Source organism: Rhinolophus ferrumequinum, chromosome 12, assembly GCF_004115265.2.
Source record: "Rhinolophus ferrumequinum isolate MPI-CBG mRhiFer1 chromosome 12, mRhiFer1_v1.p, whole genome shotgun sequence".
In the NCBI taxonomy this organism is placed as follows: domain Eukaryota; kingdom Metazoa; phylum Chordata; class Mammalia; order Chiroptera; family Rhinolophidae; genus Rhinolophus; species Rhinolophus ferrumequinum.
The window spans coordinates 9,779,898-9,851,986 of record NC_046295.1 but is presented as its reverse complement, the minus strand read 5'-3'; the positions used below and the strand labels follow the sequence as shown (position 1 = coordinate 9,851,986).

General features: G+C 42.2%; 1 protein-coding gene, 1 long non-coding RNA gene and 1 pseudogene across 2 annotated transcripts; 1 reads left to right on the top strand and 2 right to left on the bottom strand.

The window, feature by feature from the left end:
- Positions 1-34,329: 34,329 nt before the first annotated feature.
- Positions 34,330-62,536, bottom strand: LOC117032437 (uncharacterized). Its single transcript, XR_004424729.1, has 4 exons — positions 62,495-62,536; positions 52,333-52,480; positions 51,683-51,933; positions 34,330-36,298 (listed from the first exon to the last, which is right to left on the bottom strand). It is a non-coding gene; the product is annotated as an uncharacterized LOC117032437 (long non-coding RNA).
- A 55-nt stretch (positions 62,537-62,591) lies between these two features.
- LOC117032436 (cathepsin L1) lies at positions 62,592-67,566 on the top strand. The gene is made up of 8 exons (XM_033123978.1): positions 62,592-62,736; positions 63,832-63,968; positions 64,268-64,390; positions 64,504-64,650; positions 64,848-65,072; positions 65,556-65,721; positions 66,412-66,529; positions 67,266-67,566. The coding sequence occupies exons 2-8, from the start codon at positions 63,843-63,845 to the stop codon at positions 67,363-67,365; spliced, it is 1,005 nt and encodes a 334-aa protein (XP_032979869.1). The 5' UTR covers positions 62,592-62,736; positions 63,832-63,842; the 3' UTR covers positions 67,366-67,566.
- Positions 67,567-67,683: 117 nt separating this feature from the next.
- Positions 67,684-68,687, bottom strand: LOC117032067 (40S ribosomal protein S26-like; annotated as a pseudogene).
- Between the last annotated feature and the right edge of the window lie 3,402 nt (positions 68,688-72,089).

The window sequence follows — 72,089 nt, the reverse complement described above, 5'->3', positions numbered from 1 at the left end:
TCACAGGACAGAAATTGAAGATAGTTGAAGTGATACTAGATACCAAACCTTTATTTTGATGAATAGAGTAATTGTTGGGAATCAGAGATAAACACTGTACAATTTTTCTCAGCCTCCTTTCTATGTAATTTAATTTCCTAAGGAAATAACAAACTGTGTGATTTCCTCTTTTATGTATATCAGTTGTAATTTATATGTCAATTTTTTCACTTAATACTGTATCATGTTCATTTTATGTAAGTACATATAGAACTGTAGCATTCTTTTTAATGGCTATATAAGTTTTATCATGTGGAAATATCTATTGGTGCACATTTTCCTCTCTTCAGATTATCTTTTATTACAAATTTGGACAGTGTTGTACAAATATTCTTGTGTGGATATGCTTTTGGATTCTTGGGAAACTTACTACATCAATTAGTATGCCCATTAAAGCTTTTTGGATATTTGCAAATTACCCTCCAAAAATGCGGAGGCAATTTACACTCGCACAGGTAATGTCAGTCTTCCCCTCCCTTACCCATCTCAGCCAACACGGTGTATTCGCTGAGAATTTGTTATGGGGAGTTCTCATTGGTGGGAGGCAATTCACTATGCTAGTTGTTGCTTTTATCTTTATTATCAAAAAAATTGTTCAGTGCCTTCCGTAATGGATCTGTAGCTGGTAATCAATTCATAAAATTATAATCATATGACATTTTACTCTTTTTCATGGTTGGCCATGAATAAATCAGTACAAGTAAAATGGAAGCACATTTTTTCCCCTTTTCTGCCTATCTCTATTTTATTTTGTATACAGAATCAATGAAGAACTATTCTTGAAGAGTTTCAAGAAAACATTAACTGGTGTCATTCTTCCCTCACGTCCCAATCACATGATTTTATTTTCTGAACACAAATGTGTAAGTGGTTATTAGTGTTAAAACCCATGTTGTAGTCCAGAAATAAGGTTTTCAAGCAATAAGTCCACAACTGTAGGCAGCAATTAGAGTCATGGGAAGGTGGCATCATCACCTCATGCCTATTACACAAGACACTGTCTCCTTTCCTAATACTTGAGAGGAAGACAGCAGTGAACTGAGAGGGTCTGGGGGCAATCAACTGGGTCAACAAGAAGAGCTTAACTACAGCAGCACAGGTATAATGGTTCCTAAAGCCTATCTCTCTTGCAGGTTTGTAATATCACAAGCATCTGTCTACCATAGGTGAACACAAGGTGTGTGAGGTCATGTGGTCGGCACCGAAAATGTGTGTCCTGGGCAGTGGGCAGGAGTGCTTCCTAGAATATGAGGAAAAAGGGTAAAAATGGAAAGTCTGAGATCACTTTACAGTTGAATTAGGTAAGAACCTAATAGTACTGGGTCCTTGAAGATTTTGAGACAGGTTAAGTTAGTACATTGCTAGGTAGACCAGGGGTCCCTGGTGGAATAAACCAAAAAAACAGCCATATCCTGTAACTCTAGGTCTTGGAATGTCTCCTTCACTCCAGGACTGAGACGTGAGAATACGCCTTGAGGTTAATAGATAATCTCAGATCCCTTCTGGCCGGACAAAGGAACAGACCTAATAAATAGGAATGGGTTATTTTGCTAATCCCTTCAGGATGGGCAAACAGGAGATCCTGATAGATGAATTCCATTAGAAGGTTCCAGCCCCCTCCAAACAGACAAGGGAAGGTATAAAAGTAAGAGCTTTAGCCTCAGTCACTGGGCACCCCTATTCGGGACCCCCTTCTGCTTGGGAGCCCTGACCCTTTGCTTTCAATAAACTCTTTTTAAAACTCTTTACCTCTCCTGGCTCCGTGTTTCCATTCTTCGGTCTCATGACACACGATCCCGGCCCGATACCGGCCCACACCCAGAAACTGCTGGCAGATCCAACATCATTTACATCAATTTGAGATAAGATCTGTCCTCTATATTCTGTGCCTTGTGGGTAAACCCTGAGCACAAAAAAGCTTCTAGGGCAGGGCTTCTAATCTGATGTCCACAGATTCCTTGCTTTGCTGAATAGATTTCAGAAGGGCCTTGTTAGTCAGGGTTCTCCAGAGAACCCTGTATATATGTATGTATGTATGTGTGTGTGTATGTATGTATGTATGTATGTATGTATGTATGTATATATCTATCTATTTATTTATTGTAAGAAATTGGCTTACATGATTATGGAAACTGAGAAGTCCCTAAATCTGCATTTGGCAAGCTGGAGACCCAGCAGAGCAAATGGTATAAGTTCCCGTGAAAGCTGATAAGGGGAGCCAGCGTTTCAGTTTGAGCCCAAAGGCAGGAACAAAAACAGTGTTCCAGTTAGAAGGCAGTCAGGCAAGAGGATTTATCCCTTACTCAAGGGATGGTCAGGCTTTTTGTTCCATTCAGGCCTTCACCTGAGGGCCTCCCACGTTAGGGAGGGCCATCTGCTTTACTCGGTGTAGCAATTCAAACGTTAACTTCACCTGAAAACACCCACACAGACATGCTCAGTACGTTTGACCAGTCAAGTTGACACATAAAGTTAACCATCACAAGTCCACCCTTGGTGAACTTGGTACCTATACACATCTCTGCAAACCATACTTTATCTCCGAGGAAAAGCAATAGCAAGCTCACAATTCTGCCTAACATGATACAACTATCCTGATACAACCCAAAAAGCACTAAACCCTTCCCCAGAAAAGGAGATAAAAAGATGAGTGATATTTCCTCTTCTCCTTGATATCTTGTAACTTTAACACTATGATGTAAAATCAAGAATGCTGAAGTACTATGATATAAAGTCAATGCATCTTATCTTACGTGATAATGAATTAAGAAAGGACAAAAACAAAGATTTATGCATGCACACGTGCAAAATAGGGAGAAAATACTCATAATTACAATCCTCATTTGTGTAACTAGTCACGTGGTCATATACAGCCAGTAATTATAACTTTCTTCCATTTTATATTTCTTTCATTATTATAAGTCTACGAAGATCTGACAATTAAGTTCGCAAACTCATCCTAGAACTAGTGCCACATAATTCATTGCTGAATATCACTATGGTCACCTTCGAAGAACTCCCTTTGGGAAGCTTTGCAGCGACACCAGTGCCCAGTCCACCCTTCAAAGCAATTTTGGAACTCTTTCTGGAACGGCCATCAGAGCTGTTGTCATATTACCCTTGATGTCCTGAATGTCACCAAAATGTTTTCCTTTCCATATTTCCGTTATCTTCGGGTAAATAAAAAAAAATCATTGGGGGCCAGATCAGGTGAGTAGGGAGGGTGTTCCAATAGTTATTTTTTTACCGAATAAAAACTCCCGCACAGTGCTGTGTGAGCTAGTACATTGTCATGATGCAAGAGCCATAAATTGCTGGTGAAAAGTTTAGATCGTCTAACTTTTTCACACAGCCTTTTCAGCACTTCCAAACAGTCCACTTGGTTAACTATTTTTCCAGTTGGTACAAATTCATAACTCTGATATCAAAAAAAGTTTAGCAACATCGTGGCAACATGTTCGCAATCTTAATTGTCAGACCTTGTATACTTTCTTCCATTACCCAGTCTGTATCCCCATTGCCTTCAGCAAGTACCTCAGCTGATTGTGGTCCTTTACCTGGTATGGTGACTCAAATCTTCATTCCTGTAGTTTCTAGGTCATTACTAGTACTGCTTACTTGGCGCTGAATTTATTTTATTGACCTTAATCACATGACACCCAAAGTATCTCTAGTATCCCAGACCCACTCTTCCTTACTTCCATTGTTGTATAGCAGTGCAATTTCCCCTTGCTGTTTAGGGTCAATTTACTCAGCAGCACCACAACTCCCTTCATTTTTGGCTGACTAGGGGCATGAGAAACGCAAAGTGGCTGAGAGGCCATCTTAAATTCCATGTCAATTAAATCATTTTTGTATCTCCTAGTAGAAGCACTCTTCCTTCTAGAACTAAGACTTTTAAGCAAAGCATAAGGTTGTGGAAATAGGAAGCAATAATTTCACTGTTGGGTCACTAGTGATAATAGTGAGTGCTATCACTCCCATTTCCATCCCTTCATCCCTGGGTCCTTGAATCCTGGCTATTGTAGAAACATTGCTACATTGGATGCTGATTTAGAACATATACAGCCTCCGGAAAACTCTTGCCTCAGTCCCCCTAGGAACTGCCACCTCACTGGCACTCTGAGTCTTCAAAAGGCCATTTCACCATTCTATCAAGCCACCTGCTTTGTATGATAGGGAACACAGTAAGACAGGTGAATTCATGAGCATGAGACCACCACTGCACTTCATTTGCTGTGAAGCGAGGTCCTTGAACAGAAGCCATGCTGTGTAGAATACCATGATTGTGAAGAAGGCATTTGGGAAGTCCACAGATGGTAGTTTTGGCAGAAGTATTATGTGAAGGGAAGGCACATTTTTATCCAGAGTTAAGTATCTATTGCAAGAAAAACAAAGTCCTATTCCATTCATGATGGACGTATTCCAATGAAATCAATTTGTCACCCAGTATCGGACTTATCACCCTGGAGAATGGTGCCATACCAGGGACTCAGTGATAGTCTCTGCTGCTCACGGAGTGGGCACCGTCAGGCTGGCCTTGGTGAATGGAAGTCCATGTCTCTGAGCTCATAGATAACCTTCATCCTTGCCACCACCACCACTTTTTTCATGAGCCCTTTGAGTGATGACAGGGTTGGCAGGGGAAAAAGGCTGACGGGTATCCAAAGAACGAGTCATACCATCCACTTCATTCTTAAAATCCTCCTCTGCTGAGGTCCCCGTTTGGTGAGCATTTTCATTGGACACAAATACCTTCACATCTTTTTGCTCATTTAGAGAGGATTATTCACATACTGATCCCTCAAATTTATTTGTCACCAATTTTACTATCATGATCCTTTCAAGTTTCTGATCATGCTGCCAAATCATGAGCCACAGCTCATGAATCAGAACATAATCACGTGTCTGGGCATTTCTCCTATCAAACAAAGTAGATAACTACCTCATGCACAGCTAGGAGTCTGCCCATTGGGAAGACTTCCCTTCACGACTGTTCTTCAGAGATGTCCCAGAAAGTGCTGAAATCATCCACTTTCTGGTGGTGCCTGCATCTCGTGCTGCACAATTTTTAAACCAGGTCAGTGTCTTCTCTTGCTCCATCAATTGATTGTAGGGAACTTTCCATGAGGCTATAGGTGAAGACTGGGAGAGAGAAGGTAAGAGTGGGGCCATAGGCATTCAGGCCAGTTCCTACTGGAACTCATGTAACTTACTTGATCCTTCGGGGCCTACTAACACCTGATGCTGCACATATCACTTCCACTGGATGATGAAGGGCTGCTGTGCGTGCCTAATTTTATGGCTTGGTGGGTCAGATAACATCCATGAATCATGGGTAGCCCAAGTTGCCTTGTAATTTGATGATTCATGGTTTAACATTTAGTAGCAGGTCTAGACCTGTTTCTTAAAAGCAGAGTGAGGCTTTGTTCCCAGCTCCTAAGGGCCTGCTCTGTGAATCACCTATAGGGACGTGCTAAAAGCTTCAAACAGCATCAAACACACCAAACACCATTGGATACGACCCAAGTGGCCCTGCCGCTTGCACAGCAGCCTGTTGCATAGATCTCTTTTTTTCTGGTCCTCATTCAAAATTAGCAGTGTTTTGATTCACTCAGTAAATAAGCTTGAGTAGCACATCCAAATGAGAAATATGTTGCCTCCAAAATGATAGATACCTAGAAAGCATTACATGTTTTTCCATTTTTGGGGGGATGGGGAGTCAGATGTAACAACCACTTCTTCACTTTAGAAGGGGTATCTCGACATGCCCCAGACCACTGGACCCCTAGAAATTTTACTGAGGTGGAAGGCCCTTGAATTTTTCTCTGTTTTATTTCCCATCCCTTAATACGTAAATGCCTTACTACTAAGTCTGGAGTGGTTGCTATGTCTTGCCCACTGGATCCATAATCCTAATGCTATCAGTGTAATGCACCAGTGTGACATATTGTGATCCATGTCACAATGGGAATCATGATCCATGCAGACTAAATCATGAGTTGGGCTAAAGAGTTGATATGTCCCTTATATCGAACAGTGAAGGTGTATCGCAGGTATTGCCATCTGAAAGCAAACTGCTTTTGGTTGGTCTCATTGACAGAGATAGAGAAAAGGGCATTTGGCCATTTCAGTAGCTACAAACAAGGGGATACGTTTCTGTGCTGAAGCCATGCAAAAATATCTACCCCATTACTGCAGCTGGAGTTACCACTTAGTTAAACTCATGATAATCCACTGTCATTTTCCAGAATCCATCTGTCTTTTTGCAAAGACCAACTAGGAGATTTGAATAAGAGTGTTTTGGGAATCACCATTCTTGCATCTTTCAAGTCTTTCATGGTGGCACTAATTTCTGCAATCTCTCCAGGGATGTGGTATTGCCTTTGGTTTATTATTGTGAAGGTTTGCTGTCTCCCGTTGTAAGTGTAGGGGTTTCAACTAAGGCAAGTGAGAGAAAGGCAGGGGTGGGATGATAGCTACTTTCTACTGACTGTTCAGAGAATACCTTTTCATGGTGACATTAAAACAAACACCTGAAAGACCAAAAAAAAAAGAGGAAGCCAGAGGAAGGGCTGGGGGGAAGCAGAGGGAATAGTGAGGACAAAGGGCCTGAGGCAGTAAAGAGTTGGGTGGGATCTAAAAAACAGACCAAAAATAAGGAATAAAGGGGCTGGTATCAGAGTCTGAGCAAGGAGATCTGGAGAGAATGATGCCCTAGGGGATCTGATCATAGAGGTTTGGTTTTACAGATCTTGGTAAGGAAATTTAGTTTTGGTCCAAGTGTGTTTAAGCAAGTGGATTAGTTTTAGGAATTTCCCTCTGACTGCTTAGACAGAGGAACCAGATAGATGGTGTTTGGTTGGACTGGGGTTGTCGAGGTTCAATTACTTTGTGAGTCTTGGGCAAAAATACAAATAGTCTCACATTCCTTTGTAAATATTTAAAGTATTACATTAAAGCTAACAAATGAGAACATACCATATTTCTAGACTCTTACGTTCACAAATACACCTTTATGACCACCTGGAAGACTGAATTCTTGATTCCTTGGCATTTGATGCTGCTTTCACCTCCTCTTCCCAACTCTGGCAGTCCTGCATGCAAGAGTCTCATACCAACAGACACCCCAGGACTCTCGTTTGCATTCCAGCCACTCCCGCAGGCCTGGGGTGTGTGAGTGGGGACACACAGGAAAATATATCAAGGCATGAGTCAGAGTTTAGGTAACACCATAATTGCAATTCTCCAATTCTCCAGCATTGTTTCTGCAGTAAGGCTGCCTTTACAACCAGCCCAGGTTCAGGGTGGTCTTGGAGTTCCTGTTAAATGTAGACTATGGATGGAATTGTGTACTCCGTTTCCAAAGAATATTCTGCCACCTTCAGGGCTAGCCAGGAGCAAACTCAGTATCTACCTCCAGCCCTCTCTGCATCAAATCCACAGTCTGCATTGGAGAGCACACACTTTTGACAGAAGCTGCCGCCCTAGGACACCTGCCTGGGCATAACACCTGGCCTTGCTGCGCCATCTCGTGGTGAAAATTGAGAACACTCTGATGACCAAAGTGGGGAGAGGTGCCAGAAATTTTGTGGTGTAATTCTATCCCAAATTCGGTTGTGTCCAGATTATCCAAGGTTCTTAGTGATCAGGACAAGGGATAATCCTGCAGGAAGGATGTAGGAAATTGCAGGCTTCAGGACATGTATGAGTTTGTTATACGAGCTTGCTTGGTCATTAGTGGGAAAAGCAACGGCTCAGCTGGAAGAAATCAGCAGTAATCAGCGTCTCCCAGGATTGAGAACTAGAAGCAATGGTCTGGTCAGGTCAGAGGTCACGCTGAGACATACAGACAGGTGCTCACCTGTGAAACACTCTTGCGTGGGTGACCCCTGAGTCAAATCATTTATACAACAACTCTTTATTGTACATCCTACCTGAGCCAGGTTCTGGAGATACCCACGCTTCCCTCAAGTTGTCTCCTGTTGTAGAAGGGAAAAGCATCACACAATTACCCTGCAGCCGGGTGGGTCACAATGGAGAAAAACACGTGTGGCCTGCTGAGGAGGAAACTTCTAGAAGAGATCACAGCAAGACAGCAAGACAGGTTTCATGGGATGCACGAAAGTTAACAGGCAAAGCAGAAGGGTCATCCTGGGTAGGGGAGAAGGAACCCACCCCGGGCTCCATGCCGCAACTCCAGCAGGTCCTTGTTAATGATCTGGGAGCAGAGACAGAGGGAGGCATGGGAGGCCAGATGGAGCCAGGGTGGCATGATCGGTGCCCCACTATGTTGACCTTCAGGTAGGTTCTCTAGGTTCGCACAGCACCTTGCCAATACTATCCCATCAAAAGCAATCATATTGGGGCAGCCAGATGGCTCAAATGGTTAGAGTGCAAGCTCTGAACAACAGGGTTGCCAGTTTGATTCCCACATGGACCAGTGAGCTGTGCCCTCCACATCTACCATGTTTCCCTAAAAATAAGATCTAGCTGAACCATCAGATCTAATGTGTCTTTTGGAGCAAAAATTAATAAGAACCAGTATTATATTATATTACATTATATTATATTATATTATATAAGATCCAAAAGACTCATTAGAGCTGATGGTCTGGCTAGGTCTTGTTTTTGGGGAACCATGGTAGATTGAAGGCAACGAGCTCCCACTGAGCTGCTGGAGGGGCGGCCAGATGGCTCAGTTGGTTAGAACATGAGCTCTTAACAAGGTTGCCAGTTCAAATTCTGGCATGGGATGGTGGGCTGTGCCCCTTACAACTAAGATTGAAAACGGCAACTGAACTTGGAGCTGAGCTGCCCCCTCCACAACTAGATTGAAGGACAACGACTTGGAGCTGATGGGCCCTGGAGAAACACACTGTTCCCCAATATTCCCCAATAAAATATTTTTTAAAAAGCACTCATATTGTATTTGATGTCAGAGTGTTCATATGTCCATGAATCTGGGGCAGGTCTAGACCTTCCCATTCCAGCACTCTGTTTAGCACACAGGAGACTTCAAAAATGTTTGCTGATGAATGAATGAATGAATGAATGAATGAATGAATATGTGAATTGTCTAGTGTTGGGGAGACTCCTGCTTCTCCTTGTAGGACTGAGAAAGAAGAAAGTGGAAAGCTTATCGTGTCCCCCGGCCCCTGCCTGGCATTAAGCTTTGTGCCTGGTGATGCCCTTCTCCTCATCTGGTGCATCACAGTGTAGTAAAGGAACCAGTCCCCTCCACACAGGAAACGGAGGTGCCCCTGGCCAGACTAACAGGGCTGACCCAGTTTCACTTTTAAACTGATTGCTTTACAGGAATTGCTCCACCCAATTTGTTGTGTGTCAAAAGCAAGGGAAATCTGCAACTCTCAGAGACAGAGCAGATTGGTGGTTGTGGGAGGCTGGGCAGAGAGGGGAGTGAGAAGTGACTGCTGCTGGGTGCAGTGTTTCCTATAAGGGTGATGAAAATGCTCTGGAACTAGATGGTAGTGCTGGTTGTACACCATTGTAAATGTACTAAACGCCTCTGGTTTAAAATGGTGAAAAGTACGTTATGTTCATTTTCCATTCATTTTTTTAACATGCAATAAGGACACAACAAAATGGGCAACAGGGGCAAAATTCGGAGACCAGGAAGGATGCAGCCTGGGGGATCTGAACAGTGAGCATCAGCATTTTCAATGTGCTCAGAACCAGAACCTTCTCTTTTTCTGTAACTAACAGGCCCTTTCATCCCTGTGCAACAAGGACTCCACCCAACAACCACACCACATAGAACTTCTGGCTGAGAATCAAACGAAAGCTATTGGGCCACTCGGGTCTGCAAAACCAGGAATCAAGTGCAGGCTGCAGAGGAACTTCCTCAGAAAACACCATCCAGACTCCCTCCCACAATTCCTCCAGGTTCCTGCCTTCTCCCCTGGCTTCCAAGCCACCAGGTAGGTGCCTCCACCCCAGCCCCTGTCCCGTGGGTGCTTGCTTTTGCGCTCCTGTGTCAAGGTTGGAGACGAATGGTAGCCTTATTACGGTCGTCTGGCCCTGAAGCTGACTGATCCCTCTGCTTTGGTGGCTTTCAGGTGTGGTCTAGCCCGACTCTGGCTTTTGTGTCCACCCACAATTGGTCAGCAACTACAAACTGCCTGGGCCATGGCAAGGAGAGGGCCTCAGTGAAATCAGAGCCCCAGATACAAAGGTCTACAATCACAAATGTACAAATAGCAGAGTTGTGTTGTGTTCTACTCAGGGACTCAGCCCTAGAGCTTGGACTAACACAGGTTCACTGTTGCACAGATCAAACATTGCCCCCCAGGATGGGGCCTCATGCCATGCTTTCTTCTTGGAATGCTGTGGGCACACTCAGAGATTCCAGCACACAGAGCAACATAAATGATTCCTGTGGAAGTATCATGCCTGGGCACCTCGAAATGTGGTGGTTTTGAAAGGCCTCATAATGGTTTTCACAGTTGGTCACATGGCTCCTCATTGGAGTGTAGGCTGTGCTGTCTTCTCCCAGCTTCCACAGACACAATTACTGATGGGTTCACACCCAGAACTGCAGGCTCCCTGTCCTTCCCCAGGGAGAAATACCCACAGTGAACACGAGGAGATCGTGCAATCTGGGGTGTTATTTCTCCTGAGCACCCTTTAGAGTGAGGGAATTACACTTTGTGAAGATAAAAATAGACACCTTCAAAGAGCTTCTGGAACAATGTCAATTTTGAAGCTTTGTGCCTTGGATTCATTTTCTGTACATGATATTGCAGAGGTGTCGTATCTGTTCCCTAGTTGAAAAGAAATGTTGTAAAGTTTGTGCTGCGATGGAATTCCTCTTTCCATGAGGAAGGCTGTCTGGGAAGCACTGAGGGGCAGGGACAGCAACAGAATTGAAATTTGAGAAAGAAATAATAACCAACATCGATTTACAAGTAGTGTAAGTATAATGTTGCTAACACATACTGCTAACGTGTAACACCTCATTTCACCCACAGGAAAGGCTTACAGAGTATTTCTAGCACCGTTTTACTGATGCATTGAGGGGTCAGGTAGGCTGCCCAAAGTCACACAGCTGGCAAGTCATGAGGTGTCAGGCTCCTGAGCCAGTGCTTATTAATGATGATTTAACAACTCCTGAGTAAGGACATTGTCACGCACATGTTCTCCAGTTTCCGTCATCTTGGCTGAGCTTGGGGATATAAGATGGGTTGCACCTTCTCTGAAGCCAACAGTTTTTCAGATTTAATGATTAGGTTCAGCTTAAGTGTGTGGACCAGGCCAGTGTTTCTAGTTCCGTGTCAGCTACTCCAGCAGTTCCTGGCGTCACCCCTAGAGGGAGTCAGCTCTCCAGTGCTCCTGCTCTGGATTAAGGCAACTAGGCAACTAGGGTCTGAACCACTGTTGGGGGGATGGGGTGGGAAGGAGACTCAGAGAGAGAGAGAGAGAGAGAGAGAGAGAGAGAGAGAGAGAGAGAGAGAGAGAGAGAGAGAGAGAGAGAGAGAGAGAGAGAGAGAGAGAGAGAGAGAGAGAGAGAGAGAGAGAGAGTGTGTGTGTGTGTGTGTGTGTGTGTGTGTGAGAGAGAGAGACAGAGAGAGGCAAAGAGATCTATCCAGATGTGTGATCTGAAATTTATATAAATCTCGTTGGATATGAAGATTATGCCACAGGAGCCCTTAAGCTAAACTGAAAGAGCCACACTTCAAATGGCATATGGTTTCCCCTGGAGGAAGAGATGTTATCTGCTGCTCAGCCTTCACCTCAGAAATAATATCTCCATTCATCTTCCTTATGGCCAATTTTCTACATCTGGAAGGATCTGGAAGCAGATTCTTTTTTTTTTTTTATTGCGGAAGGGGAACAGGACTTTTTTTTGGGGGAGGGGAACAGTGTGTACTTCCAGGACTTTTTTCCAAGTCAACTTGTTGTCCTTTCAGTCTTAGTTGTGGAGGGCGCAGCTCAGCTCCAGGTCCAGTTGCTGTTGCTAGTTGCAGCAGGCGCAGCCCACCATCCCTTGCAGGACTCGAGGAGTTGAACCGGCAACCTTGTGGTTGAGCGCCACTGGCCCATGTGGGAATTGAACCGGCAGCCTTCGGAGTTAGGAGCACGGAGCTCCAACCGCCTGAGCCACCGGGGCAGGCCCTGAAAGCAGGTTCTTGACCAAATGTGACTCAGGATGGCCAGATTATCAGCAAGTCTCACTGTGTGTAGTAAGTCCTTCAGCCAGTGCTTAGAGAGACTTGGGTCACAGGGCTCAGTGACAGAATATTCTCTCGAGGACCATGCACGCTCTCTACCACACAAGCCACCCCAGATGCAATAGGCACAGGATCACAGTGGGTCTCCTGGGGAGGCTGATTCTCTTGTTCTCTCTCCACCCTTGGTTCACAGCTGCCTTCCCCGGCCCAACCTTCAACTTTCTATGACAAAGTAACTCATTATGGGGACCATCTTCTCCAAAAGGACTGTTAGCAGGTAAACATTGCTCTCTCTTATACCCCAGGGGACTTAGTTCTTTAGAATCTCTCGGGTTCCCTGTCATCTCAGAGGATGGTGGCTTTGCTACCAGAAGGAACTGAAGGGAGAAAACCTTCAAAATGTATCCCCTTCTCCAGGAGCTAATGTCGCTGTTCTGTCAGGAAGCACAGCTCTGCTGTCACTTGCCTAAAAGTCCACTCGGGGATTTGCAAACCAAAGAAAGTAACAAATGCCAGAAAGATCTGAGGGAGGGGGACACCAAAATGTCCAATTGGCAAAGTTGCTGCTCCTCACGGAGACAGAAGCAAAACCTAGGCAGCAGCAAGAAAGGGCGGAAAGGGTGTGATGAACATGGTTTGTGGTGACCTGTGTTCCAGGTGCTACACATATATCATCTCGTTGTGTTCTCACAACTTTGTGAGGTCATGTCACAAACATGTCAGAGAAAAGCAACCCGAGGCTCAGAGACATAAGGTGTGTCTGCCTAAGACAAAGGTGAAACCCAGCCACATGATCAGCTGCAATGTTCTGTGCAGTGTGTGTGTGCGTGTGTGTGTGGCGGGGGGCGGGGGGGGGGGGGCGTGAGAACAATCGAATTAGTGGCCAACATTTAAAAATTAAGCGATTTCACCAAACTTTGGCTACTTGTCTTCTTGTGAAAACTTGGAAGTGCTGGTCACACTGGATTCACGTTCCTGCTTGGTGCTGGTTCGTGAGGAGGAGGTCCACTGCTCCGTACAGAGGCCACAGGCTCTGCGTTTCACCCCGTCTCCACTCAGCCCCCTAATCCAAGAGTCCAATAGACCCGGAGAGAGAGCTCAGAAGCAGACTCCCCACCCCCATAGATGAAATTTTGTCCTGTGACAGAAATGACATAACATTGGAGTGTGTCACCCCAGGGCTAATGTCATTGTCAGAGGTGGAATTCCGTCCCAGATCTGTCTGTCCAAAGCCAGGTGGCCTCCCAGAGGGCCTAGGCAAGCATGGAAGAGATACCTATGCGGAACCCACAGAGGCCAACGTTGCTTAATGCCTGGGTGGTTGTCCACTCCTAGGGTGGGTAAAGTTTCATCCAAACAGTCCCTGGAAGTGACAAGACTCATCTAGACCTACCTGAGGCCCGGGAAGAGCCAGGAGCCCTGCCTGCAGGCCCTCCACCTGCCTGGTGTGGGGCAAGCAGGCCCTGGGCTGAGGGAGCTGCTGCCGGGATTCAGAAGCTTGTGGGGCTTGGACGCCCCACCCCCGCCCCGGCACCTGCCCCCCAGCCATAGACCAGGCAGTTCACTTCTCACTTCCTGGCCCTCGCAAAACAGCATTAAGGGAGTCCAGGGAAAAGCAAAGCATGGCACAAATATGAAGTGCCATGAGGGCCACTGGGGGAGACAGGGCTGGGGGAGGGAGGTAGGCTCTAGGGGCCTTATATGCGGGACGGAAATGGATGTTGCAGAATAAATGGAGTAGTGCTTCTTTGTTAGACCCCTGAGGAAAGGGCACCCTGGAGCATGGCTTCCAGGGAAGAAAGTTTGTTTTTGAAAAGAGCAGCATAGTCATTTCAAAGAGGCACCTGGGGGTCATGCATTTATATCTCCCAGACCAGCACTTGGTGCTGAGCACACTTACGACCTCTGCTAGAGTGATCAGACCCTTTTCCTCTATCCCTGAGCAATGCTCACAGGGGCACATTTATATCATACACTCGGCAGGAAGCTTGTTTGCCTTAAGAAACTTGGCTCTTTGTGTTGCTATCTCCTACCAATGCTGAATACTACAGGCTGAGCCACCAGCCAGGAGAAGGGACCAGGTGGTGTGGGTAGAGCGAGGCCACCCCTGCCTGCTGCCACTCAGGACACCTGGTGATCTACCCCACACTGAGGCTCAGCTCTTCTTTCTGTTCCGTAGGGAACTGTTTCAGGATCACATATGCCTGCCACACAGAACCAATTCCAAGTAATTCCTTGAGAACCACTTCTCACTTTCTTTCTACACTCTAGAGCTGTGGTCACTTTTGTTGGGTGCGAAGTAGAATACTGCTTTTGCCAGCTGCTGTGACTTTACCCAGTGGGTGCATAATTCTTTACCCAGTGTTGCTGCATTCAGAGGGCTTTCTTTAGTCTTGCAAAGGGCATCCCCCTGGTCAGAAGTTCGAACTCCCCTCATCAGACAAGCAGGCTCCATGTGGAAGAAGATCTGAGAAGCTGCCTCGTGTTCTGTGGTCGGTTCTGATCCACTTCTGAGCAACTTTAATCGAGGCCCAGGAAAGAGGTCATTCTGTTGTGGGCTGGCCTGGGGGCTCCTACAGGTCATACCACACAGCAGGTATGGGGCGTCAAGTCTGCGGGCAGGTTGCACACCCACTTGGAGAGACAGCCTGGGCCTGAGGCCAGTGCACCCCACCTCACTGGGGAGGAGAGGCAACCAGGAAGGAGGACATGCCTCTGAAATAGTTCCCTCTCTGCCCCCAGCCTGTGGCTGCAGCTGAAAAACCCACTCCTAGCTGTCCTGGCAGCCACCCATTCCGACATCATGAACGTTCTTGGTCCACCTGGAGGGGAATTTGGATATAACAAAAATATGCCTTTGCTGAGAGATCAGGAACAGATAAGGTGCTGTTGCTGGGTCCTAGTAAACCGAAGTCATGTGAACCAGAGAGAAAGGACTTAAATTAAGGGTGGGGGTAGAGGGATGGGAATTTAAAAAAATGGTGGAGGGGCAAAATAATCAATAAAATTGATAAGTGTTTTAAAAAATGTAGTAATTCAAGTTCTTTTCAATTTTACAATAGTTTGTTTGGGTTTTTTTTTACAAATTTAATTAAATTTCTTAAAACTTTTAAATTAAAATCACATCTAAAAATAAATTCCAAATTTAAATCAAAATTACAAGGCTAGTCTGTCAGATTCCCTAATGTCAAATTCTCTTAAACATTAGGGACATTCTAAAATATGTAATGCACATTATCAGGAATGATTATGAAATGTATTCTGAAATTTAACACAGAATCATAAATATTGTGGGTTTGATGACTTCATCATTTCTATATTTCTAGTTTTACCTTCAAGGCTGTAGTCATCTACCTAACTCAGAACAGTTTAATCATGTCAGACAGACTGAGAATTTCTAAATCAAAACGTCAAGACTCAGATTCAGGGTGAGAGATTCAAGACGGAGATCTGGGACCAGGCTGACTTTTCTTGTGGTTAAGTCCCATCTGTTTTGTCAGCAAAGTCCCCAAGCTCACCCCTCTCAGTGAGAATTTGTCTTATAACTCAATTGTCTGATTGTTTGCTTATGAATGGGTTCAGGTTAAATTTTTTTGATGAGATTGCTACATGGGCGGTGATGCACACTTCCCATTGAATTCCAGCAGGAGCATATTATGTCATTTTCTCCCCCAAAAAAGTAAGGCCTCTTTTTCTTGGTTGCCTTATTGTTGTATTTTTTGTTTTTGTGAAAGCAATGAATACACATGATAGGAAATCAAACAGAAGTAAATAGCACAGGATAAAAAGCAGCAGTCTTTTAAGTTATTTCCTTACCTCCTGATTCCCTGCCTAGAGATAACTTCTTTTATTGGTTTTATGTATTTTTCAGCTTTATTGAGATGCAGTTGATAAATAAAATTGTGAGAAATTTAAAGTATACATGATATTGATGAGATGTACGTACAGATTCTCAATTCTTTTAGTTGTTTTACCTTTCAGTTATTTTGATGATTATCATTATACCACTGATCAATATTTCTGGAATATGAGTTGCAACTCACCAGTGGATCATGAAATTCATTTTAGGGGGTCCTGACCAAATCTTTTTAAAGTAGAATGGAGTGGAGGGGAGTAGAGTGGTGTGGAATGTATTAGAAAATATGAGTGCTTTTCACGTCAAGTAGTTTTGTAAAACTTGTTTCATTTGTAAACAGAAGTGCACAGGGTCAAAAATGTGAAAAAATATCTATATTTTTACTTAGTTTCTGTCAAAAAAGTTTGAACCTGCAGCTCTACATAATATGCTAGTAATTCAGTCCTATTTTCTCACCTAAAGACACTTATCTGTTATCTTCCTGATATGAAAAATAGGGCTTCTACTAATAGTTTTAGATCTTAGTGTAACTTTCGTACTCATCTCTCTGTTCTTACTCATCTCTCTGTTCTTACTCCATCAATTGCAACAGCCTTGCTTCTCCTAGCAACTTGTAAGCTGAACGCATTAAGCCTTACCTTTCCTGCTTTAGGAAAGCTGTGTTTCTGCTCTTTTGTGGGATCCAACTGCACCTGTCTGCTAGACTCTGAGTACAGGATGTCCTGGGGCTTCTGCCCAGTGTAACATTACATTGTTCTGCAAACAGCAGGAAGGGAGGGGCCTCTGCAAAGTCACCAGAACTTCCTGGCCTCCAACCAGTCTTTGGGGCAAGGAGGAGCCTGGCCCTGGCCCGCAAACACCTGGTTGAGACTGTGTCATGCTGATGAGGCTATGGCTCTTCCCTTAGGTTTGGAAATGATCTTTACATTTCCAATGAGCTGTTTGTTCTTGAGCTGGGGCCTCTGGGTCAAAGTTTGTGAAGGTACTTGAAAATCACCTGTAGGAAGTACAGAGCCAGGGTGTTCCGGTGAATATACACGGGACTGGCGGGAACTCAACCTTTGCCTAGTCCATCCAGTGAACCCGCTGGTTGGTCTCTTTGTCCTGCCCTCTTGGTTTGGTTCGGTTTTCAGTGACCCAGTACGAGGAGCCAAATGGACATGTTTTCATCCTATTGCTCTGGGATGAGGTCGGTAAAGTAGAGAAACAACGAGATGGCCGTGAGATGGAGTTGTTATGGGCCAAGTGGATACCTTAGCATGTATGAAATTCTGACAGTTCAGTGGTTTGTTTACAAATTACAAAAGCAGTTCAAAAGTGACTTATTGTGAAATATTTAGAAAATATTTTCTACTTGCAAATAAGTAGGAAAAAAGTCACCAGCAAAATTTATTTAAGGCACATAAAATAATAGATTAACAAATGGAAAGAGATTGATCTTGAATGGCAAGATCTTACTAAATGTTTCATTTTCCCAAGTTATATAAACTCAATACAGTTACAGTTAGCATATGAATGGGACTGAGAACACTTTTTAAAAAAATATTTCAATAGAGGAGTAAAAAGACAATAAAGTTTCTTTAATCAATAAATCAAAAAACTCAATAAGTGGAATAGATCAGAGCGTATAGAAGTAAATCACATCTACTGAAACATAATAGAAAACAAAGATGTTATTTAACTTATTAGGGAAAATGTTTATTTATTAAAGGATCTAGCACAGCTGGCTATTTGCCTAGAAGGTTGAACTAAGGTTGAACTCCTACTCACTATGTAACCCAAAAATAAATTATAGGCAGATTAAAACTTTTAATGTTTAAAAAAAACAAACACCAATATCTTGAATGGCCATTTATTAGAATGTGTTTTAAAAATAACTTTAGATTACATTGGGCAACGTTTTAAATCAAGATACAAAACCCCATAAGTTTTTTGAGAAAACACAGCTAGTTGACAACATAAAAGTTAAAAAAGAAAATTCTGGCTAAATAATTCCATAAGCAAAGTGAAAAGTTGAGATAGATTGGGGAAAAATATTCTCAATGCCATTGACACATAAAAGGTTACAATCCACAGTATTCAAAACGCTATCTGAACTTGAAATAAAAATGGCAAACATCTCAATGTAAACACGCAAAGATACTTCCTGGAAAGTTGCTGCTGCCCCAGCCAGAGTGTGAATGTGGAGGGTGGCCTCTCCCCTCTGCCAGGCAGATGCCTCCTCCACTTGGAGCTTACTGCTTCCCTGATGGGCTCAGGTTCCAGAGAGCCTTCAGAACTTTCAGGAACCTTCTTCTCTCCATGAAGCCCAGCCCTTGCTTTCTGACGGGGGCCTCAATGTGGCACGGTCAGCAATGGGGGCAGTCCGGTGGGCCTCAGAGGAGCCTGGTCACAGAAACCAGTGGTGGGTGATCAGAAACAGTGATCTGTGAGGCTCCCATTGCCTCCCCACCAGGTGGGATGAGGGACTGTGTTTCCCGGGCTATGGGGGGACCCTGAAGGGTTTTGAGCTGGGATGGGGCATGATGTCTGCTTCACATCCCGCCCCCCAACTCCTGAGCTCAGGCAGGTGGAACCCATCGGATAATCTGCCTTCATTTTGGAAATTTTGATTTTTGTATAGGGAGTGGAATGTAGCTGGCGTAACGATAGAATCCCAGAGGGGACTGCCTAATGAATCATGCAATGCGGTGTGTGGCTGGGGTAGTATTCAGTTAGGAAGGTGTGTTGATTATGAGTCTGTAACATAGATTGATTTATTTACCCAAGTAAGAGATGAAAAATCTACTTCAAGCCAATTACCAAAAATAAGTCAAATTTGAAATCACATTTCAACAACAGTCCCCATGAATACCTAATCTACTGGTAAAAACCCACTTTAATGTAGATAACAATACTCATTGCCTTTGCCACTGTCTTTCTTCATAAAGTGACCATCACCTGGCTGAAACTGTCACTCCAACTGAGGGAAGGTGGGAGTAAAACATTAGGAGTTGGGGAACATTAGTTGATTGAGTCCACAATTCCAAAAACAACATTGGGACCCTCAACATCGATTTAACATGAGCAACAGGAATGAAATCCTCTGCAAAATTTTATATTTGGTAGATAGATTCTGCTTAAAGGCAATACGGAAGAAAGAACTACCCAAGGCTCTACCACAAGTGCACCAACTCACCCAAAGAACAACAAGCAGCAATGCAGAAATGAGCAGTGTCGTTTCTATCTGCCTCCTCCTGAGTCCCTGCAGCCGCATGTAGGCCGGTCCCGTCCTGCGTGTTCTCGGTCGGCTCTGCAATGACTCCCCTGTGTGAGAAAATCAGCTTCTCGCTGCCTTCCTGGGGGAAGCTCAACGGGCCCAACCAGCTGATGTCACTGTAGCAGTTCATGTGTGACGTGCAGGACCAGCTGAACCCCCTGGCCAGCCAGGGCGACCCTTCAGGCACAGCCCAGCAGCTCCACAGCGGAGAGCCAAGGAGTCCTCGAGCCCAGGCAGGGGTCTGGGAGGGGCTTCTGTCCCCAGTTCTAGAGTCTTAGGTGGTATGAGCCTGGGGAGACTGACTGGAAATTGCTCATCAACCTAATATTTCCTGACCTGTGACTATCACACGGTCTCCAGTAATTTTCTGAACTGTGGTATCTGCTCTCCTAGTCACCCTAAGAGCTGTTGTTTTGTTTTGCTTTGGTTTGTTTGTTTTGCAGCTTCTGTTAGTTAGGAAGCACAGTTTCCGCTGCCCGAGGTGACCAGGCCTCCCTTCTGTCCCCTGGGCAGCAGATGCTGAGCTGTGATTCATGCAGCCTTCAAGCCTGCCCTCCATGGGTGTCATCAGCTCCACACAGATTTCTTGGATTCACAGGTAATCGAGAGACAAGAGTGACAAGAAGATGTCCTGAGACACTAAGACCCAGCAAGCAGTGGTCACCGGAAATGACCCAGAAATGGGCACCTTTGCTCCTGGTTATGTTAGTAACACATTCAGCACCGGGGTCTGGTTTGGGAGCCCAGTTCTAATTGCACCATATGCCCGTCCCCACAAAGGGGCCAGAGGCTGCACATTCCTCCATCATGTGAAATCAGGAGACAGTGTGAGCTGGTCTGGGCCTCGAAGAGCAGTTCTGAATATTACACACCAGAAGCAGTTCTGAGAATTTTAAAAACCAGAAGCGGCCTCTCCAATCTCCGGCGCCCCATCTCACCCTGAGGCTAGTTTGTGTGGATCATGTAGGCTTGAAATTAAAATGGAATCCAGAAGTCCGTGACCTTGAAAATGGGGCCTCAAACAGTGATTGTGTCAGTCTTTGAACTTCAATGAAACTACCAGCTAATCTCCTAGCCCCTCCAGCAATAAAGGGATTGAATCCACGGATGGGGAAAGGTGACGGATCAACGCTCACTATGATAAGATGCTGCTGGGTGTTAAAAATTATTTAACCATAACAATAAATTCACTCCTTTGGCACAGCATTGTTTAGCCTCCCGGTATTTGACCAGCAACTCTCTAGATTATAGAATTTAATACATTTTATTTGGTACCACATTCCTCCTTGCTCTTGAGACTTTAGTAAGGAAATAAATGAAGACTTAAACACGGAGGGTGGGGAAGAAAGAGGGGAAATCTAAGTCAAGTGGCCCCCACTGTGATTGGCCCCCAATCCCTCCTCCAGGACTGTCACTGTGGTCTAGTAACTAATCTTTGAATCTTATTCAAATTTCACCAGTTGTCCTTCTGATGTCTTTTTCTCTCCTTCAGGACCCCACATTACACTTCGTCTCCTGAGGCTCCTCCAGTAGGGGACGGTTAGTTTATCAGTGTGTCTTCCATGGCCCTAAGGAGTTGGCAATGTCTAGGACTGAATTGCAGATGGTGTCCCACCAAATGCCTACCCAGGAACTAAATGATACTGGCTCTTTGCTCCAGGAACCTGGAGGGCATTTCTGGGAGACCTGATTTGTTCCAACTGGATGTCACATCTTCTAAAAGGAATCAGAACTCTGGGTGGGAATTCTGGAGGTCTTTTTTGCATAAAGAGGTTTATGATTACAACTACAGGATTCCCTGAAATGACACAACTCTGTTTGGCCCTTTCACTGTCCAGAGTCCACACAGGTCTTACTAAACCCTGATGCTGTGACCCCTGAAAAGCCTCTCCAAAGTGTAGAGCCGCACCTATCTAGTCCTGCATAAACAGTGGTTAGATGCCAGCCAGGCCGTGAAACCCAGACGGCAGTGGGAGATCTGAGCTTACAAGCAGAAGGCCTTCATTAAGCATAAAAAGATAGTTTCAGTTTTGCAAGATGAAAAAAGTTCTGGAGATGGATGGTGGGGATGACTGCACAGCAATATGACTGTACTTAATGCCACTACACTGTGCAGTTAAAACGGTTAAACTGACAAATTTTCTGTTATGTCTCTTTATTCACAATTTTTTAAAAAGAAGAGAAACAAGATAAGGCTGGAACCTAACACTATCCATGTAACAGGAAAGCTTGCAGAGTACTGTACACGACTACTCACTGTGTTTAAAGCAGCCCAGCAAAGCAGGGCTCCCCACGAGAGGGGGATAGAAAAAAATGATAGATTGCTTTTCAGAAGAATTTGATATTCGTTATTTCAAAGAAAACCTTTAAAGTGGTTATTATAGGGGGAAGAAGTAAGAATTGTGTTTGGCTTTTGTTTACTGTTTAATTTTGTTTGTTTATTTGTTTGTTTGTTCATTTCAGTTTGAATTTATACATGGGATGGCGCCATAGTCTTTTCAGGACTTTGGATTCCTGAGGACTTAATCAGGCCAAACTGTTTATGAGGATGTCAGTGCTCTGATTCATCATTTTCCAGATGTTTGCTGAGCACCTGTTGTAGGCACCAGCCCCGGGCTCACAACAGGGCACAAAGCAGAGCAGGCGTGGGCTTGCTCACCAAGGCCTGACATGGGACTCAACTCAGCAGCTGCCTGAGGAATTTGTTCTCATGGGCTATTTTCAGGGATTGTATCTGTGCTTTGGGTCACAACCTGAGAGTCACGTCAGATTGTATCATAACAAACAAAAGTCACAAATGGATGAGAGGCCTGAGGGTCAGACCCTCATGCTTAGGACTCAGCAGCTTGCAGACCTGGCCAGGGCAGTGACAGCAGTGTCTGTCCCAGCCAAACACCCTGGCCAGAAGGTAGACAGGGACGTGCCCCTGAAAGGGAATTTGAAGGAGTAGTCAGCTCCCTTCCATCTGTACCCCTAGACATGCGGGTGGCAGAGCAGGAAATGACCCCAGGACCACCCCACCTCAGAGGGTGGTTGGCTCATGACTATTGTTGACAAGACTAATTCTTTGCTCGAAAGAGTGAAGAAGTGTGTGGGCATGAGGAGGAAGGGCCAAAAACGAGTTTCATGAATATCTACAGCAGAGGTCTCCTGGGGCTGGGCTGTGATACGTGCCGGCTGCTTGGTGAAGGTGGCTGGTCAGGTGCTAAAGGCTTTGACTTCAGCCTGTGGGTTCCTGTCTGGGGTACCGAGAAGAAACCAACACAATCTCTTGGTAGATGAAGTGTCTTGTCTGTGGAGAAGAGACTGTTCTATGACATGAGCTAGGTCTGGGTCAGAACGGAGATTTCTTCCCGTAATTCCCCCCAGAGAAGTCTGATGCACCTCTCGCCTGTGCCCCACAGAATGCTGGTTCCTGGCACAGGCTGTTGTTCTGCCCTGGGCAAGTGCATAAGGCATTTTCCCTTATCTGGAATGAGTCACACAGCAGTACCCATCCATCCTGCCCTGGTCTATATAATTCTTTCGCGCCTGCCAAGAAGCTTGAGGGATGTCCCCTTTGTCTTGCCACCACCCAAGACACGCTTTGTATGTAAGTTTTCCTTAATAAACTCTGTTCATTGCCAGATGGGAGTGGCCTGCCTCTTTCTTTAGTCTTTCCCTGCCCTCCACATACAGAGGTAGATTTTCAGTCTTGGGACTTTTCCCTTGGTCTGTGTGTACAAACATTGTCTCAATGAAACCACAGAATTTTATAATGAAAAGAGATTTACAGATGGTTTGGTTTAACCACACTCTTTGGGGACTGGAAAATACAAGTTTAAGAGTTTTAGACAGAATTTGACTGTTAATTATTAATGATTCAGACAGTCAGGCCATCTGACCATAACTGGGGGTCTTTTATACTCCCCTGCTAAGTATTTATATTGTAATGTAGTATGTGTTGTTGGGGAGAAAAATTTTTTCTTTACTCTTCTAAGTTCTTTGGCTGGTCTAATAATCAAATTGACATAAGACATATATACAGGAGAAAAACAAATTTAATCACATATGTGAGCCTGTCAACCTAAAAATAAGAGGCCAAAGTGAGAGGCAACTGCATTTATTTCAGATCAAAAAACAGAGCTAATCAGGAAGTACTGATTTCAGGCAGAAACCCAAATAGTAGTCCAACTAGGAGACAAAGGCAATGGGTATTGATGAGGAAGGGCAGGGGAACAATTCCATGAATAGAAGGAAGGCATTTCTATTGGTGCAGATCAGCGAACATAATGACACTAGTTCTAAAGAAAGTTTTTAATTTTCAGTCCAATAGTCATCAGTCTGCTATTCATGATATCTGCTTTCTTGTTATCCTTGCAAACAGTTCTTTGGGACCCATGTTGCTTTCGGCCCAGTCCAAAGGTTTACTCTGTCTTGTTTTGATGTTCTAAAGGTTTAGGAGTGAGGCATGCAAGGCAGTTTCTCTGTGATGGCAGTTCTGACTCCATTTTAAAGCGGTTCCTTTTTCTTTACAAGCACCATAAAAATATGAGACTCAAAGGCCAGTCAGGCAGATGAGGCTTATATGCCAATCTGAGCTAAGGAATGGGATGGGGGCCTGGGGTTTCAAAGGAGAGACAGGTAATTTACAGAACAATGAGAAAAGCAGATACTTGCCCTGCCGTACAGATGGGACTTTCAGATGAAAAGTTATCTCTGGTAATAGCTCTTTTTCTGGGCCAGTCCTCACCCTCCAACTAAATACTTCTAGGTAATGAAGGGAGAGGTAAAAGTTTTTCTTGAATCTGCTGGGTCTTGATTGCCTTCAGGTCAAAATAAACCACGTGCCAAAGTGGGACATCTTGGGGAGTCTCATTAGAACCCCTTCATGTGTGTGTGTGTCATGAGTGTACACATGCATGCAAGTATTGTGTAAGTGCATATGCATATGTGTACATTTGTTTATATGTGCATGTGTGTGTGCATGAGTGCATGTGTGTGCACATGTGCATATGTATAACTGTGTATGTGTGCCTGTGTGTAAGTGTATGTGGGCATATTAAGTTGGTGCAAAAGTCATTGCGATTTTTGCAACTGTTTTTAACCTTTTAATCCACAATGACTTTTGCACCAACCTAATATATGTGTATAAGTGTGTGTTTGTATAGGAGTGTACGCATGTGTGTATGTCTGTATAAGTGTTTGTGTATGTGTGTATTATGTATACATGTGTGTTTGTGTTTGTGCATGTGTATGTGTGTGTTGTGCATATTGTGTGTAAGTGTATGTGTGTTGTGTGTATTGTGCATAAGTGTGTTTGTGTGTGACTGTGTGTGGGGTGTATACTGTGTATAAGTATTGTGTGAGGTGTGCATTGTGTATAAGTGTGTGTGGTGTGTGTATTGTGTATAAATGTGTGTGTGAATGTGTGTGGGGTGTGTGCTGAGTATAAGTGTGTGTGTGATGTGTGTATTGTGTATAAGTGTGTGTGGTGTATGTACTGTGTACAAGTGTGTGTGAGGTGTGCATATTGTGTATAAGTGTGTGTTTGGGTGTGTCTCTGCTTCATGAGGGGGGGGAGTCTCAGGACATGAAGAGAATCTGTTCTTCTGTCCAGGAGCCTTGATTCTCACTGATTCAGCCATGAGCACCCACTTCCCACAAGCAAGGTGACTAACAGAGCCTCGGGAGAACATTCTTCTCCCCCCACCTCCATGCCCTATCCCGGCCCTGTGTGAACCCCATGGCGTTCTACAGAGTCCTCAGGTTGAGTCACAGCCAGCACACCTCATATTCTTTCTGTCTCCCAAGAAGGGAAGGCCAGTCACCCTAGAAGGAGGTCACCACGGACTCCTCTAGATCACGTGACTCTGACCAATACTCGTGTGGGAAGGAGAAACCAGGAATTTACTGCTGACAGTCCTGCTCCTTCCTGCCTCTGCACTGGAAGTCAGCAAAACGCAGCCCTCGGTGCCGGATCCCCCGGGCTCGGCAGTGGGTTTCGCTTTGTCGGCAATTTGATGCAATGAGAGTTTTTATCCCGTTGGTTATTTTTTCTAACATACGTGTATTTTAATGTAACTGAAACCATACAAAACATATACTTTTGTACTTTGTTTTCTTTTACACTCAGGACAGCTATTTTTTATATTATTAGAAACTCTTTAGAAACATCAGTTTTAATGGCTGCATAACATTACCACGGTGTTGTCATATCCCAATTGGCTTAACCTCCCGACCACAAAACACTCAGGATTTCCACTATTACAAATAAAACTGGGATAAACATCCTTATGCACACTTTTTCTGTATGCTGGATTGAACATGACACATTTACTTTTGGATTTTGTCACTTGCAATTGCAGAGCAAAAAAATTGCATTTGTATTGTTCTCTGTGGGGTTTTCTTTTTTCCCAGGAAACATTTTTATTTATTAACTGTTGACATAACTTAAATACATTTTAATACAGTTTTTGCTTTTAGAATATCACTCTTTGAGCAAGTATGAAAAGAAAATTCAATCTTTCCACCATCGTGAGAGACAAAAATCATTAGTTATAGTTATTGATAGTTTAGAAAACTTTCAGTTTCAAAACTCACTTTTTTATAATGCCATACAAAATTTTAGGATTACTTTCAAATCCGGCGAACGCTTATCAAATTGCATTTTTTTCGTATATAAGTTGTAGGATTTTCTGACATGTGGAGTTCTGTTATCTAGTGACTTATTTTAAATGCTCATTAACTGCCAATACTTGTGGACAAGTGTTTTATGGTCGATGTCTTTCTCCATCTGGTTTGATGTCCTGAGTGTCTATGCAAACATCTCTCACTGGGAAGGCAGTCTTACTGGTGTTCTGGTCTCTTCTCTTTGCCTGACTCCCCTGCCATCTTGCCCAGAGTTCCCAGTTCTCCTATCTCTAAATATTGCTGTACCTGGGAGCCAGCCATCCAGCCAGTTCCCTGCCCACCTTGGTATTGGGAAATTACTGGAGGATCTTATCAGTCAACACAGGCCATCAATAGTGAAGACACCCACTGAAGACCTTCTCTGATGCAGAGAACACCCAACACCAGGGTAAAACTGCAAAACCTGTTATTTACCTTTGTAGAATGTTCTGATTTGTGGATTTATCCAATTGCTTTCTCCTGGTAACATTGAACTTTTTCCTCCATAAACTCTTTTTTTTTTTCTTAAGATTTTTTTGGGGAAAGGGGAACAGGACTTTATTGGGGAACAGTGTGTACTTCGAGGCCTTTTTTTTTTTTTTTCCAAGTCAAGTTGTTATCCTTTCAATCTAAGTTGTAGAGGGTGTCGTTCAGCTTCAAGTTGTTGTTCTTTCAGTCTTAGTTGTGGAGGGCGCAGCTCAGCTCCAGGTCCAGTTGCCATTTCTAGTTGCAGGGGGCACAGCCCACCATCCCATGCGGGAGTCAAACCAGGAGTCGAACCGGCAACCTTGTGGTTGAGAGGACGCTCTCCAACCAACTGAGCCATCTGGGAGCTCAGCAGCAGCTAAGCTCAAGGTGCCGTGTTCAATCTTAGTTGCAGGGGGCGGAGCCCACCATCGCTTGCAGGACTGAGGAGTTGAACTGGCAACCTTATGGTTGAGAGCCCACTGGCCCATGTGGGAATCCAACCAGCAGCCTTCGGAGTTAGGAGCATGGAGCTCTAACTGCCTGAACCACCAGGCCAGTCCCCCTCCATAAACTCTTGATTGGATTATCTTTCATCATTTTGGCAAGAATGCTGTCTTGAAAATAAGAAATAAAAATGAATTTTACTTCTCTCTGCCCCCAAAACTGTAGCAGACAGCTGTTTTCCCATAGAGAGTATGTCTTACTGACTGTGAACCCTGAGAAGCACTGCTGGGTGTCAGTGGTTCACTTTGGGAATTGCATGGAATAGTAAAATTGCGTAAAGAACATTTTAGTTCTTTAGTTCAGACTGACACTCTGTTTTGCAAAGTAAGACCACTTACAAACAGTGACAACTATCAAATGCTGTTACCAGTCATCCCCCCCAATTCTTAAAAACATTGTAAAGCCAGAAGAAGAAGAAGAAGAAGAAGAAGAAGAAGAAGAAGAAGAAGAAGAAGAAGAAGAAGAAGAAGAAGAAGAAGAAGAAGAAGAAGAAGAAGAAGAAGAAGAAGAAGAAGAAGAAGAAGAAGAAGAAGAAGGAAGAGGAGAAGAAGGAAGAGAAAGAGGAGGAAGAGGAGGAAAAGGAGGAGGAAAAGAAAGGAAGGAAGGAAGAAAATTAGAAAAGTTTTAATGTTATAATAATGGACATTTCTTTCCATTGAATAATATAATCTTGGGGGGTGGGGAATCACCCAGTGGTCCTTATTTTTCTTCATTTCATCAAACTAGTGAAAGTTTGTTATAGGTAGTGGCTTTAAATTTTATTGTTGTGTTTTGTTTACCCAGAAGCCTTTGCTATATGCTGTGTGTAGAAGCATGAGGAAAGCCCCACCAGCCCCTTCCCATGAAACATTTTGTGTCCATGTTGATTTCATCCACTGAAAACTATAAAACTCACCTACTTTCCATAGACAGGGCCACGCTTTAGGAAGAACCATAACTCTGGCTGCACTTGAAACAAGACCACATGATCTCAGCGTTAGGAGGAAACATGGAAGTCATGCAGTTTGGGGACAGCATGACCCCACCATAAAATACAAGAGTCAGTCGATCTCTCCTTGAACAGTCCCAGGATAGAGACTTGGAAAAGCAGATTTTAATTCAAAAGTATCCTGACCCTTGCCACCTGAACTTCCCATCCTTGTTCTATCTTCTACGTTACACAGAAATCTTGATACTCACCCACAATAGCCACTTAAATATTTTTTAAAACAGTTATTAAGCTGCTTGGTGATTATTTTCATTTCCTAAAGACAAGTACAGTAAAAGATAAGATGATGTTGAGTCAAGACATCCTAGGTGCCCACCCCAGCTTCTCAGGAGCTTTTGGAATTTGGAAGGACACGTGTGTCTCTCTGAAAAGCCTGAATTTTTATTGAAAGCCAGGAGCTCAAAAGTCCTTTTCGAAGTTAAAGACTGAACATTTCACTCTTTTCACTTCATTTCCCCTTTAATAATCCTAACACTTCCCAAAGCAGTCAGTACCTCTGGCTGAATCAAGGGAGGGTTGCCTATAAGAAAGTCAACAAGAAATGAACATAATCACTCCAAAAATACTATCCTCATCACATTTGATATTAAGGGGCTGAGAGGAGCCGGGAATGAGGAATTAATATTTAGTGGGTACAGAGTTTCACTCTGAGATGATGAAAATTTTCTAGATGTGGATGGTGGTGATTGGTGCAGAACACTGAATGTACTAAATCAAAATGGTTAAAATGATGAATTTTGTTGGGTATATTTTACCACAATTTTTTAAAAAATTCCCAGTGAGCCTGTGCGTATGGGAAGTTCTCTTGCCATAAGAAAAAAAGTTGGAAACTATGGGAATGGGTGCTTTTAGGATGGCGATGATGACATCTTGGGAGACTGGTGGAAGCACAAGGCATGTCCAGCTACGCGGTATTACTGTAAGTGGGACAAACTAAGCTTGATTTGCTGCCTGCCCACATTGCCTTCAGTCGTGAGCTCTGAGTAAGCAGGGGTACAGTGCTCTGTGTGTCTTCCACCCGGCAGCATATTACCTGCCCAGCCCAGGCAAATAGTTGTGCGCTTTGTAGATCGCCCGAAGGTACTTGGAGGACGGGGGGTTGAGGCCCATGTTTCAAACTGCATTCACCTCAAGTCATGTGTTCATGGTTTTTCACCTGTACAGGTGATTGTTGGTACTAAGCCCTGACTCTTCTAAAAATACTACTTGTAACAGCCTCAAAGGGATTTGTGCTCAGACTGTTTAGATCCCTGTGAATTCACGGAACATTCCACTATGCTAATTATGGGGCATCAACCCAGGACAGTTTCCCTGTGCCACAGAAATGTACAGAACTCAGGGTGGAGGAGAGTGGGGTGTGGGAAGGGAGTTCACCAGCTCAGACACAAGAACCCAAAGCCTGATGTGGCAAAAATATCTTAACCCATTAGAGAGACTCTGGCATTCTCTTTCTTATATTTGTCAACCTTGATCTTTATTAGTGTCTGAGTAGGGCTAGAAGTTAAGGCAAGTCCACTGGAATCATAGGACTAACCTAAGGAGAAACTGTAAACTTAAATTCTCCCGATTTCATCAACCCTCTGCCATTTCCTTCCACTTTCTGGGAACTAATTAGTCCCTATTAGATTTATTCATGACTCTAACCTGATTCTTGGGCTTAATTACTCTCCCACACAGTCAAGAACTCTCATAATCTTTTACTCTTCTTAAAATAAATCTGATTTGGACACCACCTATGCAAAATCTACTCTTTCATTCTTCAAGGAACCACTCCTCCTCCCCCATGATTGTGCAAGGATCCTAAGGTCATATGGGTCATCTGTGCTTGCCGTGCCCTTGGTCATCCCAAGATGTGTGGCCTGACCTTCGTGCCAAGCCTGCCCATGGGAATCATCCAGAGCCTACCCTCTCTAAAACCAGCCACACAAGACATGGATGCAAGCAAGCTACCGCCCTCAGCCACTTGCAGAAACCCTCTGCCCCTCTCCTAGTCTTGGGGAAAATTCTTTTCCCCTTTTCCTCCAACTCCACTAAGCAATGGACACTACATTCCTTGATGACGTTGACCTTATTTGAAGGGTTCAGACGGGGCCCTATGATTTAGAAATCGTTTTCTCTCTCTTCAAAGGTTGGCTTTCGGGACTATTTGTGGACTCGGGAATTCTATTTGGAATGTCAAATACTGCAGGTTGACTCTTTACATTTTTGCATTCCTGTTGTTAAAAATCATGATTGTCTGTGAGACAAGGATGGCTCTGGCTATAGAGGGAAAATGTCCCTATAAATGGAACACCAAAAAAGAAAGGAGAACTGATATTTTTTTTAAAAAGTCACCCCCTTGTATCATATACACCACAGTTCTGCAGGTGATTACAGGGCATCCCTCAGTATCTGAATAAATTATTCCCTCACTCCAATCATTACCACCTCAGAACCTGCTCTAGAAGAAATAACTCAGAGATGGGAAAATATTCTGCTAGGGGAAGAGTGGATGTGGTTCCTGCAAGGAAAACATAGGATTCCCCATAAGTCAGTGGAGCATCACAGAGCACAGAAGCCCTTTTGAGAAATGTTCAAATGGAGACAGTGGCAAAGGGTTAGGGACAGCGCCTACAACCATGACCTTATGTGGGGCCACTGGGAGGGATGTGGGCTCTCGGTTGCTGTTCCCCTGGGAAAGGTCATATTTAGCATAAATCATTAACTGTCGTCCTCTTGCAATTCTTTTTAATAATTTTTAATAACCATCAACCTTCAATCCTGGGTCTGGTACGGCCCTGCGGTGCTGCGTGCCTGCTTGTCTGGAGTTACACCACCTCAGATCAACTCCTGGCTTCCTGGCTTTGTTCCCCCAAACGCTCTAGGCTTCAGTTTATTCGTCTGTGATATGAGGATAAGGGTGATGATGGTGATCAAATGCCATAATCCAAAGCAGAGTGCATAGGAGTGAGCAATACATTCCAAGTTGTTTACTGGTAAAGGCCACAGGAAGAAGAATGGGAATTTGGAGGCACTTTTCTCCCATTTTGTTTACCTATACTTTCTAAGTTTTTCATAATGATCACTTGTTTGTTTTTTAACTACCAAGAAATAATAAGTAACTGAAGAAACTGCTGGAAGGAAAATGGCCAAAGTCCTTCTGAGAATCCTTTAAAACAGCCATGATCAAGTTATTCACTGAAAGCGCTACTGGAGGGAAAACAAACAAGACACCTGATGCCCTTTCTGTCCCATCCCCAGACACAGGACGTAAAAAACGGGTGACGTTATTGCTCATGAGCCAGGAAACTGGTTTGCTTAATTGTTCCATTTGGTAATTAAACATTCCCATCCTCTCTATTTTACAACAAGCCAATGCCTTTTTCATTGTATTACAAATAGTCAGGACCCAGAGACTGAAATTTTAAGTCACTCATGTCTGCTGGCAAGTCCAGTTTGCCAGGACAAATTGGAGAGTCAGTCCACTAGAAGCCAAGGAAGTTGTGTTTTCCTTTCTTATTCTTTTTCTGAGGATATGCAAGAGGAGAGGGGAAAGAACACCAGCTTCCCGTGGTCACTGCTCAGCAAGGTTCACCAAGGCAAGGCCTGGACGCAGCAGTGCATTTTGTCAGAGATTCTGCACATCGTTGACCTACTTCAGTGCTTCCGGCATATTTGGGGGCTCAACAACCAAGGAAAAGTAGCAGAGAAAGCAATAACAGTTGAAGTTGGTTTGTTTGAGAAACTCCAAGGACATAGTAGTTCTTTACAGTGACATCAAACCATGAGAACAGAGCACACATGAGGCATCGTGTTGCAATGAATCCAGGTGAGTGTCTGTGGCCTCCTGTCCCTCATCTTCTGTCCATTTCTGCTTGTCCTAAGACCTCAGGTTCCTGGCCTTCCCCAGACCTCAAGAGCTTGTCCCATATCGGGTTATTTTTCTGTGTTGTCTGACAATTCTAAAATCCCTGTTATATCATAAGGTATGACTCACCCAAGGGTGTTTTGACGATATAAGGAAACTCTCAAATTCCAAAAACATCATTAAGAATAATAACGGTAGCTGTATATAACTTACCCTTCATAATCCTTGCAATACCCCACAGAGGTAGGCATTTTTACCCTCCTTTTAAAATGAGAAAGTGGAGGTTCTACGAGGTAAAGTATCTTGCTCAAGGTTACATGGCTGTTAAGAGAGAGAACCAAGATTTGAACCCAGAACTAATTAATTCCAAATCAGTGGCCTTATTAACTACATATTTATTTATTGTCTGTCTTTGCCTGACAACCATTGTATTTACCAATTACCTGACTAAATAGGTCCTATGAACTTTTTAATTGTAAATCCTAAGCTGCTTCTCAACATAAGACCCTGTATCCTATGTCACACCAATAGTCGGGATTCCAGAGAAGGGCAAGCTGCTTCCTTTCTCCCAGCAGCACTTCCCTCTTGAAGACATTGTCTATGGAGCATCAAGGCCACTTGGGGTCTTTTAAAGACAATCAGGAAAGAGAGTCACTAGGTCTGACTTTCTGAAGGTATTTTTAATAGGGAAGAATTCAGTGCCATCCATAGATTATTGATAAATTCTAGAAAGGTATTTGAATATTTATTTTAGCCACTCAGTGCAGAACTGCTGAATCACTAGGGATCCTAAGGAGAGGGGTCGGATGGAGGCTGATGGAAGTGGGAGGAAGGCTGAGCGGTGGCCCTGCACATGCTGTGTGAGATGCTGAGAAGGCCCCACGTGAATGTAGCAGGCAGCTGCAGACAGCAGGGTCTGATCCATTGGACCCTGCATCACAGGAGAAAGGATGTGGCCACCCTCCCTCAGGTCACAGCTGTTATTAATCAAGTTGGAAGTTCAAGATGCATTCCTGCCCCTTACTCCAACTGATCACCCACAAGGAGAGTGGTCTTAGCTTGGACTGAAACTAGAAGCCAGTTCAGTCAAATGTTTTCTCCCATTTCAATGTTTGCTAAAACGCTAACCCATCCCTCACCTAATGAGGAGTTATTACAGTTCATCCAAGGACATTAGTACTGTTTTCTACATAAGCTGAATATGATTCCTGTAGAAATGTGATTATATGGGAAGTAAGGTAACCGAAGGGATGAGATGAGACATGTTGGTATGATGAGTGTCCCAGTGACTGCTTCGGGCAAATTTGGGCTGGCCACGTGGGTTGCAATTTCTCTATCTAAACAAGGAAAGCCTTCTTGTCACTGTCAAAAGTAGGAATGAGTAGTAATCATCAGCCTCCTACCGAAACTGTCCAGTCACTAGAATGATTCTAGTAGAAGATGATGTCAGCATTACACTTACCATGAGCTCACTGCTACAGTGCTGTGTGATTGCAAGTAGTTTCTGTTACCATAGCTCCTTCAAGTGTGGGAGATCTTATCCATAGCAGGCAAAAATGAAGCTTCTAAGAAATAAAGAAAACCAACACCAGCGCCTCTGTGGGAGGAGCCTGGAAATAGCAACAGGGACCACCCATGGGCTAGCACCCGTTAAGTGATCATGAGTTGCTCTGGGCAGGTCAACAATGGGTCCTATTTCTTTAGGCTCCAGGTTTAGATAATGCCCTTGATTCTTCCCTCCCAGGTTCAGCCTCGGTGTCATAATGCTCAATGAATCATTGAGATCTTCTGGTGTTGCAGTATTCTCCTTCCAGAAGCTGACAAGCCCCAAAGGGCTTGTTTTGGCAGGTGGCAGAACAGCTAATAGCATGTGTTTATCTCTAGGTTCCAAAAACATCTCCCCTTGCTCCAGTGTCAGAGGTTTGACAGCCCAACTCCACTGAAGCACAGCCTAGTGGCTAATTCAGGCCTCCAGGGTGGAGCAACCAGTTCTTCCAGCTCTGGAGCTAACATCCTCAAGGATTGTTTTCTAATTCCTCCATGAGTAATAGGCTCAACATGCCAACCCTGCTGGCTGAGGACTGTGTTTGTGACAGCTGAGAGGCACTCAGCTTCTGAGACACTTCAGCTGGGCAGATACTGCAGAGCAAGACCAGCTCTCTCTCTCTCTCCTCTCATCTTTCATCTTCTCTCTCTCTATTGGGGAAGGAGGTCCCCTCTCAGGAGTTTCTCTCACACTCTCCATTAGGGAAATCCTCAAGAATGAGGCAAGGTCCAAACCCGCAGTGAAAAATCTGAGCTGTTCCAAGGAGCACCTCAGGTCCATCCTGCAATATTCAAAACTAGAACCTGGGCAAATGTTGGCATCCATAGGCAGGAAGTGAGTACTCTCATGAGAGGGAGAATCTTCCCAGGGGAGGGAAGCAAATAGCGAGGGGTAAAGGGAGATGGGAATAATAAACCAAAGATCAGAGACCAAAAAGTTCCACAATATTAGCTTTTAGTATTAGCTGTTCTTTTCTCCAGTCAAAAAGAATATGTAAACAAAAAAGGAGCTATATACAAAACCTGACCAGCTGGGGGTTAGGGGCACATAGATGGCTTTACAAACTTTGTGATTGAAAGTGAGTACACAGGATAGTCTGATCATAAATTCCTAACTGGGCAGGTCATGGCAGGTAGTCACATCCCAGGCCTCTAGCTTCCTTAGCAAAGGTCAATCATTACCTTAAATGAGTCCTGTCTGCTGTTTTTATTGCATCTGGGAAAATATACCTTTGAAATGTCAGAGTAATTTTTTCCCCAGACCCTTTGATGGCACAACCGCTGGCACAAACCACCAGAGCAGGAGACCACAAAACTCCTCGTTGTTACTTTGTTGTCCATTTCTACATACTATAAATGTTAAATGTTAACTATCCCATAGCCACCAATGTAAAAGAAGTATGCATCTCTCCATTTTACTTTTTATCCAATCCTAGACATTTTCCTGCTCTGCTTTCTCCCACCTCCCTAATCTACTCTCAATAGATTTCATGTGACTTTTCTTACATTGTATCCTCTGATTATAAATGTATAAAATAAGCTTTAAAACTGCCATTCTCCAGAGCATTTTCTCAATCCATTCAGATTTTGCTTCTGAGCATATTCTCAAAACTTTGGCTCAGATACTTATAAAACTTTTCTATAGGTTGGATGTTCTTTCATCAACATTTACTTGGTGTAGTCGGCAGGATTCCAAAGAAGTACAGCCAAGACCACCCTGCAGACCAGTATTAGGTACCGGCAGAGACACATTGGTGCCCCACCAGCTCCCCACTTCCTATTGGGTGAGTTTTCTCTTGGAATCTCACCTCCCTCACTTAAGGTAGGCGGTCTTGACTTTATTTGAGCTATTCTTAGAAAATCCTCAAGGTGGCACTAAAGGATAAGGGTTGAGATAACCCAGAACCAGCAGAAAAAAAAACGGGCAGTTGTTGACAGGATAGAAAAGATCCAGGGTGTTTTTTCATAATAAAGGCCCATAGGACCTGACTGCCTTGCATTTACCTATCCTTTCCTTTTGAAACAAATTCAACCTCAACTCATATCCCATGGTTACACTATTTCCCTATCCCAATGGTCCACCATTTCAACAAGACAATGTCAATACTGGGACTTCCTAATGCTGTGAGGCACTATCTGACCAAAAGGTTGGTTATCGATGCATCCTTTGGATTGATTTATGACCAAAATGGAGAACTGTGACTGAAAGGGAGGATATGTATTAAATCTGACAAGCTCAGTGACCTAAAGTAACCCTCACAGAGAAATCTGATCATAAATTCCTAACTGGTCAGGTCATGGTAGCTAGTCAGGTAGCAAAGGTCTATAAGTTCCTTAGTAAAAGACTTATCTTTGCCTTAAGCAAGCCCTGTCCATTGTTCTTGTGCATCTAGGTTAACACACCTTTGTCATGCCAGAATAATCCTCTTTTCTAGACCCCCTTGGAGGTGTAACCACCCTCAAGGGAGCATTTTCTCAGTCCCTTGATCTTGCTTCAAGGCATGTCCTCTTTGTTGCCCCAATAAAGTCTGACAAACTAATAAAATGTTCTGTTGGTTTGGATGCTCTTGTGTTGACAGGATCTAGGAAAGAATATACAGTTTCCATATAGATACAGCAAGGAGAACAGTATAACAATAAATCAGTTTCATCCTCTATTCCTATTCTGTCTTAGGATAGCTCATTCATAAAAAGATATATATTCCAACAAAGGACTACAACAATAACTACAGATATTACCATCAAAATACAAAGAGAAAGAGTTTAAGGTACATAACATTAGGTCTTTATAAAGAGTTTTAAAGTCCAAACTTTTAGCAGGTCATAATAATAAACAAAAGATCAGAGACCAGAATCTCGGAATAACTAGCTGATTACTCAGATGTCATCTTCTTCTTGTCCTTGGAGCTTTCCGTGTTTCTTTGACAAAGAAACTTCTACGCACTCAAGTCTATTTGGAAACAGAAAAAATAAATAAAAATAAAACCTTGTTAAGAAAGACCCTTTCTGTGTATAAATAATTGAAGATGTTTTAGATTCTGTTTATCTGTTTACTTGCAGGGTTAGAGATAATAAATTCTCTGCTCCAGGCTAAAGTTGGAATTGATGCTAAAAGGAAATATGGTAAAAGGAGGATCAGCAGTTTTCTCCCTGGAGCTCTTTTTGTTTAATTAATTTTGTACCTTTTGACTGCCATCACCCATTTACCTCACTCCTCCCTCCTGCCTCTGGCAACCACCAATCCCATTCTCCATATCTATGAGCTTGTTTTGTTTTGTTTTTAGAATCCACATATAAGAGAGATCATACAATATTTGTTTTTCTTTGTCTCACTGATTTATTTCACTTAGCATAATGCTCTCAAGGTCCATCTATGTTGTTGCAAATGGCAATATTTCACTATTTTTTATGGCTGAATAATACCCCATTATGTAATATATTTACAACAGTTTCTTTATCGATTCACACTGATGGACACTTAGGTTGTTTATCTTGACTATTGTAATTAATACTGCAATGAACATAGAGGCTCATATATCTTTTTGAGTTAGTGTTTTCATTTTCTTCTGATAAATACCCAGAAATGGAATTGCTGAATTTTATGATAGTTAGTTGTCTTTTTAATTTTCTGAGAAACATTTACACTGTTTTCCATAGTGGCTGCACAAATTTACAATCCCATCAAGGGTGCACAAGTGTTCCCTTTTCTCTATATCCTTGTCCACACTTGTTATTTCTTGTTTGTTTGTTTGTTTGTTTTATAATAGCCATCCTAATAGGTATGAGTTCAATGTCATTGTGGTTTTGATTTGCATTTCCCTGATGACTAATGATGTAGAGCAGTTTTCCATGGACCTGTTGACAATATGTATGTCTTCTTTGGAAAAATATCTGCTGAGATCTTCTGCCTATTTTTTAATCGAATTGTGTTTTTGCTGTTGAGCTATAGGAGCTCTTTATACAGTTTGGATATTAACCCCTTATCCGATATATGATTTGCAAATATTTTCACCCATACAGTAGGTTACCTTTTCATTTTGTTGATGATTTCCTTTGCTGCGCAGAAGCTTTTTAGTGTGACATAGTTGTAGCCCCATTTGTTTATTTTTGCTTTTGTTGCTTTTGGTGTCACATTCAAAAAATATCACCGAGATCTATGTCAGAGAGCTTGCCATCTGTTTTCTTCTAGGATTTTTATGGTTTCAGGTCTTACGTTTAAGTCTTTAATTCATTTTGAGTTATTTTTTTGTGTACGGCATGAGAGAGTAGTTCTGTTTCATTCTTTTGCATGTAGTTATCCAGTTTTTCCAACATCATTTATTGAAGAGACTGTCCTTTCCCCATTATATAGTCTTTGCTCCTTTGTAATAAATTAATTGACTACATATGCGTGGGTTTATTTCTGGGCTCTCTGTTCTGTTACAATGGTCTGTGTGTCTGCTTTTTCTGCCAATAAAAGGTACATGGGATTTCTTTGTGTTATTTCTTACGACTGCGTGTGAATCTGTAATTATCTCAAAATAAAAGTTTAATTTTTAAAAAGCTTATCTGAATGTTGGGGGATGCGATGGTGAACAATGGTTATTTCTTTGCTACCAGCATCCATTTCTTCTTGTCTTGATAGGAGAAATCTATTTCTTTTGGGGAACTTGTTTCTTGTCATTGCATGCAATCTTGGCGGGGCTATATTTAAGGTGGCTTGCCCTGCTCTAGACAAGAGATAAGACATTGGAAGACATTGTCTTTCAGACATTTGAATCTTGAGTGAGTGATGCAAGGATGGAAGAGACAGTTTAAATCTATTCATTCCAGCACCTGAGTCCTGGATGAATATTTCCTGCTACTTTGATGCTACTTTGAAACAATGATATCCGTTTCTCCAGTTTTGCCATTAACTCTGTGACCATCCCAATTCCTTCCCCAAAATTTGTTTAAGAAAACCAATTCAATTGGTGTGAGTTATCTGTCATTTGCTATTCAAAGAGATCTCACAACCATTTGAGTTATTAATTACTCAGGTTTCATCCAGTCAGTTTTCTTATTTTTTACATAGACTAAATTAGAGTTCCCCAATTTCAATATTAGATCATTGGGAAGGGCAGCAAGTGTTCAGAAACTCTCTCAGGTAGTAGTTACTGTGAAAAGTAAATGCAGTGATATATTTAAATTATTTAACAATACCTAACATATTCTAAGTTGTTGACAAATGCTGACAAGGTGATGATGATGATACTGATGATGGTTTCCTGAATTATAGAATTTCTGAATCAAAAGTTCCAAGTAATTTGTTTTTTTTGTTGTTGTTGTTGTTGCTGATAAAGTGAAACCAAGTAGAGTGATTATTTTCATAAGTAGATCATGTAGTTTTCTGGTCATCTGAATGCAGATAATAACAATGCTAACAGGTTATAAGCATTTTTTCTTCTCAGTAATTCAAAGACATTTTCTGCACTTATTTGTCTATTAATTTATTCATAAAATTCTTCCTTCATGTATAGTATAGAAGAAGACTTCACCTGCTCTACTGAAGGAGGTCATCAAGAGGACATGACTGCCGGTTGACCCTTGAGATGGCACTCAGAGGCTCCTCACCCCTTCCTTTGTCCTTGGAATGTTTGCTCTGCCCATCATTCCCACAATGGGAGCTTTTCCAAGGATGGGGACTGAGAGAGTAAGGAGTTGTTGAGATCAACTAGACGCTGTGTGTGACTAAACCCAGTTAAGGCCTTTACATAAACTTTTGCGATCTGGTGGGCGTGTGCAGAGATCTACTTGTCTTGTGGCCACAAAGACAAACCTCATATACGAGTTCCCTTGCTTATTAAACCTGCCACCTACCAATCTGGAGTGGTCTGCCTCTTTCTTTGGTCTCTCCCTGTCCTCTGTGTATGGGGACCAGTTTCAGATTTCAAGAAGGAAGGTCCCAAGGTTGCTAACCAACATCCCCTAGTTGAATTATCACAGATTATTAGTTGGGGAAACATTAAAAAAACAAAACAACAACAACAAAAAAAACAGAAAATAGAGACATAAATGTGAATATTTCACCTTAGTATTCTCATTTCTAAAATGACCAGATTGAGAGCAACTGCATACATGGTTATACTTTGTAAATTAGAAATATGTTCAAATCTAAGGCAATTGAAAGTCATCATTTGGCTCTGCTGCCCACATTTTTATTGCAGCATGCATCTTACTTATTAATCAAGCACCTACTGACGCAGCCATTGGGATAGTGGAGTCAGTGGTGTATAAGAATGAACATGACTTTCAGGAGCACAGCCTACTGAGAATTGCCAAAAAAGGTTTTTTATAAAACATGGTAACAGGTATCCTGATAGCTTTAATGTCCAGGGGCTATGGAAGCACAAAGAGGAAATCCATTTACTGGCATTTGACGGGGGCCTTAAGGGATGAGCAGAATTTCTCAAACCAGACATTTAAAGAGTAAGAATGGGAAGGAAGAGCATTCCAGGTGGAAGGAACAGTTTGGGCAAAGGCACAGAGGCACAGGAGAACTCAACAGAGCACCCTCAAATAGACAGCGCAGCGTGCCTGGAGTGGAGCATTCGTGGGGGAGAGTGAGAGGTGAGCCTGGAAGGGCCGTTTAGGGCCATCTGTGAGGGTGCAGAGAAATGAAGGCCATGATGATGATGGTGCACCATCAGAAAGGGGTAAAAGAAAAATGAGCCCAGTGATGACACTGTAAAGCACTGAGTTCCTCAACAGCCATGATAAATTCATCAGAAACCAGTTGCTATGAATTTACGTCATACAAAACAAAACGTTTTTGCCTGTTCTTCATAGAGGTTGGAGGGAAGTTAACTGCTATAGTCACGGCACAACTAATCATTGTGAACATCTCTTCCACTTTCTGTTAAATTACCTGGAAATGTAATTTTTACATTTTATTAGTAGATCTTTCTGGCGCTACTCAGAAATGTGAAATATTTGGAAACTAAAATTGATATTGTATAAAATAATGACATGTGCATTTTTAAATCCTCGCCCTTAACCCCAAACTTCATCCAATGTTTGCAGCCTATGGACCATTGTCCCAGGAAATGCATCAGACATACTGCCCTGACAACTTAGGCAGCAAGTGAGAGGCAAACAAAAGCTAAAGTGGCATCATCTGGAGAGACATGCTGAATGACCCTGAGAAAATGTCTACACTGGAAATTATGTTTCTTTTAGAGTTGAAATCAGAGTCCACCCAAATTAGTTACCCTCTTTAGGTTTAGTTAGTGTTTGATTTTCTTGGACCAAAGTACTTAAAGGTACTTACATAAGTACTAAAGGTAGTTACGTAATCCACTGCAACTCAAAACTAACAATTGAGCACATGTAATAGTTAAGTGGATGAATCAATCTGCACGACTGCAGAATGTGTTACAAGAAACTTAGCACGAGTATTTCTGCTATTTTAAAGCAGGCATGCCAACGCTGGCAGCAATGTGTCAGCAAAAACTATCTTTGCTTAACGTAAATATTTTGGACAAAATTGAGAATGGACTCATTTGACATGAAGTCTTTGAGTTATCAGCCACCTTTAATTTTTTCAGTTGGCCAAATAGAGATTTAACTTAAATTGCTAAGGTGTTCAGTTAGGGTACTTAATCTCTTCTTTACTGCTCCTAATTCGAAAGGAATCTATTGCCCCAATTGTGTACCCTTCATTCCACATGATCTAAGACTTTGTGCAAAACCCAGCAACTTTCCCATGCTTTTTCAATGAATGAGCCACACAGTAGCAGGAGAAAAACTGTGCAGCTGGCACTACCATCTCTTTGATGTTGTTTTAGAATAGACAATAAATGACAGAAAAAATGATAAAAGCCCATCAGAACCCAGTAGAGTGTCCAGATGACAGTATTTACTAAGTCACATTTGTCCAGCAAATCTATAAAATATGTATGGGCTAGAGTTGTAATCACATTGCTGCCTTCAGAACCCACGGGAAGAGGCAGAATTAATTCCATTCCAGAGGTAAAGAACTGAACGTGGTAAGAAAGAGACTATGTTTGGGTTGGGATCAGAGCTGTTCAACACGAAATGGGGATTGGAAGGGAAGCATCCAAGCCTATCATTTGGCAGCTGTAGCTGATGTTCTTATTGACTAAGATGCTCTTTTATTCTTTGTGGTTCTCATTCTCAGCACCACACACTGGAAGGAACTCTGGACTGAATCAGAAGTCACCATGTCTAGTCTTAGATATGACACCAACTCAATACAAAAAATGCACGGTCAGTCATTGAACCTCTTTGAATTCTTCACTCGGATAATAGAAACAGTGATATCTGCTCTAATGACTGACTGCCTCCCTGGGTGGGTGTGAAGTCCACATGGGCAGATGAAACAGCCCTGTGAACACCCTGGTACCACCAGCACTAAGCAACAGGCACCTAGGCCAGCATTACTTCCTTGGCCTCACTGAGCCTCCATCTGACTATACCTCTGTCTTTTCTCCCTGCACCCACTTGCCTGCAGGCCACCCAGTGGGGTACAGAAGAAGCAGGTGAGAGAAGGAGGGAGTCAATTCTTCTCTGTTTGGATTTCTTTTAGCAAAGGCACAGGGCGACTAGAGAGTTTCCCTATTAGCAAAGCACTAAAAGTCCATTTAAAAAGATGGTTTTTATTTAGTCATTTAAAGAAAGATAAGATTGATAACTTATTAGGCTAAGATGAGAAAGGAACTAAACTAGGCATCTCTAAAGTTTTCACTTCCTAACCCATTTATAACTAACACCAACAAAAAATGTTGAATTCAATTGTACACTAGTGGTTTAAATGAAGGAAAGAGCTTCAAATATCACATCTCTGGAAACTTACCATTATTTAAAAAATCTAATCTGAGGGGAAAATATATATTGAAAAGATTCCAAAAATTTGGAGTACTGGACCAGATAACTACCCAAAATAAGTTTGAGTGAAGTAATAAATCTTTTAAAGAAAGATTCCTCCCAAGACATAAACATATTGTAAATCCTTGAAAGCAGCTCTGTTCTGGAGTTTTTATTTTGTACAGAATGACTTCAGACATATAGTTTAGTAGAGACAAGGCCCTTCAAACAGAGCAGAGTAACAAACTTTCCAAACAGAAAAGTCAAGTACAGAAGATATAGAAGCTTTCCCCGAGGGAACACCCATGAACACAGTTGCGAGCATCTTAGCCTTCCGGGAGATGTTCTCAAACTCCTCTTTAGAAACTCGGACTAAGTGAAATCAGTAACTAATTGTTCTCCTGCAGCATCAATGATGAAAGAGTGCTATTTAAATCCTATGTCGGCTGAGGATTTCAGAACAATTTACAAAAGAAGAAAGTAAGGCCCAGATTGATGAACAGGCTTCTCAGCAGCTCATCCTGAATTCAGGCAGCTTCGTTCCGCTGGACCAGCTGCCCTGTGGCTGTGGATGAACCCAGGCTGCAGGCTCCGGTGAGGGACAAGTTGAATGCAACCGTTCCTTTCCCAGCGGCTTTTCAGTGAGAGGATGACCGTCGCCCCCTTATTTCTACCGGTGGCAACAAGCACAGCTATTTAGTAGTCTTACTTTGGGGATCGCTTTAGGGTGGATAGAAAGATGTTGGCAACATTCTACAGATGCTTTTTTTTTTCCCTGAGAAAAGGAATAAATCTCAATATCTTGATACAAGTTTCTATTTTTACAGTTTAACTTTTTTTGCCTCGCTCTCTGACATTTTTATGCCAACAAAGTTTCTATTGAGGTATGTACAATTTACATGGATGAAAATGAACATACCTCAACTGTATAGTTCATTAAGTTTTGACACATTTATACATTTATGAACCTATCTCCTAAATAAAGATATAGAAATTCCCATCATCCTAGAAAGTTTCCGCATGTCCCGTCCAGTCAATACAAGGCAACCACTGTTCTGTATTTCTCACCATGGAGTAGTGTTGCCTGTTCTTGAACTTTACATAATAGAATTATAGAATATGCTCTTTTTCAAGGGGGCTTCTTTTGCTGACATGGTGTTTTTGAGATTCATCCATGTTGCACACAGAAATCGTTTTTCTTTTTTTAAATTGTTGAATATGAATATATCACAATGTGTCTATCCATTCTCCTGTGGATGGACACCTGTCTGTCATTCTCAGTTGGGAGCTATTATGAGTAAAGCTGCTCTGAATACTCCTAGTTGGGCATACCCCTAAATCTAAAGTTGCTGAGTCAGTGAGTAGGCATGTGGTTAATTGACACTAAGAAACTGGTGAGCACCTCTCCAGAGTGGTTTTATCATTTTACATCCCTCTCGTAAGTAAGGTGTGAAAGTTCCAGTTGTTTTTCGTCTTCACTGACAAGAAACTATTGCAGCCGTTTTTAATTTTATTCATTCTAGTGGGCATGAAATGTCACCTCATTGTGAACTCAAAGAGTTTTTAAGAGAACTTGAGCCATCTTAGCACATCTCAAATGATCTCCTAAGTTCTAATAAGGCAAGTTATCTGTAATTTAAAATGTGATACCATCTGTATCGTGACAGGTCAAGCATATGAGACAGTGGGTTGTATTTTAACCTTTAACCTAAAGGTTGTGTGGGGATAGTCCTAGGACATATACACCGAATTTTATTATTTTGGGAGTATAATTTGATAATGCTAACTAACTGTATTGTCATGCGGGGTGATATGAGGGGTCTCAGCTCCTGCTCCCCACATAAGAACACAGGATACGGTGAGGCCAAAAAGGAACACCCACGGAGCCACACATAGGAGAGTCACACCACTATAGTCTCGCTGTCGACTGGTTTGGAGACACAGGAGGCAGGAGCCACACGATCCACAACCCGCTGTCCACTTGTCTCTGCCAACCAACCTCACTTGCTAACTGCAATCCGCCTCTGTGCAATTCGTAATCCACACTCCACCACGCCACGCCACTACGCCACTACGCCACTACGCCACTACGCCACTACACCACCACACCACCACCTTGCTAGCTTAGCCACAGCAGCTATATCAGTGGCTAATGGCTAACCGGGAACCGCCAATGGCCAACTAGTCACAGCTGATAACCATCTACTACCCGAGCCAGCACCTTTCTATGTGAGGCCGATAGCTTGGAAACTGCTCTGTCCCCACAGTATCTTGGCTTTAAACATATGCTTACTTACCGCTATACTTTACGGCTCATTTTAGCCATTTGGTAACCTGGCTCATAGGAAGTAAAGATAAAAGTGGAGATTGCCTGAGCATCAAATCCTCAAATAAATACTTTCTGAATGAAGCAAGACCTTTGGAAGGATTTTGCCTCACAATAAAGCAGTATTCAATTAGCCCTACTATATGCTAATGCTTTGCATATCTTATCTCATTTAATCTTCACAACATCGTAATAATTATTATCCCCATTTCCTCAGTAAAAAAACCGAGGCTTAACAGAGTTACATAACCTGCTTAAGGTCTCAGCTAGATAGCTGCAGAATGGCTGCCCTGTCCCTGCTCTGACTCTGAGCTAAATCAGGGTACTAAATCCCTGTAAACCCTGCTCTCTTACAGCAGAGAAGTTATTAGGGCACACAGGTGAAGAAAGAACACCAGGTGCTTTTATAGAGGTATGTCAAGACAAGGAGGCAGTGACTAACTGTCTAGAGACATGGAATTACGTTTCTAAGTAGAGTAAACTCAGGGCTCACAGGGCAAATTCATGATCTACTGATAAATACTTGTTTGCTGGAAATAACAATTTTTGTCTCTGTTTTAGAAATATTACCTAGCTTTCCAACTGCTGAAGTGACCTGGACATCTTTGTGAAAAATGATTAATCCTCCCTACAACTGCAATTCCGTCCCCACCAAAGGCCATTTCTCATATTTGTTTTAATTTCAAAGGAATAGGTATCACTGTGAATTGTTTTTATCAAACAGTACAAAAGTACATATTGTTGAATGAGAAAAATACAAAGTGTTAAACAGGATATACTATGCTACATTTTGTGAAAAAGAAAAGGAGAGAATAAGAATCTATATTTGTATTATTTGTTTTTAGAAACAGAAATTCTAGAAGGATACCTAAGAAACTGACAGTAGATGTTACATGAGTGGACTGGGGATGTAGATGGAAGAAAACTTTTAACAGTGTATCTTCGTATATTTTGGGGGTGGGGAAATGTTGAACTATGTGACTTTTATAAAAATTTTTATAACATATTTTGTTAAAAAATAATTTAAAATTTTTATTAAAATTTTTGTTTAAATAAAAAATGTTGAGTAACAAAAAAGAAAAGTGTAAAGTTAGTGTCTCCAACAGAGCCCATTCTATCTCATTACCACAGATAATTGTTATAGTTTGATATTCTTCTAGAACGCTCTCTATATAAACTTATTTCTATTTATCAAAACATATAAAGTGTTTTTATTTTATGTTGGCTTTTACTAGGTTCGTGCTATGCATATTGTTTTGGATTTTGCTTTTTGACTCAGCTGTAAATGCTAGACACATTTCCATGTTTGTACACATATCACTGTAATTAAACATTCCCCAACTGCTAAACAGGTTATTTTCAAGTTTCCCGTTCAAACAGTTATAATAAATTTTTGAATATGTGAAGTATATATATTCAAAAAATGATGAACATTTCCCAGGACCCGGATCAACAACTGCATCAGTTTACAAAAGCAAGCAAGAGTACCCATTTCTCCACATTCCCACTAACCCTAAATATTTTCAATCTTTTAACTTTTACAAAACTGAAAGTTAAAATAGAAAGATATCTGTGGGGACAGAGCCAGGAGTGCAGTTTCCAGGCTCTCGCCCTCACGTGGAAAGGTGCTGGCTCAGGTAGTAAATGGCCATCAACTGTGATTGGATGGCCATCAGCTGTGGTTAGTTGGCCGTCAGCTGTAACCAGTGAGCCATTGGCCACTAATATAACTGCTGTGGCTACGCTAGCAGAAAATGGGGGCTAGCAAGAAGATGGTGGCTGAGCCAGCAAGAGCGGATTGCATTTAGCACAATGGATTGCAGCTAGCAAGTGGGGTTGGTTGGCAGAGAGAAGTGGACAGAAAGTTGTGGATAGTGTGGCTTCTGCTTCCTGTGTCTCCAACCCAGCCGCCAGCGAGAATATAGTGGTGTGACTCCCCTATCTATGGCTCTGTGGGTGTTCCTGTTTGGCCTCACCATGTCCTGCGTTCTTATGTGGGGAGTGGGACCAGAGACCCCGCATGACACCCTGCATGACAATATCTTATTTTAATTTGCATCTCCTGGATTATGAGAGGTGAGCATCTTCCAGTGTTTTGTCTCTTTTTGCTCACACTCCGAGAATAAGACAGGTCATAGGTGAAAACTATAGCAGGAGCAGGGCATTCCCTCTTAATTCCTTGACTCAATGCTTTCATCACATCGGAGGAGCAAAAGAAATGAGACATCAATGTCATCTAAGACAGAGGCTGCAAATTGGAATGATTTGGAGGACCAAGCAGGGAAATGCAAGTGAATGCTGAAGGAGAATCAGTAGAGAGAGGCGAGGACTTAGGTAACTGGAAAGGGCCGACCTTACTAAAGTGATTCTCGTTAGTTAAAGTGTTAATGATTGTGCAGACTAAATATCACTTGTCTGAGACATTGCAACCCTGACCAAAAATTATAAAGAGCTGATTGCCAAAGAAATACATCTGAATACCAGATTTTGGCTTCTGTTGAAAGAAATCACTTATGTTAAAAATCCTAAAATTTTGCAAAATTTTATTATTTTAAATTTTAAGTTCAAGTTTTTGTCTTGATTTTTGTTTAAAAGTTAAAATGAAATGGAATGTCTAGAAAACATATAAAGTACTTTTGTGCCTCACTTAGATCTAAAGAGGAAGATCAAGTGAGAGTAATTATGAATTCACCAGGAAGCAAGTATGAAGAATTTACTTCTTTGCTTTAGTTTTTATCTATGTTTATATAGACATATTTTGCGTAAAAGAATTTTTTACAGTTTTAATATTGCTTTATAATTTTGCAATTTTTTTTTACCTTCACTTAATATATTATTCAAACAATTAAGAAAATTAGTCCATTTACTTGATTACCTCACAATACAATTGAGGTAATAGACACAAAGGAAATATCTATAATATGTTGTGATGAGTGTTTGCAATGGAAGTTTGCATTCTTCCCTATGAGAAAGTGAAAAAATAAAGAACTGTCTTGTATGGGGTGGCTGGTAAGACAAGAATGGTGACATTTCAGCCAGATATATTAAAGAATGAATATAAGTGTACCAGTTAGAGAAAAGGGAAAGAGAAATATATCATATATAGAGAGAAGAATATTTGCAAAGGGTTGGAGGTTACAAGCCAAGAAGTCTTAAATCTTTTATTAACTTGAACCACTTGAAATGGCAATTTTGAAGGTCAAAAATAGTCAAATGTCAGCAATCTCCTATAAGTAAATGAAAAGCTTTTCTGTAAACTTGTCTATTCCACAGCCAATTTATTTTGAAAGGTCCAGACCTTTCCACAGGATGGTGGGAACAATATCATTGTATTGTTAATACTCATATGAATTAATTTGTTTTTACTGTCTGATTCAAACTTCTTGCTTCATTCTTTTTGTTTTTTTGATTGCCAACTCATGAGGAAGCCAAGTTTTGGTAGTAGCCTGAACCAAAGGAAACAGCTGTATCTCTTACATTAAGAGTCTGCCTGAGGATTAATGCTTTTCCAAAGTTCTACTCTCTACAAAGGAGCCTTTTTGGCTCTGACTGGAAATAGTGACTAAGCACGGACAGGAAAATGCTCTGTGTTACTCTGAGGTATGAAACATTACCTGTTTGGTGAAGTAATATTACACAACTACTACCCTCCTCTTATACCAAATGATTCATCAATTTCATGGGGCCATTTGTCACAATCATTATCTTGGTCATCACCAATTAGCACCCACATAGAGATCACACTGTACTTGGTGCTTGAGAGAATACAAGGAAGACAAAGAGTACCACTTATAAAGTAAACTGTTGGAACCGTGCATTTGAATTATGAAACACAACACAAACATACTTGTAAGTCCAAGCCTACTTGAGTCAAACGTGATAGAATAAATTCACTGAAACTCATCATTGAGCTTCACAGTGGTTATCTGTGTTGCAACAGAGTATGGAGCAGATGGTCTTTCCACATGAAGGAGTCTGAGAAAGGCTCCCACTCTTTGGAGATCCAAGAATCAGATAAAGATTTGGGAGGGCCTTTGTTGACCACTGAGGCAAAATTTTCAGAATCCTTTTACAATGCCCCTGATCAGCGAGTGTCCTCCAAGTCTCTAAAGATTTGGGTAATTTGAAAATTCCGCGTTAGATTCAGTTGGTCAAGAGATGGGAATTTGGGAGAGTTCCATAAAGAAATTCTGGAACAAAAACTCATTTGAAATTATCATAGGAGCCCGTCCAGTGCCTCAGGCAGTTGGAGCGCCATGCTCTTAATGCGGAAGGTCGCCGGTTGGATTCCCACAGGGGCCAGTGAGCTGCGCCCTCTACAGCTAAGATTGTGAATAACAGCTCTCTCTGGAGCTGGGCTGCCGTGAGCAGCCAAAGGTTGGCGTAAGCTGCTGTGGGCTGCTGTGTGCCTCCGTGAGTGGCGGGCAGCCAGCATGAGTGACCAGCAGCCAGCGTGAGCTGCTGTGAGCCGCAGACTGACGACTGGGGACCGGCTGCCTCGGGGGCGGCCCAAGGTTCATAATCCTACTTAGCTAGATTGAGAAACAACAGACTTGGGGGGGGGTGGAAGAAAAGGGGGGAAAATAAATTATCATAGAAGACTGTTATGCAAACTTTCCCTAGTTAATAACCTTTAATAAAAGAGATTTTTACATGGGCATTGGACTTGAACCAAGAAAATGTTTTTTCCATTGTCACCATTCTAATTTCAAATTACTCCTTGCTGCTGTGTATCCTCTTCAATTCCATCCTACACTAGATAGAGGCAGAAAAAGAAGAAAAACTGAACAACAAAATCTACTTGTGCATGTCTGAGAAGCTCGCTCAAGCTTTCTAAAAGACTTTTGCAGAGTAACCCCAGTTCATAAGCAATGTGCCCTTAGTGCGTGCCCAATCAGCTGATTAGAAAACACTATGTGTTTTCCCCCAGGTACCAAGCCTTGGTGGTTAGACACTGAGGCTGGTCCAGGACAGTCCACTTACCTGAGGGTATACCTGAAATGGTGCCATACTGATGGCACCCAATAGAATCTAACCCCTGTGGGTCACAAGATCTCCCCAGGAAGCCAACCACACATCTGTCCCAGTGCAATAGATCAAGGCCTGCCCAGTGCAGGGCAGCGGGACATAGTGGGCTATTCCTAGCATTGTGACATGATGGTGCAGCCTGGGAACGAGGAGGCATGGGGGTGGCATCCAGGTAGCCTCTGGGACTGAGTACGACTAGAATGACCTTGTCTGTACCAGTAGTTTCCCATCACCCTTTGCCACCCCCCAGCCCTGCAGACCTGCCCAGTGATCCCTTTTCACTAATGATTGGAAGTGGCCACTGTAGAGAACGTCCTGCCTTACAGAGGTTTTCTGAGTGTTTATGTGGGTAATGAGACAGAATTTGATAAGGGCAACAGTTACTTGTCCACCTTTTGGTACATTCTTTTATGGGGGGTGGGGGGGAACCTTGGCTGCAGGTCAGGGCAAATCTAGGCTTTGGCCATGCAGGATCTCTGGTCCCAGGACGAGGTGCACAGGCTCAGGGACAAGGAGCAGGGCCAGAGAACTCTGAAACTCTGCATCTGGGAAAACACCCCAGATGGGCACCAAGAAGCAGGGGTGTAAGCAGGTACTCAGTCTTCTCCTTTCCTCTTCCAAGGCTCCTCAGTCCCACCTGGGCAATGTGAGCTACAGGCCGGTGTGTGTTCCTCTGAAGCAAGCTGAGAGGTGGAAGGGAGAAAGCACCTTCAGGGGTGGCAGAAGAGAGAAAGAATGGGGGCATCTATGGCCATCTTTGTTCCAAGAAGAACATTGGGTGGAAAAAGACACTCAAGAAGCTTTAAAAAAATAAAATCAACTTCCATATTATTCACAAACTTTTAAAAAACGTATTTCTATAAATTTATAATGAAAAGACCAATGACCCAATAGAAAATGGGCAAAGGACATAAACAGTCTATTTTAGAAGAAATGTAAATAGGCAATATGAAATTATAACAAAATGTACTAATAATCATAGATATGAATCTCAAAAGCATTTGCTTAGTGGAAGAAGCCAGACACAAAAGAAATCATTTCTTTTTTGAATGAGTCTATTTATGTGAAATTATAATAAAGGCAAAGCTAGAGTGACAGGAAGCAACTCAGTGGTTGCCAAGGGCCAGGCTTGGGGGGGAGGATGGATTTCTAAGGGGCAGGAGGGAACTTTGTGGAGACACTCATCAACCTGAACACTTAAAATTGATGGATTTTATTGTTTGTAAATGAAACCTCAAAGTTGACAATAAAAATGAAAAGATTTTAAAGCCTAATTGTGAATGTAAAGCAAATTCATAATTCTTGGCTTTTTAGCCCTGAAAAGGTACTTAGAGTCCATCTGGTGAAACTCCTTTCTTTTATATTTTATATGTGAGGAACTGGCAGCCCAGAGAGAGATTACATCACTTATTCAAAATCATACAGACTACTGGTGGCCGAACCACATCCTTGCACCCAATCTTTTCACTCTTCTTTCCACGCTGTCATCCTCCCCAGCACATTTAAACTGTAAACGTATCATGTCCATCACACAATTTACAGGCACCATACAACATCTTGCAGATGTACTCGTATGGTACTTTTATTTTTAACACATCCCCATTGTGTTCAACCAGAGAAGCAGACTAATAGGAGATATACAGGAAGAGACTTACTAAAAGGAATTAGTTTATGTAATTGTGGGGCTGGCTAGGCAAGCCCGAAATCTGTGGGATAGGCCATCAGGAAAGACATGCTGGAACTCTCTGGTGCAGAAGAAATCCCACAGGAGAGATTTCTTCTGCCTCAGGGGAGTTTCAGCTCTGTCCTTAAGATGTTTCAACTGATTAAATCAGACCCACCCAGATTATCTAAAATAATCTCCCTTACATAAGTCAACTCATATGGATTTTTATAACATCTATGAATACACCTATGACAACACCTAGATTACTGTTTGACTGAATTAACTGGGGACTATAGCCTACCTAAATTTGTACATAAAACTGACCATCGCACCCATGTAGTAGATAAGGATGGAATTACCACTTCTGTTTTCTACTAGAAGACTGGAAGTACAGAGTGCTTAAATTGTTTGCCGAAAGGCACACAGCTAATTCACATTTTATTTTTCAATTGTACAATAGCAATTCTTACCTCATGGTTGTTGCAAGGATGAAAAATTAAATCAAATCAATTCCAACTGTGTATGTAAAGCTCCTGGCACAATGGGTTCTCAGTGTTGGAAAACAGCAATTATGTCACATTTTGCTTATAAAATGAGCTGGTTTACAAGTTCTGAGGAAATGCACATTCTCATTCACTCCAGGTGGGAGTACACACTGGAGTAACTTTTTTCAGCAAGTAGTTCCATTTCTAGGAATTAATGTTAGAATATTTGTACACACCTATAAAGATAGATACGCAAAGATATCCATTGCAGTATTGTTTGTAAATGGAAAACAAAAAACATTAAAATGCCCAACAATAACAGAAAAGGAGAGTGTTAAATAAATTATGATACAGTCTATCAACATAAGAGCATCCAAACCTGTAGAAAATTTTATCAGAGTTTATTTGAGCCACACTGAGGACATGCCCAGAAGCAAGATCTCAACAGACTGAGACACTACCCCAGAGAATAATAATTTTGCAGTTCTTTCTATGCATTTGGAATCACAGGAGGGAATGTAAAGAAGATTACATGAAATCTACTGGTGGTAGATTAAGGAGACAGGAGAAAGCAAAGTGGAGAAATCCCTATGATTGGATAAAAAGTAAAATAGAGAGGTACATATTTCACTTACATTGGTGGGTACAGGATAGTTAACATTTAATGTTTCCAGTAAGTAGAGATGGTATACAGAGAAAAGGATCATGTGCTCCCTTGACGGTAGTCACACCTCTGAGGAGTCGGAAGAGAGGATTACTCTGGCATTTCAAAGGTGTGTTAACCTAGATGCACAGAAACAATGGACAGGGCTTGCTTAAGGCAAAGACAAGCCTTTTAGTAAAGGAAGTTATAGGCCTGAGGTCTGACTGCCCAGGATGACCTGCCCAGTTAGGAATCTATGATCAGATCAGCCTGTGAGGTAACTTTCACTGAGTTTGTCAGATTTAGTACATAGCCCCTGTTTTATTCCCAGGTCGGACAATGGAATGCTATATATACTGACAATGAAAGATGTCCATAGTATAGTATTTGATCGAAAATAGAAGAGTTTATATTATTGGATACATTTATGATCCTAGACATTTTGCTAATACCTTCGATGGTGGACAAGGATGGACAATTCTGTGAAAATGAACATTTTGCTCCCTGAGAAAAAAAGCTAAAGGGGTGACAGTGTTTTGGTTCAACTTAAAGGCTGCATCGTTCTGCTACTACCTGTCCTCTCTAAACAAAGTATCAGCCCTTGTTTTCTCTGTTAATACAGAGGGACCCACACAGGTTAATAGTGAAGTCACCAAAGGGATTCACCACGGGCAGCCTAAGGGCCAATGACAGACTGCTTGAAAGTTGAGATCAGACACCAGGTCACAGTGTGGTGAGCTAGAGCAGATCCGGGTGGCAAACAAGGGGTCCTGTAATTTGGGCAGAAACACCTGAATCAATGAGGCATGTTTAGTCTGTGATGAAGGGCAACTAGGTATCCTTGGTTGGAATGTCTTTTATTTAATGTCATTCAGGACTTCTCTTTTTCCTGCTGAAATCTGGAGAAGAGGAGGCTGCATGCTTTCTGAGGCTCGCTTATCAAGGGGATGGGATGGCTACATAGAAACCTCATCACTTGAGGGCCCACAAAATGAGAAATTGCCGAGGTTGTTTGGTCAACGGGGAAGAAAGGAAGCACAGGTCTATTCGTCAACTTCGCCAGCCCAGGAAGTGTATCAGTGTTAGTTCATCAATGATTCCTCAGCACAGGGCCAACCATAAAAGGGATTTGTAGAATGAATGTAAGGCAAAACATCATTTCCTGAATCAGGCCACTGTGCTGTCATTATCCCAAGCCCCCTGCCCTTCCCACTCCAACACCTTACACAGTATCCCCAGAGGAACAGAGTGAAGATCATTTGCAAAGGAAGAAATGGGGCCAAACCCAGTCCCACAGATCTGGCTAAAGGGCTAGTGAGAAGGGCAAGGCTCGGTCAGTAGTGTCATCACTCTGGACGCAGGCCTGGTACGCTAGTCGGGGGCCGTGTGAATTAGGCCTAAACTCCTGAAAACTCTTTGTCCCTCACCCAGTACTTTTATTCAAATAGAACTGGAAGCATATTTTACAATTCCTGCATCCTTCTTAGAGGATTGCAAATCCATTCATAAGTCCACGTGAATCCCAGGAGAAAAGAGCTTCCTAGAACAATAGGTGAAACAATGGAAGAAATCGATTTTGAAAAGGAAGGGTGATTGTTGAGGGCTATTTTCCCTGTATAAAGCTAAAACCTTCTCTAATGCCTTACAATAGGATTCTAGAAGAATGGTAAATCAATAAACATGATCAATAGCCAATATCTCAACGGCAACAGTTTTTGCTGCAACGTTAGTGTGATTTTGGATTGAATGACAATTCTTAAGGACATGTCCATTTTGGAGGGAGAGATTCTATATGTAAATTGCTGCTTATATCAATACTTGTGTTAGCTCATTTAATTTTTAATACAACCATATAAAGGGCATTGTTATTCTACACATTTTATAGTGGGTGAAACCCAGTCTTAGAGAAAGTAAGTCATTTGCACAAAGTTTATGCTATCAAAGAGGAAATTGAAGATGTCTACATTCCAAAGTCAGTGCAATTTGGTAGTAAATTGGGTCAAGAGGTACTGAAAATTGTATTTTTATTGGTTTGTCAGTTTTCCACTGACTGTTTTAATACAGACATGGCTACAATGTAGAAAGATTTTAAAATAGAAGCTTTGGGATATTTTGTGATTTTTGGCTATCGAGGTTTAGTATTTCCAGCAAAACATTCTTATTTATCAATTCTCTGCTCCATCACAATCGAAATAATAAAGAGAAAGAAGAGAAAGCATAAATGATCTTTCATTGCTTTTCTAATCCAAAAGAAAAACCAGAAAGATAACAGAAAACAGAAAAGTTCAGACAAATCCCCAATTTTCTACCCTTTCATAAACTGCATAAGATAATCAAATTATTCGTTTTCAAATAGCAACTCAATGTTGTGCTTACAGAAAGGTTTGGTTGCCTGTCAGGTGCAACACCTAGATCTTCACTGTGCTCCGTAGGGGGAAATGCGACAATATTATACCAAATGACTTTATTATCTAGTATTCTTGGAAATCACTAGATTAAAAACCTGCTTAAGATGAGTTGTACCTCTATGCTCATTTTTAGCATTTCTCTCATGTACCTCAAACTATTTCTCTTTCTTCTTAGTGTCCCTCTAGTGTTCTCTTAGGAGAGGGACAGCAGAAGAAGGTCTCACTTCCAGGGATCAGGAAGGTAATCACAGCTACTTGGCTGACCATATCAAGATGCCACCCACAGGAACCTCTTGCATTGCCTCGTGGACTTCATCAGAGTTTTAGAATCCACCAGGACCCTGAGAATGGGATGGTAAGAACTTAAGGAACCCTTGCTGGCTAGTTCCTGGTTTTAGGGACTCTCTAAGAAACAAGGTAGTTCTATACTCTCTCTGGCATTTCTAAGATTCTCAAAGACAGTGAAGAGAGACTAGGATTTCTGTGTCCTGGGAGCAAGAGAAGTTTCCCAAATCCACCTGAGACCCACTGAGCTCTGGCCAAGTACCAGTGTTCCCAGAGAATTGGAGTCAGATTGGCAAAAATTCTTTTTTTAATCCAATAATTATCATTCTGCAATGATATTTTCTCTGTGTCTATCACACACTGGGAAACCCAACACTATAAAACAAAGTCTCTGTCTTCAAGATGCTTTTGTTGGGGAGATGAGATATGTGACTTAGTTTTACTTGTCCTCTTGGTGAAACTCAAAACCTTTTCTTATATCACTCAAATTATCATTAGTCCCACTTCCCTCTTTGAACGTGGAGAACAAACTCTTCTTTTACCACTTCCCAAATGTTCTTGATCAAATCCCACTCACTTTTCACAGTCATGCAACCGTCACTGGACACTATCACGGAGCACTGCATGTCAGTTATTTTTTACACAGAGCCCATGGAAATTTAGAAACTGGGCAACTGTGTGGAGTGCAAGATGCTGTGCAGATGGATGGATGGATTTAGAAGCCATACATGCCATATCCACAATATAGATGCTAATTAGCCTTGGAATGGCCACGGGGTGTAATCCTTCCTCCCCGGACCGCAGACCTGGGATGCTGAACAAGGAAACACTCAGGCAGGACAACTAGACTCTAAGCCTTATTAATTCAACGTGCCGTTGGGCTATGTGACTGGGGGCACCTGTGCATTCTGCCATCCTCTTGACTTCTCCCCCTAGAGAGGGAGAACACCATCTGGGCGCAGGATGCTGTTACTAATAAAATCATTTAAGGAAAGTGTTGCTTCCTTGAATCAGAACTGTGTTCTACACTGAGCTCTTACACGCTATTTCATTGGGCCATGTTAGCAGTGACGCTGAAGAGAGATCAGATTCCTTATTCAGAGGGTGAGTTAGTTCTCCAAAGTGGAAGCTGGGTTCCTCAGTGGATCCTATGGATTTGAGGATAAAGTTTAGATGTGCCCAAGACCGCAGCTCCAGGTCTGCTTTGAGGACAATGAAACCAAGATAAGGAGGCAGCAACCAATGGGGGTTGAGGAGACACCCCCAGAGAACATAAGAAAAAATATGTATATAAACCATGACAATGGAGTGACTCAGCAAAATTTTCAAAGCTTCTATTGAAAAAAATTTTCTGGTTTTGAACTTTTGAGGGGATCATATAGGAATCGGGGATGCTTGATTATACAGTTCTATTTCCTTCTTGTGGTCTCAAATTCTTTAAAAGAGAATTTTATGTATGTCTTTAGATTTAGTGAATGAATGAACCTTACATTTTTAATTCCTGAGATTCTCATAACCATGAATCACTGAAACATTTTTATCAGAGGTAGGCTTAAACATCTGACAAAGAACTAATCATAGATAAGGTACAAAGGTTTTGCCTCTGAGAAATGATCAAGCAAGGAAACACCCAGGAGGCACAGAGCAAAACACCCTGCTAGAAGCTGGTGGGTTGGGAAGATGCGGAGGCTCAGTCCAGAGGAGGCAGCTGCATGCCTTCTGCATGGCTCACCTGTCTTTCCCTCCTTGCAGCATGACACCAGGTAAGCTGTCATAAGAAGGGAAATGAGAGCCTGGCCTGGGGGACCTTCGATGTTTTATCTCACAATAGCCTCAGTGCTCACATTTCACGTCTCCTGGTGCCCTCTGGCACCCAGAGTCCAATTTGCAATGTAAGTGATGGGAACTGGTGGTGAGGGATGAGGGCAAAGTCCCCAAAGCTCAGCCTCCTTTTCTAAGCCCTGCTGGCCTAAAGGATGTTTAAGTTTCTTCTTCACTGGAGGGAGGAACCTGGTACCACCCTTGACTTTGTACACCCCACAGCTGTGACCATCCTCGCCTGTATAAAGGGCATACAATAGCACCCATCTCCTAGGGCAGCGGTTCTCAAAGTGGGTCCCCTGGTCAGCAGCATCAGCAATTCTCGGAAACTTGTTAGAACCCCACCCCAGACCCACTGAACCAGAAGCTCGGGGGACAGAGGTCAGCGATGTGTTTCACCAGCCCTCCATGTGACTCTGATGCACGCTCAAGTCTGAGAACCAGTCACAGGTTGTTGTGACGAGTTCATTAAGGAGGATGTGTAACGTGCTGGGAACAGAGCCTGCACATAAGCGTTTTTTAGCTAGTATCATCACCATCATCACCACAGGAATCCTTCTAATTATGCTTTAATTTCCAGTCGTGCCGGGTACCCACATATGGAGATAACTTTTCTGTGGAACAAAACCCCTGGAACATATATGTGCAAGCTGGCTCTCTTAACAACACGAAAGTCTTCTCTGTCTAGATCACTGAGCCTCTTTACTATAATGATATGTGGTGTCAAGTGGGAAAAAATGCAAGAACTTACACTAGTAAGGAAAGACTTTATTAATGGGGACGATTACAATAGGTACATGCTCAAAGCCTAAACCAGAAATGTCTCGGGAAAGGACAAGTAAGCAATGCTTTTATAAGCAGAGACTATGGGATAGGTGGCTGTGGGAGGAGTAAGGGGTGGGGGAGGTAATGAAACTGCTGTGTGAGAGTCTTGAGACAAAAAATTGTGTCAAACATTGCACTAACAGGAGAGTCAAAGCATGACATGTTGGCTGTAGTCAGGCCCATGAGCAAGGAAGTTAGAGTGTAAGAAGATAACAGAGTCTGGAGCCTAACTGTCCTAGTCAAGCTAGACTGAAGATAAACACAAAATTTTGATCAACTTTGTCAAGAAACTAATTTTTACTTATGCCATGTGCAGTAGGCTAAATAATAGCCCCCAGAGATAGCCCCCAGGTTTTAATTCATGGAACCTGTAATCGTTAACTTATATGGCAAAGGTTTTGCAAATGCGATTCAACTAAGGATCTTGAGATGGAGAGATTACCCTGCATTATTTGGGTGGACCCTAAATGTAATCCGAAGTGTTCTTATAAGGAGGTAGAAAGAAATGACATAGACGGAAAAAGAGAGTGATGTGACCATAAAGGTCTCTACCTCTGAATGATGCGGATAGAGGTCAAGGGCAGCCTGGAGCCACCAGAAGCTGGAGAGAAACAGGTTCCCTAGAGCCTCCAGAAGGAGCACAGCCCTACTAACACCTGGTTTTTGGCCCAAGTGAGGCTGATTTGGGAATTCTGACCTCCATAACTGTGAAAGAACAAATTCCTGTTGTTCTAAGCCATCAACTTTGGGGGAATTTGTTACAGCAGCCATAGGAAACTAATACACCTGTTTCAAAACAAGACTTTTTTTTAACAGATTTGAGGAAAAGATCCTCTAGTATTGTCCTGCGGGGTGTCACGCGGGGTCTCTGGTCCCGCTCCCCACATAAGAATACAGGACATGGTGAGGCCAAAAAGGAACACCCACGGAGCCATAGTTAGGGGAGTCATACCACTAAAGTCTCACTGGAGTCTGGGTTTGAGACACAGGAAGCAGGAGCCACTATCCACAACCTGCCATCCACTTCTCTGCAATCCACAAGCCGCACTCCACCATGCTAACTGCAATCCGCTCTTGCTGGCTCAGCCACCATCTTCTTGCTAGCCCCCATTTTCTGCTAGCGAAGCCACAGCAATTACATTAATGGCCAATGGCTCGTTGGTTACAGCTGACGGCCAACTAGCCACAGCTGATGGCCATTTGATCACAGTCGATGGCCATTTACTACCTGAGCCAGCACCTTTCCACGTGAGGCCGAGAGCCTGGAAACTGCACCCCTGGCTCTGTCTCCACAAGTATCCAAAGGAGAGTTTGTGGATTATAGTCTTAGGGATGGGGGAAAAATCCCACAAGATCAGCTCCTTTGTTATTTATAGCACCAAGATGCTTTGTCATAATCTCATTTAAATATATTGGTCATGGCTGTGCTCACATGCTGTAAAATCAAGATTACTATAATTCATCGCTTCCTGGCCTTTTGGCTAAGATCAAGTGAAGATTACTATAGCTCATCTCAGATTTTAAAACGAGAGGCTAAGGTTCAGAAAAGCTGTTAGTAAAGTTACATGTAGAATGTGTCTAACTGGGGCGTCCTGTGGGCTCAGTGGTTAGAGCGCAGTGCTCATAACACCAAGGTCGCAGGTTCGATTCCCATATGGGCCAGTGAGCTGTGCCCTCCACAGCTAGACTGAAAACAATGACTTGACTTGGAGCCGAAGGATCCTGGAAAAACACACTGTTCCCCAATATTCCCCAATAAAAATTCAAAAAAAAAAAGAATGTGTCTAAGTATACGCACAAACTACACTAGGAGAGATCAATGAGCACAAAGTAAGAGTTTAAGTAATTCTTGTTGATTGATTTGCTTAACAAAGTGGCTGACTCTTTACAAAGTGGCTGACTCTTTAACCCTATAGGAAAAGCCAGGTTACACTAGCCCAGAAAAATAAGTTATTTTATGTGGCTTCATATGAACATCTAATCATAAATAGGCTCTTTTCCATAAAACTATAAATGGTAATAAACCACTTTACAAGTGGACAGTTTTCTAGAAAATGTTTTTTTAAGAGTAAGTGTTGGTTTAGTGGATTTCAACAAATTGGAGGGGATTGTTATATTGGGTAGAGGTTTTACTAACTGGCCTCAGGGTCTTAAATGCCACCACACTAGATTTGTTCATTTCATTATGGTTAAAAATTTCCAGAGATGGAATAAAGAATTATATCCTGTTTTAATACTGAGCAAAAGAAGTCTAGACAGATACACACAAGAACATACTTTCACAGAGACTGCATTGCAAATAGGAATCGGGAAATCTGTCAACTGCATTTTATCAAAGGCAGAGCTAAGGGCTGGTCACTTGACTAAAATGTGACCATTTTAATAATTAGCACTCATCAGTTATTTTGCAAAGAAATGGGAATAGAAGAAGAATACAACGATTAGTAATAACATTTCTGTGATGCATAATTTAACACATTATGTATAAATCGATGTCATGAGTTGGAGGAGTATCTTTTACTCCTTTTGTTTAAACGGCTTTCTCCTGTATTTCTCCTGAATTTAGGTATATATTTTTTAACTTTTATTTTATTTATTTTATTTATTTATTTAAGTGTGTTTTTCCAGGACCCAACAGCTCCAAGTCAAGTAGTTATTTCAATCTAGTTGTGGAGGGCACAGCTCACAGTGGCCATGTGGGGATCGAACCAGCAACCTTGTTGTTAAGAGAACTGCGCTCTAACCAACTGAGCCAACCGGCTGCCCCTGGTATTTCTTGATTTAAATTTAGATTTTGAGCATATTTGCAATAAAAAGAGTCCATTTTTTTCCTTCACTGTGTTTGTACCGCATTCCAAGAAGCAAAGGGGATGCCATTCTTTGGAGCAGCACCTGCCACACAGCCTCCTGTGAGGCTATTGCCTAAGGTGCAGGCAGTCATGCCGTAGCAGGTTTTTCCACCCTGTGCAATCTTGTGGAGCTGTGACCCAAGGGCAACTGTAAAACCCACGTGTTAGAATGACTTAAATTTCTTGTCATAGACTGAGTAAACAAAAGAATAGTGGCTAGAGTTTATAGGACAATAGAATTCTGACCTATAAGAGAAAACTCTGTAGCAACCTCCTCAAAATAGTCAGGACTTGCTGAATGGCTACCAACTTATTTTTGCCTCCACTTCCAACCCAGGACAAACCAGAGATAGCCAAATATTCTCCCCAAACCAATCACATAAGATGTTGCATTTCTAGTTGTTCCTCCTCCATCTTCTCCATGACAATGACCTCCAATCAGGGTTTAGGGAAGCTTCCTTCTTTTTCCATTGTAAAGCTTTTCCTCACCCTGACAGTCTTTTAATTGTCTCCCTTAATATAGCAAGTTGTTTTCACGTGGGTGGTCTTCATTTATTTCTACTTGTGTTGACTGCCATGATTAGTTTTTTTAAAGAAAAAAAAACAAAACAAAACAAAACAACTCCAGCCGTATGCAATACAATGTACTTTATAATCACCTGAGAACTTCCTGCTATTAGTGTTTGAGAGGAAAGGGATTCGATTTCAAAGGACATAAAGTGAAATTTTTAATGTTGATTTTTAAAAATATTTATTTGTGCTTCTACTAAGTCTCTCAATTTAATTTTAACTAAGAGTATACAACATGCACTGTGACTTCATTTTTGTGAAAAAGTCTAATATGCAAAGATATGCCTAGAAGAGTTATAGGAAGGGGACAAGGGATGTTTATTTTCTAAAATATATTTTCTACAATAAATATATTTCTTATATAATTAAAAAGTTTTTAAAACATTTGTGAATTAATTTCCTTTAATCAAATACACACACACACAAACACACAGTGCCAAAATAGTGTATACACATTTTAAGGAAGAAAAAAACTGTATTAATATACACTAATAACAAAAGATGGAAGACAAGTCACAGACGACTTCTGCAATTACAAGAGGTGCTCAAAGTGGTTACCATCAGCGTCCAGACACTTTTGATTATGGCTTGAACTATTACTTGAGCAATGTTGACCAAAGTGTTAACATCGCTTAAAATATGCCTACATTTTTTTGGCACCCTCGGTATTTCCCCATCTAAAATATTTCTTCAAACTGTGTAACCTAAACTCTAACATTAAATGTTATTAAAGTTATTAAACCCAAGGGAAGCATTTTGGATATTAAGGAAGACCGTGATCTATAATGCAAACTAGGGAAATAAAAGCAGCTTTCACACTTCTCGTTTTTCTCCTTTTTATCAAGTCAAATTCTTCTGTAAATAACTCCTTTCTGTTGGTATTGAGAAAGGCTTGAGAGGGAAGAATCCCTGACGGGAAGACAAGACAGGAGCATTACAAATGCCTGGCCTTCTCTGGAGAGCCACCTAGTCTTCCCCTTTCCCCTTTTCAAGGATTTGGGCCTTCACCATCATGTCTGTGTTTTGGGCATTGTCATTCCACTCCACATTCTTCCCAGACCCAGCTGCACCCATCCCAAAACAGAGCACACATCTGCTTGTGGGCTCTGAATTCTTCTACCACGCCCCACCTTTGCTGTGGAATAAACAGGAACTACTACACTAGATTATACTGTTCTCAGCCCTCCTGAGGTTTTGATCAAACTAGGACTAAAGGACAGTCAGGATTACACTGAAAATCCACTTGGGGCCTCTTTGCATGAACTACCCGCCACGCGCAAGAATTCGGGGTAATTAGTGATCTAAGCCCCAGGGAGGCGCGGGACCCCTCCTCAGAGCTGTGGTAACTGGTCCCCGAGGTGCCTCCTCCTGGCCCACTGAGGCAGGTACGACTTACCCAGGGACGAGTTGGGACCCAGCCGCGTCAAATGCCGGGAGTCCAAGCGCCCGGAGGCCCCGCCCCAGGCTGGCTCAGCCAATCGCGGCTCAGGCAGGCGGTGGGGGAGGGGTGGACCGGGCCGAAACTCAGGGCCTTAAAGGCTGAGTCAGGGGCAACTGGGCCAGAACCGCGGGCCTCGGCGACCTTTGAGAAGTTACGCGTGTCTGTGGAGGGCGCCTGAGCAGCTGTGGCTGCAACAGGTCAGTACCCTGGTCTACGGCCAAGGCGCATCAGGACAGGGTCTGGAAGAGGGGCCCATCCAGGGACATAGATGAGGGGGTGGGTGCGACCCCGGGAACTAGAGGGACTGTCTGCCCAGAGCTGGTGAGGCTGGGTCGGCGCTGCCTCGAGCCCTGCCAGCCTTGAGATAGGGAAGGGTAGAAGAGAGATTCGGGGAACCCAGGGCGGCCCTGAGACCACCGGGGTTCTAGGCTTTACAGAAGCCGGACAGTCTCAGGGCGGGGGCGGTCACAGGTCCGGCAGCCTGTGGAGCTGCGAGGCCCGGCTCCCTGCGCTGCGTCAACATCCTTTGAAAGCTGCAGGCGTGTGACGGGGGCGGGGCGACATTCCCGTGTCCGGGCCCCGCCTGCGACGTTAGTGTCACCTGGGCCAGGATGGGGCTCTGAGCCCCGGAATAGCAGGGCCCTGGGCGACATCAGGCCACATGATCGCGTCGCCGATTTGGAGGAGGGGAAAAGGGGTGTCGGCGTCAGAGGTCAGGTGTGGGGACAGCAGAGCGCTGGGTGCACTCCTGCCCATCTCCTGGGGAGGCCTTTCAGAAAGGTTTCAAATTCAGGAAGCAGAGTTTTGAAGGCACACCTGTAAGGTGGACACCAACTGCTGGGAATCCCTGTCCCGACTTGAGATCAGGCATCCTAATGAATAAGATTTCCTGGGTCACATTGGTACCTTGACTAAATAACCTGGCCCGACAGTCGTTCCTAGTCGTTGCTTTAAGTTTCTGACCCGTGAGATTCTCTGAGACCTTTATCAAAACCTAAATTATCATTGCACTATTATTACAATGAAGTCTGTTTCAATTCCTATAGCACTTGTTAGCCTGTTTTTCATTTTGATGGCTGAATCATTTACCTCCACTATTTGATAAGTCCTTGGCCTGTTTTACCCCACCCACAGCCTTAGCCTTCCTCCATAGTCCTTGTGTAAAGACTTGCGAGGGTAAATTAAATGTTTTTACTCCACCACAGTGATTATAACGTCTCAGAAGAAAGTAGGATGACTTTTTAGAACGATTGGTCTACTCAGATACTCTTTTTTATTTTTTCCCTTCCTAGGTTTTTGAAACATGAATCCCTCACTCTTCCTGGCTGCCCTTTGCTTGGGTATAGCCTCAGCTGTTCCAAAATTTGATTCAACTTTGGACACACATTGGTACCGGTGGAAGGCAACGCACAGGAGACTATATCGTGCGGTTGGTAACATCCGAAACTGTCCAGACGGACCTCTTAGAGAAGGCCCCTTGCTGTTGGGAGTTTAATAGCAGAGAGTACCTTCTAAAGTTCAGCTTTTACCAAGGCAATAACTTAACGGCAGCCATTACTGAGCCCAATGTGGGCAGATACTACTGTGTTGGAACTTGTAGAACAGCTCCCAGAAGTATAAAGCCGTCCCTGGCCATGGTTTCTCTTCTCCTTGTCTGCAAATCTACTAGGTGAGGATGGGTTGGGTTTTAAGCAGAAATAAAGAGGAAGGTTATATGTTTGCTTCTAGAATGAAGAAGAATGGAGGAGAGCAGTGTGGGAGAAGAATATGAAAATGATTGAACTGCACAATCGGGAATATAGCCAAAGGAAACATGGCTTCAGTTTGGCAATGAATGCCTTTGGTGACATGGTGAGTATGGCATGGATTGCTTAACTTTTTATGCTTCCTCCCCTCCGTACTTTAACAAAATTACCTCTTGCTTTTTCAATAGTTTTTTGGGTTTTTTTTACTTTTCCTTATAGACCAACGAAGAATTTAGGCAGGTGATGAATGGCTTTCAAAACCGGAAGCAAAAGAACGGGAAAATGTTCCGAGAACCAATCTTTGCTAAGATTCCCTCATCTGTGGATTGGAGAGAGAAGGGCTATGTAACTCCTGTGAAGAACCAGGTACGACAGTGTTCAGATTCAGATCTTTTATCTCAGGAATGCCAAAAAGGAATGGCATCCCTGCTTTGGTAGACTGTGGAGTAACATGCAGTTTGCTGGTTTTTTTGTTATTATTGTTTTTAAAGAGTATTCAGGTATGTGGGCTGTTGTCAATCTTTGTAGTTGTCTTATAAACTGATATCTTTTTTTATTTTCAGGGTCAGTGTGGTTCTTGTTGGGCTTTTAGTGCAACTGGTGCCCTTGAAGGACAAATGTTTCGGAAAACTGGCAAACTTGTTTCGCTGAGTGAGCAGAACCTGGTGGACTGCTCTCGGTCTCAAGGCAATGAGGGCTGCAATGGTGGCCTAATGGATAATGCCTTCCAGTATGTCAAGGAAAATGGAGGCCTGGACTCAGAGGAATCCTATCCATATCTTGGAAGGGTAAACGGACCTCTTTATCTTGTTATTCCAGCTCTGCTTTTGAAAGTTGAACATTTTCAGGGATAACAGACACCTTATTCAGCATTCACATTTTAGATGCAAACTGTCAGAACTGTCATTATAAATTATCAACCTTTGCACAGTTCTCTGATTAAATGGTTAACATATAACTGTTCAATTTCTATGTAACATGGAGAATATATGCATCATTCTACATATAATGCAGATTTCTCCATGGTGAAAAATTTCTTACAGACAGGTAGACCTGAGGGGTCTCATTGAAGAAACATTTGCTAGTTTTTCAATTTCAAACCAACCGATAGCATTATGCTTCTTGGGCTGTTGTATAACAAAGTTGACTTAGAAATCATTAAGGTACAAACTGCTGAGTTTTGGGGTCCTAGAATTTATGTTCACCAGGAGATGGAACATAGTTCCAAGTTCCATAGTTTCCCAAGCCTTTTTCCCATTTACCTTTAAAAGGATACAAATACCTGTAACTACAAGCCCGAGTATTCTGCTGCCAATGACACTGGCTTCGTGGATATCCCTCAGCGGGAGAAGTCCCTTATGAAGGCAGTGGCAACTGTGGGACCCATCTCTGTTGCTATTGATGCAGGCCATTCATCGTTCCAGTTCTATAACAAAGGTAACACCTACCTTTGTCTTTTTATTATAGAAATTCAGGCAGGCAAAATGGAAAACACCACCATGATTAACTCTTTTGGTATGAAACCTTGCTTTCCAAGACTATAGAATTGTGAGTGTGTACACTTAACGTAGTGATGTTTCCACTGGACATTATACTTGAAACATTTTCTCAGGATGACAAACTTCATAAATATTTTAAAATAGCTATGAAATTAATTCTATGCATACGACCTAATTTACCTAACTATTCTCCAATTGTTGGACCTTTTCTCCAAAGATTTCTTAACTAACTGTAATTAGAACTATGAAGAATCCTATGGCTCCAGGGTTCTTCCTAGAACCCTTAGCTGGCATTCTAGGAGTAATAAGGTTTATGCTAATTAATGTTAGCAGATAAGTGACTAAATCACCTTAGTCTTGATAACTAGATCTTATTGGAAATTGTTTTTTAAGTAGAAAATATGTTGGATGTAGTTAAATTTTGTTGATTTCTAGTGAGTTGAGTTTGACTTTTTCCTTCTTATCCACCATTACTATTTTCTTGGCAAATATTTAAGTCTTGTTTGGAATTTGTTTGTGACATTTCACTGAATTTTAAGATGCCTCTCTGAGCTGTGGTTGATAGGGTGGGTGACTGTCACGTGTCACTTGGAGCTTCTCACCCCAACATTGAATTTTACTCTCCCAGGCATTTATTATGAGCCGAACTGCAGCAGCAAAGACCTGGATCACGGCGTTCTGGTGGTTGGCTATGGCACTGAAGGAGCAGCATCAAACAGCAATAAATTTTGGATTGTCAAGAACAGGTACAAAACTCCCAATGTTATATTTGAAGTTGAAAAGGGAATCCTTGCTTGGTTTCAGGTCCAAAAAAAGCTCTATTTTGAAATCCCAGAAGTCTTTCTCCCACTTAGAGTCAACACAGAAGTTCTGATGTTTGATTGATTATAAGATTATTAACAACCTTGTTGGGGGTTTTAGTATGTATTTGTAACATTGCATTTCAAAATTCTGAAAATTTTCTTAATTCAGAAATACATCTATCTGGCCCCAAGGGTTTCAGATAGGGTTTCGCCTGTAGGGTGGAACGATGGTTTCCTTTTTCTGTCGCCAAGTTTTCAACAAAGTATAGTGAGCAGAAACATTTGGCTCTGCTGACTGTTTAAAAATTGTCCAAGAGTCCAGTGGCCTCTTTGCATCCTTCCTGTTATCATTTTGATGCCTTGCCATTGCATTCTGCTTCCCAGCTCTCAAAGGCCTCGAGGGTTATCAGGAGCAATTTTCATAGCTAAAGTTCTTTAATTGAGGTGACATAAGATAGCCTGTGGAAACAGATTGCTGCATTGAAATTCCAGTTCTGCCTCAATTTCCTATCTTAATAAGTTAAGGATCCAGGGGAATTCATATACTTATAAATATACGGAACAGAACTTAGAATAGTGTCTGACATATGGTAAGCACTATGTTAAGTATGATTGTTAATGGATCTAATAATGTGTACTTGATTCTTTGTATAAAATGGAAAACATGCTCTCCTTTCAGCTGGGGTCCAGAATGGGGCATGAATGGCTATGTAAAAATGGCCAAAGACCAGGACAACCACTGTGGAGTTGCCACAGCAGCCAGCTATCCCACTGTGTGAGCTGATGAACAGTGATAATAGAAGCCCTAAGGACAGCATATCCAGAGGAACTATATCTTAAAACTGATCAAACCCTTATTATGTAAGATAAGACACTTGAATCAGTAAGGATCCAAGTTGTGTGAATTCTGTGACTTTTCTATAAGGGTAAAATGTTACCACTACTTTAATTACTGTAATAAATAGCTTTATAATGTTGAAGACTCATTGTTTAATTCTAAGACTTTTGAATTTTCATTTTTTAAAAGAATATATAAAACTACCTTTTAAAATAAATTTTAATTCAATATGTAGAAGTGGAACTCTATTTTTTTTTTTTTAGTATAATTTCCATTTTATTTTTCCGCCAGAGAATATTTCTTCTGTCCTTAAGGATTTAGATCCTGACATGGGCTTTGGCGGAGGTCGTGGGGCAGCACCCGCAGGTCTAAATCGAGGTGGGAGTGTTTGGTCCTTCCAGGCTTCACGGGAACGATTCCTAACTATCTTGGTGTGAATGCACAATTCACACAGTATTGTGCTTTCACATACAGTTTGGGAAGCACATAAGCATTGAAGATACTTGCTTCGGAAATGTCCCTAACAGCTGTGGCCTCTGCTATGCGGTAAATAAAAAAATACGGTGAATGTTTACATTTAAAAAAAGTTTGTTACAGTAAAAACACATTGCCATTAATCCTCCTTAAAATACTCCCCCTCGCTTCAAACACACTATCCCATTATTCTTGCCACTTTCTGAAGTAGTTCTGGAAGTCCTCTTTCGTGAGTGTCTTTACTTCATCCTCTATCATGACAATGCTCTGTGTCACACTTCACGTCTGGTATGGCAATTTCTGTAAAAAACATTATGGTGTGTCCTCATCCACCTTATTCACCGGATCTGGCACCGTGTGACTTCTGGCTCTTCCCCAAAGTCAAAATGATTCAGGACATCAAGGCAGCCACGGCAGCACAACTAAAGACACTCATGAAACAGAACTTCTAGTCTGCTTCAGAAACTGGCAAGAACATTGGGATAAGTGTGTTTGAAGTGAGGGGGAATATTTTGAGGGGGATTAATGGCAATGTGTCCTTTACTGTAATAAATTTTTTTAAATTTAAATATTCACCATATTGTTTGATCACACCTCGTATGTTTCAAACCGGCAACCTTGATTAGCACCATGCTCTAACCAACTGAGGTAGCCAGCCACTCCTTGAATGACAAACTTCTTAATGGCTTTGTCCTTGGGCACACATTGGGCACAGCTGGTGCAACAAATAGGCTGCACGTGGCCATGACCCTTTTTGGCACGACCATTGTTCCTTCTTTTCTTGGTCATCTTAGAAGCGAGGACCCAAGACTTTTTTCTGTTTTTAATGCATTAACTTTTAATATAGTCGGGAAATATAACTGGGCTATGAAGACATAACTGAATGTGTCAGTGGTGTACAGGAGGAAGACACTGGGCCCTCTACATCTTCTAGTTATAAATATGCAGATTTTATGTCAGCTGTGTTGACCTAACTCTTGAATCTAGCAAAATATGACAAACAATGTGGAAGGACAAAGGTAAATTTGTTTCAATAAAAACAATTCATGTTTTTAGAAAGTGAACAGACATACAGATTCATAGTTTTCAGATACTAGAAAAGCAGCTCCTCTTCCTTGGCCTCAAGATGGTTATAACCTAGTAAGGTAATATGATAAAAGTCTCAGAGCCAGTTACTGAAGTATCTCCTGAATTGCTGGTGAAGACCATGTGACTACCTCACAGATAAGTAAGGACCAGACACAAGGATTTCCAAGGCTGTTTTGTCTTTGCTCTGCCAAGTCTCTGATGGCATTCCACATAACTTTTCTAGGAAAAGCCTCATTTGTTACCTAGTGTTAGCGATAGTAAAGTTAGTGGTTGTGATTAACAAATTTCAGGTGCTGAATAATAATTGGAGAAATGTGTTCAAGATCCATAGGAGATGGAGTTGGGCTACAAAAATAATTCTGTCCTTGGAATATGGGTGAGAAATCACTAGACCAATCTGGGTTTAACTACCTGATCTCTGAATTAAAAATAAACTCATATGCCTAAGCATATGGTTACATAGGTAACCCATCGAGTTACAATACTGAATCTATTAATAGAATTGCTGCTTATTGGGCCCACATCAAGAAATTCAGTCTGATCTAACTTTAGGTTCCTTCCACTATTACCCCCATGCCTATAATTTCATTTCTACTCATATTCTCCAGATACATGTCTGTGTGAGTTGGAAAAATCAAGGGGTTCTTTCGAAATATAGTGCACCTCCTCATGGGTCACAATTTGTACCTCACTTTTCAGGTGCTGCTAGGACCTCAGTCTGGTTATAGGTCTAGAAACAGAGGGTTGGTGAGGGCAGGCCATAAGAAGAGTAACAATGTCTTGCAAGGAAACTACCTTAGGGGAGGTCATTGCAGGGAAAGCCATTGCCTGCATTGCTCAGGCGTAGTGGAGTTAATTAACCTCCTCATACAGAGATAGAAGGCCTGCTTCTCCTGTCAAAGAAGACTCAGCCTAACTTAGGGGTTCAACATCCCCAGCTTCATCAGGATGTGCCATATCCCCATTGCAAAGTTCAGGACGTTGTTCCTGATCAGTGCTCTCGCTTTAAGCTCGTGCCTTCTGAGTTGGGAATTCAATTGGCATTATAATTCAGCCACTTGGAGGATGAGACTTTGGCTTTGGTTTTCAGAAATCAGCTCTGTGACTACACGTAATAAGAATTTCTTTCAGGGCAGATGTAGAAACTTTGGTCATTTAGGTAGCACTTGAGCTGAGAATTCGAATTCCTGAACTCACCCTTCTCCTTCCCCACTTTGTCCAATACAGTTCTAAGCAGACAGCCAATCTTATACTCATTAGTTTGATCCAAATGTTCTGCTGTATCACATATATGGTCACCCAGAACTTACCTCTTAAAAGTGTTTGATTAGGAGTATCCAAAGGTGGTAATTTTGAATATCCCTGTTGCCACATCATGCCATGGACTATCAGTGCTCTCTTTACTACTAGAACTAGAGTCATTAGAGCCTTTAAATCTAATCAGATTAGATAATCATTTCCAGAACCCAATTCAGGAAAGTCATTCTTAAGATTCTTTCCTTTAGAACCATGGTCAGTAACAAAATCTCCATTTTAAGGAATTGAACTATGCCATTGTGGGGGCTGGTAAGTCCAAAATTCCTAGGACAGGCTGGCAGGCTGAAAACTGTCGATATTTCTATGTTCTGGTCTTAAGGAAGAATTCGTTCTTCTTCAGGAAACCTGCTTTTGCTCTTAAGGCCTTCAACTGATTGAGTCCTACCCACATTATGGAGGGTACTCTGCTTTATTCAAAGTCAACTAATTGTAAATGCTAATTACATCTACAAAATGCCTTCACAGCAACATCTAGACTAGTGTGTCACCAAAGCACTGAGCAACATAGTCTAGGCAAGCTGACACATAAAATTTAACCATCACAGGGGCTTTCACCTCCCTCCCCATCACCCTTACCTTGCTTACCCACCTGCTCCTTCTCTTGCTGTCATGTCCACCTTATATCTCTCAACACACACATACACTTAAAATATTTTTTAATCTTTATTTTTGTAACATTTCAAGATGGCCCCAGTAAGCTCTTGCTGTTGTCTAATTATAGTTAAAAAATCTGGGTGGAGGTGTTTTATTTGTTTGTTTTGTTTTTGTTTTTTATTGGGGAACAGTATGTTTTTCCAGGACCCATCAGCTCCTAGTCAAGTTGTTGTTTTCAATCTAGTTGTGGAAGGTGCAGCTCACTGGCCCATGTGGGAATCGAACTGGCAACTTGGGTGTTATGAGCACTGCACTCTAACCAACTGAGCCAACTGGCCGCCCAAGGTGATTTTTTCTTAAATGCTTTTTACAGACTGTAGTTCTCCCCACCCTGTAATTTTTAACAGACAGTGTCTTCAGGATTTCAGGCTTCAGGACTGAGAATACCAAACATTCCAACCTGAAACTGCTTCCCAAAATAATAATTAAGACAATAATATAATACTTATAATACCATTCATGGAGGATTACTAAGTATTTCGTGTTACATAATTTCATTCCACACCAAAGAGACTCCAACAAAACTCAGGATTAGGGTCTCCCATTTTGTAACTGTGAGTTGGAATTTGCCACTTGTGGTGTGATAAGGAAATTTAAAGTTTCTCTTCCTTGCTTTGTAACGTGTTTTATTTATTTTCTGCCCATTCCCCAGTAAAGAAATGGTTCGGTATGAGCAGATTGGTTACTTAATCTCTCTTCAAAACTGGGCTTGGGGGAAGGGGAGAGTCTCCTTAAAAATGTTCAAAATCAGTGGATGGAAAATTGTGAGTACATAAGTTGTTTTTCTTGGCCAACCATGTCATTTTACAACCAAAGTTTTACTTGCAATACTGGAATTAATCCACATGACATTGAAAAAATAACCCTAAAAAAAAAAAGAAAGGAAAAAAAAGAGCTCTGAGGGAGTTATGTGAGTCATTTTCTCAAAATCAATCCATTTTATTGGGGTAGAAGAAACACAGTTGTGTGGTATGAAATATAATTTTCAAGTGAAAAAAACACGTTTTAGATCAGTATGAATAATTTGGTTCATTTTTTTAAAATTCAGAGACATACATTGTTGTATGTGCATTTTGCAAAGTTCTCGAAGGATATAAACCAGATATGCTTCTTGGAAGTATTAATGAGGCA

Excerpts from the sequence above, each read along its gene's own strand:
- LOC117032436 (XM_033123978.1), top strand. The coding sequence starts at position 63,843 with ATGAATCCCTCACTCTTCCTGGCTGCCCTTTGCTTGGGTATAGCCTCA. Across the intron at positions 65,073-65,555 it reads CCTATCCATATCTTGGAAGG|GATACAAATACCTGTAACTA; the intron begins GTAAACGGACCT and ends TACCTTTAAAAG. Across the intron at positions 65,722-66,411 it reads GTTCCAGTTCTATAACAAAG|GCATTTATTATGAGCCGAAC; the intron begins GTAACACCTACC and ends TTACTCTCCCAG.